The 72,089-nt window shown below is 44.7% G+C and overlaps 1 long non-coding RNA gene across 1 annotated transcript; it reads left to right on the top strand.

The window, feature by feature from the left end:
• Positions 1–24,663: 24,663 nt before the first annotated feature.
• On the top strand, positions 24,664–44,111 carry LOC121009051. The gene is made up of 3 exons (XR_005780672.1): positions 24,664–24,676; positions 41,531–41,537; positions 44,016–44,111. It is a non-coding gene; the product is annotated as an uncharacterized LOC121009051 (long non-coding RNA).
• The last annotated feature ends 27,978 nt before the right edge of the window (positions 44,112–72,089 follow it).

Here is a 72,089-nt window from a genome sequence, read left to right as displayed (position 1 = left end):
TTTTTTTAGTGTGGCGAGGGCTAGATCTTGAAACAGCATTATTTTCACTCCTTGATACTCTATGTTTTCACACTCTCTCGCTTTCCTCATTACCATCTCTTTTTGGTAATAGTTCAGGAACCTGCAAATAATGTCCCTAGGTGGTTCATTTGTTTTTGGTTTTGGTCTTAAAGCTCGATGTGCTCTTTTAAGTATTATTGGTTCCAAGTGTTCTTCTCCTAGTAAAGAGGAGCATATTTCTTGCACCACTTTGGGGACCGCTTCATTGGCTACTGACTCTGGGACGCCTCTAAAGCGTATGTTATTGCGACGTCCACGGTTCTCTTGGTCCTCTATATGGTCGTAGAGATAATTGATATGTTGCTGGTATGAGTGGAGAGCCTCTGAGTTCGTTTTTGTATAGTTGACTAATACTGATTGTGTGACTTCCAGATTTTCGACTCTATGGCCCACTTGTTGCATTTCTTTTTTGAGGTCAGCAAGTTCTTCCAATATCGGATTAACAGCCTTAGTGAGAGCTTGTGATATAAAAGATCTAGATATGGGAAGTTCAGAAGAAGTTTCCATTGTGTCTTCAGGGTCACTCTCATAATCTGCTTGTGAATGAGGCGTCTTTGAAGCAGCTGGTTTAGTATTAAGTGCGTTAGTATTGGATTTTTTCATCATGTAGTTATCTAGATCAGATTGATGCGTAAGTGAGAGTTGACGTTTTTTTGGTGGGTCTGGTCTAGAGCCAGGGTATCTTCCGATCTTCACCATAGGAATGTATTTAAATGGCCCCACGTGTAGATTATTTTCTTCTCACATAACCTTAATGAAGGTGTTAAATCATGGCATTATATTGACTGTGTAGATAACACTTTCAGAGGTATATAGACATTGAAATATATTGAGAGACTCTCAGGTAGGAGAATATCGCCACCTACTGGATGTTTCTTGTATATATTTCTCAATAGCTCCAATTACACTCTATTACTTATATTATAGAAACCACATATATTTCAGGTTCAGTGGTAGTGATGATTGATAAGCATATAGAGAGTCTCACAAATCTTTATAATAAAGTCCTCTAAACTTAGAAGAGAATGTAGTATCGCTGATATTGCAGCTTTTTTCAGTGTGACTAAAATGGCGTCAGCTTCCCTCCTTACTTCACTTCAGCCTGACATGTGAGGATATAGGAGCTGGGCAGCAATTTACTTGGGTCAGTATTTCAGGACCAGCCAGGTAAGCCCTGTGTCACCACTTACAGTTGCAAGAAAAAGTATGTGAACCCTTTGGAATTATATGAATTTCTGCACAAATTGGTCATAAAATGTGATCTGATCTTCATCTAAGTCACAACAATAGACAATTACAGTCTGCTTAAACTAATAACGCACAAAGAATTTAATGTTACCATGTTTTTATTGAACACACCATGTAAACATTTACAGTGTAAGTGGAAAAAGTATGTGAACCCTTGGATTTAATAACTGGTTGAACCTTCTTTTGGCAGCAATAACTTCAACAAAATGTTTCCTATAGTTGCAGATCAGACGTGCACAACGGTCAGGAGTCATTCTTGACCATTCCTCTTTACAGAACTGTTTCAGTTCAGCAATATTCTTGGGATGTCTGGTCTGAATCGCTTTCTTGAGGTCATGCCACAGCATCTCAATCGGGTTGAGGTCAGGACTCTGACTGGGCCACTCCAGAAGGTGTATTTTCTTCTGTTTAAGCCATTCTGTTGTTGATTTACTTCTATGCTTTGGGTCGTTGTCCTGTTGCAACACCCATCTTCTGTTGAGCTTCAGCTGGTGGACAGATGGCCTTAAGTTCTCCTGAAAAAGTTATTGATAAACTTGGGAATTAATTTTTCCTTCGATCATAGCAATCCGTCCAGGCCCTGACGCAGCAAAGCAGCCCCAAACCATGATGCCCCCACCACCATACTTCACAGTTGGGATGAGGTTTTGATGTTGGTGTGCTGTGCCTCTTTTTCACCACACAGTGTTATGTGTTTCTTCCAAACAACTCAACTTTGGTTACATCTGTCCACAGAATATTTTGCCAGTACTGCTGTGGAACATCCAGGTGCTCTTGTGCAAACTGTAAACGTGCAGCAATGTTTTTTTGGACCGCAGTGGCTTCCTCTGTGGTATCCTCCCATGAAATCCATTCTTGTTTAGTGTTTTACGTATAGTGGATTCGCTAACAGGGATGTTAGCATATGCCAGAGACTTGTTTAAGTCTTTAGCTGACACTCTAGGATTCTTCTTCACCTCATTGAGCATTCTGCGCTGTGCTCTTGCAGTCATCTGTACAGGACGACCACTCCTAGGGAGAGTAGCAGAAGTGCTGAACCTTCTCCATTTATAGACAATTCGTCTTACCGTGGACTGATGAACAGCAAGGCTTTTGGAGATACTTTTACAACCCTTTCCAGCTTAATGCAAGTCAACAATTCTTAATCGTACGTCTTTTGAGAGCTTTTTTGTGCGAGGCATCATTCACATTAGGCAATGCTTCTTGTGAAAAGCAAACCCAGAACTGGTGTGTGTTTTTTACAGGGCAGGGCAGCTGTAACCAACATTTCCAATCTCATCTCATTGATTGGACTCCAGTTGGCTGACACCTCACTCCAATTAGCTCTTGGAGATGTCATTCGTCTAGGGGTTCACATACTTTTTCCACCTGCACTGTGAATGTTTACATGGTGTGTTCAATAAAAACATGGTAACATTTAATTCTTTGTGTGTTATTAGTTTAAGCAGACTGTGATTGTCTATTGTTGCGACTTAGATGAAGATCAGATCACATTTTATGACCAATTTGTGCAGAAATCCATATCATTCCAAAGGGTTCACATACTTTTTCTTGCAACTGTATGTTAAACTTACTGCGATCCAGCGGTATGTCACTATAACGACGTCACTTCAGCCTCTATGTGTGGCAGTTATTCCATGATGGCGTCGCCGCTGTACTGAGGTAATTCAGCAGTCTGGTTATATAGTGCCGATTAACTGGCACCGGAGGGGCCGACTTTATTATCTGACCTTGGTTAGTTGTTTGGTCATCGGTGAGCGGTGATTAAGTTTGGGCGGCTTATTTCTTCTTCACCGTGTGCCGCGATTTGTTGTATCTCTTCCTCCGATACAGGCTGGGTCTGCTGTACAGCGTGAACCACTGCTGACGATAAGGCAGATTCCGAGACCAGTTGTGTCGCCCTCTGAGAAACCGCTTGTGTTTTACGGTTAGGCGCCAAAATAGAGCACCCTGCTTTCTGGTGTAGTGCAGGCCGCAATCGTCGACCACCCCAGAGCTCCTCTATGCTGCTTCCACTCAGCTCTGCAGCTAGCTCCGCCCCCCCTCTAGGATTTTTCTGATGGACATTCTTAAAGTGCAAGGAAACTCCATGCGGATCCCCTGAGGAAGCTAACAAGTGAAACGTACTTTGGAGTGGAGGCACACTGGTCTGTATTTACTACTATATAGGGTTATACTTGGTCTTCCTGATATGTGCAATTACTTTGATTCTTTATATCAGGGGTACTCAAGTACTTTTTGTAAAGGTCCACATAACCGAGTCTGCCGTAGGATGAAGGTCCGAGCTGCAAAACAAAAAAGTATATAAGGAGGGACAACACCATTGGCGTGTAGTGCTGCATTATTATTATTTTTTTTACAATAATCCACACCTCCAAGCCCACCTAATCCCCTTTCTGCCGACCAAACAGTAAGAATATCCTTTCAGTGCCCCCTAACAATAATGATGCCCCTTTAATGCCCTTTAGACGGTATGATATCCTTTTAGTGCTCCACAGAGTGTGATGGCCCTAAGTGCACCCTCACAGCAGGGTGATCCCTTGGTGCCCCCACACATTATGATGCTCCTTAGTGCCCCTGACAGATTGCGACACCTCCTTAGTTCCTCCCCACAGAGTATGAATACCCTAAGTGCACCATCATAATAGTAATGCCCTCTCTTTGCCCCTTTCACAATAGTAATGCCCTATATATGCCCCTTCACAGTTGCAATGCCCTCTTTGTACCCCCTTCATACTAATAATCCCTATTGTGCCTCCTTCACAGTAATAATGCCCCTTAATAGTAGTAATGCCCATTGTACCCCTTCAAAGTAATAATTCCCATTGTTCCCCTTCACAGTTATAATGCCCTCTGTGCCCCCTCCATAGTAGAAATCCCTATTGTGCCCCTTAATAGTAGTAATGCCCACTGTGCCCCCTTAATAGTAGTAATGCCCACTGTGCCCCTTCACAGTAATAATTCCCATTGTTCCCCTTCACAGTTATAATGCCCTCTGTGCCCCCTCCATAGTAGAAATCCCTATTGTGCCCCCTTAATAGTAGTAATGCCCATTGTACCCTCTTCAAAGTAATAATGCCCTTTGTGTCCCCTTAATAGTAATAATGCCCATTTTGCCCCCTTAATAGTAGTAATGCCCACTGTGCCTCCTTCACAGTAATAATGCCCTCTGTGCCCCCTTAATAGTAGTAATGCCCTCTATGCTAGTAATGCCCATTGTGCCCCCTTCATAGTAATAATGCCCTCTATGCCCCCTTCATAGTAGTAATGCCCTCTGTGCACTGTGCCCCCTTCAGAGCTTTCATCCTAAGCCACTTAAACGTGGCATCCCAAAGGGGAAATTTCTGAGAGTCCGCTGAAATTGCTTGGACCAGACTGATTTTAGCAGACAAGCCTCAGCGTTATTCCATTGTTTTAAGCACAGAGGATATTCCAACTCATGTTTATATAAGGCCTGGAGCCATGCAGAATCTATGGATAGATCTGCATTACTCCAGTCTGAGCGGAAAATAAAAACATCATAGGAGGTCATTAGAATTATTGGCACATATGACACTGAATCTCACCAAGTCCGGGAAATCCTGGGACGCTATTGGTCTTTATTAAAATATGATCCAGACCTGACTAATCTCCCTGAGCGTCCGTCCATAACCTACAGGCAGGGACGTAGCATCGGAGACACACTGGTACACAGTCACTTTGAAGCACCCGCCGCACCCACGACTTGGTTGACAGATAGGAGATGTGGTACCCACATATGTGGTAAATGCAAAGCCTGCTTGCTCCTTTGTGGAAGTGGGTGACACCTTCTCAAGTAACAATCAGGAATATGTATATACAGCCCGCACATTTGCAAATTGCAATACTGTAGGCCTGGTATATTTGGCAGAATGCGGGTGCGGCATCCAATATGTCCGGAAAACCTGCAGAGCTTTCAAGAAAAGGATATTGGAACACGTTGGCGACATTCGTCTCAAACGTGACAAACCACTGTCTAGACATGTGGTGCTCCTTCATGGGGGCAACCCTAATAAACTACGCTTCTCGATGATAGAAACAATTAAACATTCTATCAGGGGAGGCGATATTGATAATATCTTAAAGCAAAAAGAATCCAAATGGATTTTCATGTTGAATACCATGTCACCATCAGGATTGAACGAGAATATCGATTTCTCATGCTTTTTATAGCCGGGTATCATTTTATTCTATCGAAGAGACAGTGGATATTTGACCATGGTCCTACAGTTTGGTATGGGGTGTACTGTGGCCACCCCCAATACTGGTTTTCTCCACTTTCTCTCCTTTTTTTCCCCCACTTTTACCTTGTGTATTAATGAGGTGCACAACTGTGATGTACCTAGTCTGACAGGAGAGGTCCCAGCGACAATTACGGAAACTGATTTCCATTTGAAGGGCCGCTTTAGTGAGGAGGAAATAGAATGTATACAGTTCTTGGCCAGCATGGAGACAGAGGAGGTAGCCAGTAACGAAGGCCAGGTTGATAAATATGTAGGGGGAGTCAGGTCCACCTTCCTTCCTCCCATGCCGGCCGGCTCGGTGATAGACCTGTTCCACAAGCGGGTGTTGAGGGAGATACGTGCACTGATCTATCCAGCTGCACCCCCTAATGTTTCAGGGGAGGAGTATCAGGCCCTCTTGTGGTTAAAAAAACAGGACAACATCGTGATTAAGCCGGCCGACAAGGGAGGGAATGTGGTCCTGATGACCAGGGAATATTATGTGGAAGAGGCAGGTAGACAACTAGAGGATGGCACAGTTTACCAAAAGTTGAGAGGGGACCCCGTTCCAGGGATCTCTTCTAAACTTTGTGCATTAGTAGAGCAATATATAGCAGCCGGCTTTTTACCTAAGGGTATGACCAGTCGGCTCATCCCTGCTCATCCCAAAATCCTCATATGGTACTTTGTACCAAAAATCCACAAATCACTGACCCGACCCCCAGGCCGCCCCATTGTAGCCGGGATCGGTGACGGAGCCACTCTCTGGCTATGTGGACTGGCTCCTTAGACCACTCCTTGCAGGCACCCCGACATACCTTAAGGACACGGGAGACTTCCTCCGGGCACTCAAGTCTGTTGAGTGGCGGAGTGAGTTTAACCTGGTGTCCTTGCACGTCGAAAGTTTGTACACCAGGATCCCTCATGATTTGGGACTCCAGGCAGTCAGCCTTGTCCTCAGTAAAAGTGACAAGGACGCAGTGTTCATGAACTTCATTCTTGAAGCATTAGATCTTGTCCTCACCTGCAATGTATTCCAGTTTGATGGCCAGTGGTACCGCCAGGTACTAGGTACCGCGATGGGCACACCCGTGTCGGGCACGTTTGCAAACCTGTACCTGGCAGTATTTGAGGAGACTTATATATTCTCGGTGGGTAAACCCTTCTTGCGGTCCATACACTTGTTCTTGCGCTATGTCGATGACATTTTCCTGGTCTGGTCGGGTAGCGAGGAGTCATGCCACGCATTTGTGGATTATCTCAATACGCGCAACCGGATGAACATGCGATTCACTGTCAATTTTAAGGGTGGGTCGCTTGATTTCCTGGATGTGCGCGTTGTAGCGAAAGATGGTGTATTGCACACCACGGGCTTCCGTAAGCCCACTGCGACTAACTCGTTCCTCCACCAGGCCAGCTATCACCCGGCGTCGGTAAAAGGGGCCGTCCTATACGGACAATTCGTCCGTCTGCGGAGGATCAATGATACCGACGTCGGGTTTTTTAGGCAAGCAAGTGAACTTAGAGACCGGCTTTTGGACCGGGGCTACCCATCGAGGACTGTCTCAGCAGCCCTTCATAGGGCAGCCAAACTTGACCGCAACTCCTTGCTGATGGAAAGAGGAAGAGACAAGACACCATCTCGCTTCGCCTTTGCTTTTAAGTACAGTCCCGCTGCAGAAGTAATTAAGCGGGTTATTAATGAGAACTGGGATCTATTGAGAGGGGATCCTTCCTTGAACAATTTTTCTAGTCAGCGACCTTTGGTCACATTCAGAAAATGCCCAACCCTCAAGGATAAGTTGGTTAAGAGTGTATTCAGCAAACCCCAGGTGGAGACCTGGCTCAAAAAATCCAAAAGGAATTATAAGTGTGGGCATTGTTCTTTCTGTGCACTAAATATATGCAGAAATTTGCTGCACATAGGAGGAGTAAAACACGCAGTACGAGACTTCATCAATTGTCGCACACCCTATGTAGTTTATGTCGTTTTCTGCCCTTGTAAAAGATTTTATATTGGAAAACCAATTTGTCCCCTTTTTGAACGAATCCGCGAGCATGTTGGTTCTGTACGTTCAGGTAAAGGGTGCCCCCGCTTGATTGAGCATATCCGCACTGCACATGGTGCCCGTCCACGTTGTCTTTCCTTTGCAGGAGTAGAACATGGGGCCTAGTATTTTGCCCTCCCCTCCACCTTCCACCCCCTTCCGCCCCCTTCCCTCCTCTTTTGACTTTATCATAAATATGGACCCTTATATCACCACTGGTATATGTTCCCAGTATAGGGGGAATGATATATGTATTTAATTAATATTATACCTGACCGCACCAGTGCTCCTAACATCTACCCTCTCTATATGTTATTTGATGTGTGTCAGTCCGCTGCGACTCAATATCGATCCAATCATGTGATCGGGGCCAGCAATGGTATTCCAGGTTATGACGTGGTGGTATCACATGACCGAAGGGGCGTGGCGTCATCACGTGATAGATGATGTACCAGTGTGACGCGTTTTACGTCACTAGGCGACACCACTCCCGGCTCAGTTCAGAAGCGCGATACTGGGCGCTATACAGTGCAATAATAGGGCCCTTCCCCTTGTGGTTTGATGGGGTATTTAAACGGCACACTGACATATTAATAGGGTGCAATATCATTTATGCACCACATTTCCCTGAAGTCTATGTGAACCTTATTCACCAATATTGATGTGGAGCGGCATGTCATGGTCCATATGTCGGACTAGATTTATGGTTTATTGTTATAATTGTTTGCTGAAAATAACAAATCTATCATTGTCATCAGTGGGATGATTGATTTTTATCTATACATGATGCCTATTGGGACACTGTATTAGGTGTCCCCTGAAGAGCCCAAATTATTGTTGTGGGCGAAACGCGTTGGGGATTAGGGGCCTAAAGCGTGGTGTTGCCAACGGTAATGGCTTAGGTACCCATATTATTGAATCTAAACTGGCGAACAGTGTACTTGGGATCCACTGGATGATAGTTATATTTTCTATCGCATACTTCAATATTGTATTAATTAGTAGAACGATATTATGTACTCAGCATTTATTTAATATCTAGAATGATAACCGTGTGTACTGAGCATCATTATTTTTGTATTTAGAAGAACGACATTGTGTACTCAGCATTTATTTAATATCTATTATAACAACTTTGTGTACTGACCATTTTTTTTTTTGTACCTAGAATAGGCCACAGTATATTAATATTGGGCATACTATATGGCTCTGCCTGTGTCACCTGTCTTCAGAGACATCCTAGGGCATACAGGAGGTTCCTGAATACGGATCGCCCCTAACGGGGCGGCCATTCCGTTATTTAGGCAGGGATTATCTAGCATAGGGTGAGTGTAAAAGGGGGTATTAATTATTGATATTTATGCAAATCTCAATAATTAATATTCATAAATAGGGGTGGGTCGTCTTATGATAACTCCGCCTATTTATGCCTTACGTAACAACAAATCGCTACTGGTTGCCTTACACTAACCACTAAACTAGCTGCATGCGCCTTACTAACTACCGCTAGTAACCACACGTTACACAATAGGTATAAATATGACAGTATTTATTAATCCTTACTGAACATAACACACATAATACACTAATAATACAGTACCAACAATACACTACAGCTATGGCTGTCGCGCCTTACTACTAAGACGGATTTATGTTTCCAACTATATATATCTATATCAAAGGGAATAGGTATATATAGTTTATGGCAACCCACAGCAAGGTAAGTACACACACTAATACGGTTCTTTCTACGCTAACACAATCCCAATTCCTCCCCAGTATCTAACTATAATACACATACATACATTTACCAGAAGCCCACCCAATCCTATCAATATACTCTCCCTACGGGAATAACAAGGGGTAAATCCAGACACTGTTGCGTCTGGGATAAGCAGGGCAGTCGGGAAGGGGAGTCAGGGGTCGGATCCTGGGGGAACACAGTGGGATTAGGCTCAGGGCAGGGGAAGGTACCAGGGGTTATGGGGAAACCAGGGCTATAGGGGAACACAGAAGTTGGTGGGTTGAGGGTTAGGGGCTATAAGGGGTTAATCAGGGGCAGGGGATCGTTGGTGGTATAAGGGGTTACTTAGGGGACTACAGGGACTGCAAGGGAATCAGGGGATATGAGGGGTTAATCAGGGGCAGGGGATCGTTGGTGGTATAAGGGGTTATATGGCAGGGGATAATATATATATATATATCTATATATGTTGTACATATATATATATATATATATATATCGTTGGTGGTATAGGGAGGGGGATATACTTAGCGGTAATATGCTCGTTGTCCAGGGGGGCTCGTTGTCCAGGGGATGCCTCGCTTGCTGGTGGTGGTGCTGGACTAACCCGACTGCAGAGCGGAGCGCCGCCGGTCTATTTAAACTTCGCGGCGCCCGCTCGCAGTCCTCCTCTTGGCGCCGTGCGCATACGCACCGCCGGCCTCAACCCGTGGGCCGGCGTGGTGATGTGACGTCACCGCGCCGGCCCGAGGATCTCGGAGCGCGCTTCCAGGGGGGGGATCCTTTGATCCTCCCGCCTGTGAAGCGGACGCTTACCTCCGGCGCTGTAATTACAGCGCCGGAGGTCAGCCACTCACAGGGGCATGGGAACTCTTTGTTCCCATGTCTCTGTTAGGCGCACCATCTCCGGCGCGGCCGGAGATGGTGACAAAGGGCAGAGGATCTTATTGATCCTCTGTCCTTTGTAGAGGCCGACGCTGGACATAATTGTCCAACTGTCGGTCTCCTCCACCCACCTGGCAGGCGCACTTCGGCGGGATTCCGGCATATATGCGTATAGATGCTTGGGGCACATCTATACGCATATATGAACGGACATTATATTAACATAGGGGCAGGAATAAGCCCTCCTATATTATAGGGGCCCATATACATCCATAGATGTCTGGGCCACATCCATAGATATATATGTACCCATATGGCTTACACACATAGAGATGCATGCCGCCCAGGGGGCACACATACATCTCTATGTGTGCAACACATCACAACTGGACGGGCCCAGAAGAAGGGCCTATATATACATATATACATACATATACACATATATATATATATATATATATATATATATATACACATGCACACCTGAATATGTCCCTTCCCTCAACAATCCCCCTGTTGTCGGGAACACGACAATAAACATTTTGGGGGAAGGGTTGGGATGTATTAGTCTCCTCTCAATCGCCCTCTAGGTGACGATTCAGGAAGGACTGAAGTAATATGACCCTTAGGTACCTAGACATCACCTATAATGACCAACATCTCCGACCTGCCCTTCACCAAATGCTTCCACCCACCGAATACATCGTCTTCTCTTTGGATAACTTCCTTGGCCTCTTATATTATGATCCTCAGGTGTCAGCCACTCCCTATGTAGTCTATTTCTGACTCTGGAATGGCTTCACCCTCACTGTCTTTAAATCACTCCACTCAGTGACCGTGTTCTCTCTTTGCCAGTGTTGTTCTTCTGGCGTCTGTTACCCCCAATGTTGGTGCCGGAAATTAATGTAGCACCTCCTTATGGGGTACGGACGGCCGTAGGCTGACCTTTCAACACCAGTATGACTTTCATCTTAATTTAAGACTCAGTTGTTGGAGAGGTTCTCCCATGGACAGATGCATAGGTTTTTACAAGGCAGGTCAGATTTTCAGGTGAGAGGTGATGTCATAGTACCTAAATCCTACCTGCGGGAAGGAACCCCGCACTACCATCATTCAGTCCAACCCTTACAAAAAGTCACCATTGTCGATATTGAAGCGGCAAATACCTTAGTGATGAGGGGCCTGACCCTAGGGAATCTATCCTACCCCACTCATACAAACATGTCACATCCCTCCCAATACAGCCCAATTCAATTCAGTGTGTACCCATAGAGACTCATACCATAGGATGCAAGTGTGCGTCCAGCCATTTTGTCTCATGACTGTCGCACACTTGCACCCAGAGTGTCCATGGGTACATGAGGAACTCACATGCAAATAATCAATATAAATCTATACACGATATGATGAGGTCCTAGGGTGGCCTATGATTATACCCCGAACCCTCCTATGAAAATCTACTATAATACGTGTATACATACACACAATGCTATGAGGTCACAGGATGGCTTTGGAGGTACATCCTGAACCCTCATAGGAAAAGCTACTACCACACAATATTTATATACACACACAATACTATGAGGTCACAGGATGGCTTTTGGATTTTCATCCCGACCTTCATAGGAAATCGTATGTCCATGCGATCTCTGGCTTCAGGACTTTGTTGGAGCTAAGTCCTGAGCCTCCTACGATTAACTTCGTGAAGTTCTGTCTGGTTCTGGTTTAGCTGGTCCGCAAGTCTCTTGACCCTCCTGTAGATTAGACACAGTCCCGTGTACATGACGATTACCAGAACCAGAAGAACTATCACCGGATGAATCAATAGGTTGAAGAAGGATGTTGCCTTTGGACTGTAGCCGAACAGACTTTCCCACCAGGAGATCTTGGAGTCTTTGTCCAACGCAGTTGTGATTGCCGTTATTTTATTCTTGTCGTGCATCAGTTGGATGGTGGCCTGTTTCTCTGTTTCTCGAAGATTCTTAATTATTTCGTCTTCTTGGCTGAAGTCTAGCAGGAGATGTTTGAGTTCTATCCCAAAGCCAAGAGGGATCTTCTGGAGTCTCACGGGTACGTCAGGGCGGATGTCGAGTCTCTTCTCCGGGGTGATTGGTGTCCTTCCTTGTAACTCTGCGACATCTAAACCTAGGACGGGACTAAGGGTGCAATACGCTCCAGGGAGGAGTTCTCCTCTCTCAGTGCAGTTAGTTCCATAGATTGTATAAGACATGTTTTGCCTTTGGTACCAGCACCAATACCCCTGTCCCAAGTATTTAAGGGATGAGGGTATTGGGCTGGCCTTCATCTCACAGGACCCCTCGGTGCTCCAACATTGGTGTCTTAACACCCGATCCTGACTACCTTGACAGAGGATAGCATCCTCTTTCTTCCAACATCCCTCTGTGTCTAACAGATAAGGATGGCCTCTCTCATAGGTTAGAACGCCCGGGGGGAGCTGTGGATGAAGCACCGTCTGGTTATTTATGACAATCCCTAAGTTAATTGCACTGTAACCCTGTCTAAGATGGCCAGATACAGGAGCCAATGACGAAGCAGTGCAAGTGAGATTCCTACAGCCGTGCCACTGGACTACCCACCAGTTGGTGTGATTGGCTGCAAAAGGAGATATAAGAGGACTTACCCGTTGGCGGAGGTTAAATGGGAAGTGGCCGCCGTACAATGATGATACAATATGTTTAAGGTTGCCTGAGAGTTCACTCTGGACCTGCGTACACGCCAGTGCGAGCTGAGCTCTATCCTGTTCTTCCAAGAGACCCACAACTAACCTTCTAAACTTCTCTCGTAAAGCAGAAGATAGAGAGGTAGTGGCATCTATGTGCGAATGTTGCAAACCCTCTAAGACGTGGTTTACATCAAGCTGGGTCTCGAATCCTTCTCCGGCGTGTCGCGCAACATCCCCAAGTTTACCTCTCAGGACTTCCATATCCATAGTGTTCAGGGCGCCCACTCCCAATGCACCTCCGCCTAGTCCCATGGCTATCAGGTCTCTTCTTCCCCTGTGATTTCTGTGTATGAGATCGTCCTTTCTTACCTCTTGCCCCGCCTCTATCCAACCTCTTATCATGTCAATTTGGTTCCTCACAAACTCCCCACATCTGTGATCCCACTGGTCGACTCGGAAGTCATCTACAGAAATTCTCCAAGTAAATAGGACGAATTTTGTCCCCGTGATGATCTTCCATGGGGAGGACAGTTGAGGAGCTATAGGATCTGCCAATTGATGGATAGGGGCGTTGCAAGAGTTTAAATGCATTTTTACAGGTTGTAGACCTGTCGCTTCATAGGGGATCCTCACCACCGTTACACAAACTTGCCCTCTACCTCTGAACGGATACCATTGGTCATTTTCTCCAACCTGTAGCACTAGTTTTCCTACGGGTTTGGATTTAGACAGATAGGCCCATTGTGTAAATGTCCAGCACCCTTCATCTACTGCCTCGCAAAAAGGCCATCTAAACGAACCATCTATATTGATGTCAAAGTTAATATCCCTGCCACTGGGGTCTTTCCAATCGGAAGACACATACCTACCCCGGTATTCCTCATTCATAGGGGTACCGTCCATCCATACATCCACTGTAGGGGTATCCACCCCATTGCACACTAAATCCCAACTCCAGGGATTAGTGTCCAAGGTTACCATCTGGGTATCTTGTTCCCAGTGGGCATAGGTGACGAAATAATATCCAGTCACCTCCTGAACACAATTGTCTCTCATGATGGTGATCATAAAGGACCGTATGGATGGAGATCCCTTTAACTGAGCATACCTGGGATCCTTGGCATCTGTCCGTACTTTTAAAACGGTGGCTCGGTAAAAGCCTTCCAGTTTTACCGGACCACTCTGGTCATTCCATAGGGCCTGGCCAGAGTTACTGCAGTTTAACTTTAGCATCACTATACTGGTTCGTATGTAATCTGTGGACACATGTCCTTGAACATAACTGGATTCCCTAGTGATAATCATCTGGGAATCTCTTAACATACAATAAGCTTTTAGGGTGCCCTTTACCGGAATGGGTCTGTCAAAATATGTCCTTACCCTCAGCCCATCTTGGCTATCCCTCCTTATGAAGGTAGCTTTAAGGATATACCAGCCACTATACTCTGCACCCGTGACATCCTCGGGACTCAGAACCCCCTCCTTGGTACACAACACTGTGGTAGTGTTGGCTTCCACTTGTTTGTAAGGATGTAAGTGAGGGTCCTTAGACACCCATCTTAAGGATCTCATAGGAGTAGGGTCAGAGTCCCGAAAATGTCTGAATTCTTTGAGGCAGAGTGCATGTAAATCATGTTGTATGGCAGACACATTCTCCACCGGGGTATAATGTTGAATTACACCTTGGGCAAAACTCTCCCTCTGGAAACCATACAGATACCACTGTCCTGGTGTAAATGAAAAGTTCTCGTATGGTTTCAGGATTTTGCCCTCCAAACATTCCACCATTAAAAGGCCGGGTTTATTCATAGATATGTCAGCCATATCTATCTTAACTCCCAGGCCCTCCCCCAAAGAGGTTGAACCTGCCATCATCATGCTTACCACCAGTGCCACAAATTGGGGATATGCCATGTTCAGAGGATTTGTATATCTTTTCAGGCTAGTCGTAACCTTGGTGAGTCTCCCTCCCGTGATCTGTTAATTCAATGTGAATGTAATTAGTTTCATGGATCCACCCTCGACCCACCAAAACACCCCCCCCCCCCCCCCCGGTCACCCAACTCTGTGAGGGTTCATGTTATGTTATTGAGTTGGGGAGGCTCGGGTGACCTTGGCCTGGTCGATATGGATCCATAAAACTCCCTGTCGCCTACGTGACTTTTTCTTGGTCGTCATCGGCCTTTGCACCTTTAGCATGGTGTCACCCATTACTTCAAGAACCTGATAGGGTCCTTCCCAGTTTGCATCCCAGGGGCCGGCCCGACGGAAGATTTTCACCATCACTAGCTCTCCTACAGAGGGCATTGGCGTTTCCCCCTGTAGATACGGTCTGTGTAGCCGTATCGCTGCATGAGGCAATAACTCCTTCAGGTTTAGTTGTACCTGTTGGAGAAACAGGTCTCTGGCGATGGCGTTCTTCACTGGTTCTGACACTAGGGGTTCATTGGGTAGGCATAGGGGCATTTTGCGTCCGGTCATTAGTTCAAATGGGGTGATACCGGTACTAGTAGCCTCGGTAGCTCGGATTCCCATTAGCACGGCTGGCAGAGAGGTTACCCATGAGGAACCTTTCTCCAGTAGTGCTTTAGAAAGTCGTGTTTTTATGGTCCGGTTCATTCGCTCCACGATGCCCGCAGACTGAGGGTGGTAAGGCACATGAAACCTTTGCTTTATATCTAAAAGACCACAAAGTGCTTTCATTACCTTACCCGTGAAATGGGTCCCTCTGTCCGACTCTATCAATCTGGGGATACCCCATCGTGACAGAACCTGTTCCCAGAGAACACGGGCAGTGGTTGTAGCCGAATCATTAACCGTGGGGATGGCTTCTACCCACTTAGAGAAGACATCCACTACCACCAGTGCGTAACGATAGTTACGACTTCCTGTTGGTAAAGGTCCGATAAAATCTATTTGTAGTGCGGACCACGGACCATCTGCAGGAGGAACTCGCTGCAACACCGGCTTCAGGGCTGACGCCCTTGGGTTAACCTGAGCACAAACCAGGCACTGTTGTGTTACTTCCTCTACTGTGTGGGACATTCCTGGCCAGTATAATTTGTCTCTCAGGAGAGACAAGAGTTTATCCCGGCCCAGGTGTCCAAACAGTTGGTGGTTCAATCTGGTTAGCTCTGCTTGCAGATGCTGTGGAACCACGGGAAGAGGAAGTTGCTGTGTACCGGTATCGTAACACAGGATCCCCTGTTGTATTGACCAGGGATGCTGTGGAGATGTGAGGTGTGTCATTAGAAGAGGATCTTTTGCTTGTTCCTCCTCAAATGACACCGGGCCTTTACTCAGGTTGGTACGAACTGCAATCTGGTAGGCCGGTAACGGCTCAGTGTCTGTTTCCTGAAGGATCCCAGACACTGCCGCTAGTTTGGCCAATTCATCCGCCTTGTTGTTACCTAACGTCAAAGGCTCATCCCCTTTCTGATGCGCAGGGATTTTTATGATGGCTGCTTCCGCCGTGTGTGCCATGCCCCATTCCCAAAGTTCTTTCAGGACCGACAAATGAGCCAGAGGTTTGTTTTGGCTATCCACAAATCCTCGTCTTTTCCAGGTGTCCAGGTGCAGGGTGAGAGAACGAACTACATATGAACTGTCGCTATATATAGTTCGTTTCCCTGGGGGTTGAAGAAGCAAGGCTTCCTTGACCGCCTCCAGTTCCGCCCGCTGTGCCGACATGTGACCTGGTAACTTGACAAGATTCTGGGTACCTGTGGTCTCATCCAGCACGGCAAAACCTGTGACATAGGTCCCATCCATGAAAAATCGAGAGCCATCCACAAAGATGACTCTGTCTTCTGGATGTTTATCGGTCCTGAAAATTTGTGGCGCGTTGATATGCGCTGGTTGGCCACAGTCATGTTCGGTGCCAGTTAGGTTCAATAACTGGGACAGAACATACTTGGCTTTGTGGTTCACCTGCAGACTCCGACCACTGAGATCCATAATCCACCTCCCGAATCTCTGTTGAGAGACTCCAGGGAGTGTATCACGGAGCAAGAGGGCCAATGGAGAGTGTGGAGTCTGTAAAGTGAGGGGCCTGAAGCCTACAATATGCTCAGTGGTTTTGACGGCATAGTGTATGGCTGCCAGTTGTTTGGCACACTCATCGAACCCTCGTTCAACAGGCGAAAGTAACCTGGAGAAGTATCCCAGCGGTCTAGTGTCATACCCTATCTGCTGTAGGAGGACCGCTGAGATAGACTCCGTCCCTGCATGCGCCTGTATGGCTATTTCCCCTTCAGGATGGGGAGTGGCCAATACAGGGGCAGAGGAGAGGTCCCTTTTCAAAATAGAAAAGGCCTCTTCCTGTGCATCAGACCAACCTTTGATTGAGGGGTCTTCTCCTCTGAGGAGTTCATAGAGGGGTTTTGCTTTGGCAGCAAAATCCTCTATGAACTCCCTCATAAAATTAGCAACTCCCAGGAATTTTCTCAAATCCTGTAGAGTGCCCGGTCTAGGTAATTTTACCATGGCTTCCACTCTGGCTGCCACGATTCCTTTGGCTCCAAAAGAAATTTGAACTCCAAGGAAAGTCACCTCTGTTCTGGCCAAATTTGCCTTGTGGGGACTCAGCTTGAGTCCTGACTTGGCCAGGAGTCCCAATAGCTCTTTTAACAGAACCAAGTGTTCTTCTATGGTTTCTGTGTGTAAGAGCAGGTCATCCACGTATTGCAGAAGGCATTCTGGCCGTGAGAATACACTCAGAACAGCTGCCAATGCCTGGTGAAAATATGTGGGACTACTGTGGAACCCCTGGGGGAGTACACCAAACATGTACTGTTTGTCCCCTACTGTAAAGGCAAATTTGTACCTACAGTTTTCAGTGAGTTCAATTGAGAAGAACCCATTGGCAACATCTATGGTTGAGAATATGCGACTTTTGCCGCTTATTCTGGCCATGATGTCGGGAGTCTGTGCCACCACTGGAGCGGACATTGGGGTGTATTTGTTGAGGACCCGGAGGTCTATGGTGAGCCTCCATGCATTGGTGTCCTTTTTCTTTACTGGCCAGAGGGCATTGTTGCATTTAGAATTGCCCTCTATGACCACCCCCCTAGTTTTCAATTCTTGGACGGTGTCCAAAATTGAATAGGTGGCTTCTGGCGGAAAGCGGTATTGGCGTTGAGGTGGAGGGTCGGGACCCTGTATGTCCACCTGAACACCAATCAGTCTGCCACAATCGTTTTTTCCCTGGGCCCACAGATCGGGGTACTCATACACAATAGGCTCAAGGTCTGGATTATGCGAGATCTCAGGCCATTTGTGTTCAAGTACTTCAGTAGAGTCATCTATTGTTGGCAATGGTGGTCCCAGAAACTGGCGTTGGATGACAAACACCTTGGATTGTCTGGGACCCTTCCATACAATACTATTTGCCAGATCTAAGATCCACCCATTTTGTGTCATTACGTCGGTTCCAATAATGTTGTCAGAACCGGGGTAATACCACATGGGGATCCTAAGGGTCGTGTGACTGGTAATCTGGACAATTACTTCTTCTATTCTGTGGGCCCTCACCCCCCCTTGTTGGTGATCAAATCCGATCACCACACACTGAGGGCTGTTGGGATGTAAATCATGTTTGACATTGGTAATGGAAATTTCCGCACCAGTGTCAAGCATGATTTCGGCGTCCTGATTTTTGATTTTGGCCTTTATGTGGGGTCTCCCTGAAGAATCCAGTATGATGGGACATACTGGCGCCAGATCTTTAGGGATCCCTGATCTTCAATCAATTTCTACCAGACTCCCAGTAGGTACCTGTGAGGTACATACTGCCACTTGTGGGTTCTTGCTATGGACCCTTTGTGTGGATTCCCGGGATTCCACACTCATTACCGAACGCGCTGGGTCATTCACAACAGCCACACGTTTTGGTGTCTGGACCTGTGAATGTCCCAGATATTCCCCCACTGGTTTGGCATAATTAGGTTTCATCTTGAAACCGTTATTATTGCCTGTTCTCTCAGGATTTGTCCGGTTGTTACGTGACCATTGTGGACAATTCCTCTTTATGTGCCCGTATTGTAAACATAGGAAGCATCGAATGCCTCCCATTCTTTCCAATGGCGGGGCTGTGGGGCGAATAGCCGAGTTACCTTTTGTGTGCTGTACCCGTTCATCTTGAGATGTATCGTGTACAGGCGCACGCTCCGTCACTTTGACGGATTTCCTATTGAGCAGTGTATCCTGTCTGCACTGCTCAATAATCATAGCAGCATCCGTGAGGGATGGCTCCCTAGCTGCACTCAACCGGATTGCAGTGTCAAGGTATGGGAATTTTTCCACAAACATACGTATCATACCCTGTGGAATTCCGATACCGTGATCTTTTGTAACCCTTCTGTACATTGCTTCAAACCGACTACACATAGACAGAGGTTCGTCATGTATAGTGGGTTTGAACTTGGACAGGATATCCGGAGTGACGTCCCAATGGCCCGTTGCCAGTCTCATGAGTATGGAGAGACGTTCCTCCTTGTCATAAAACTGTCCATTCATGGGTTGCGTCCTCCCCGTTACCTCATACCTTTGGTTTAGGTGTGTAGGTAACCATAACTTGAATAACTCCATGCGATATTCGTGAGCCACTGAATACTTGTTACAGTGACCCTCGAAGATATCACATGAAGTAAACGGATCTACACTGGGATCATATGTTGGGATCTCCTTGCAGATCCGTAACAGGAAGTTTATCCTTTCCATACTGGAATGGTTAGGATAAAAATCTTCCTGTCTTTCCGGACGCGTTGGCGGATTGGAAGTGGTAAATGGCCAACCACTTTCCTCTCTCCAATCGTTGCCCTGTTCCTGGCATCGGTTGCTACTATTCTCCCTGGGTGTGTGGGTGAAATGTAGCGTCCGTTCCACCTGTCCCCTAGTGTCTACTGTATCGGATGTTTGATCCGTGGAAGATCTTGGCGCTGTCGCCGCTATCTCCCCCTGTGCCGTTTCCGAAACACAAACCTGTTTCGTGGGCACCATACTGTTAGCACCAGGCCGTGACAGATTCGAGATGACCTGCTGCAAATCCGCAATGGTTTGCGTTTTTGCAGCCAGGTCCTCTCGAAGTTGAACAATCATGTTATCCATAGATACCGTATTGTTCCTGAACTGGTTTATCTCAGTGTACAGTCTGAGCAGTTCCTTATCCATGTCAGAGTAGAAACTCTCCTTGTCCGAGAGTCTAGACTCTAACACGCAAATCTCCCTGCCCCTCTCGACCGTACACTGGGATTTCTCTTGTAATTGTGTTTGTAATGTGTGTAATTGTTTAATGTTCTCAACACAACAATTGCAGTGGAAGTTTGCAGTGTTGGAAACTTCCTCTGCCTTTGACGTGCTGTTAAGTGTTTCCAGATGTTCCGGCTTCCAAATGATATCCTCAAAGGTGTGAACCAATTTGGCTAACATTTGGAGTCGTTTTTTTGTTTTTTTAAACATGCTGCGATTAATGTAGAGTTTGTCATGAGCGTATGCCTGGTCCAATAAGGTGGACCATAGCAGCTCAGTGGATTTGTACGTGGTGGGGATGATGGGGTTGTATGTGCTATGTTTGCTGAGGTGTTGCAGTGTGGCGAAGTTCATACTTACTTTTTGACGAGAGGCCATCTTCATTGGTGTCGTTTGTTGTGCTGTGTTGCTGCGTGGAGGAGGTCCTTCAATATTCGGAACGCCTTCTCCCGACCAGCCAGACGACTTATGTTCGACTTCAATGACGACGGTACTCTCTTCAGTGGGCGTGTAAAGGAATCAGAAAATATTAATACAGAAAAAATTTTTTTAGATTCTCTGCTGTAGAGATTGCTCTGTGTCTGGTTCTGATTGAACAAACCGCTTTCCCTGTACGAACTATCAGGCAATGGACGCTCAGAATCCACTGACCGCGTCCCTCCCGCCTGACTAGTTCACAGCGCAAGCGATTCTTTTCACCAAAACCAAACACAGAAAACAAATTCCTAGCAGTGGGCCTGGCTCGCCAATGTAAAAGGGGGTATTAATTATTGATATTTATGCAAATCTCAATAATTAATATTCATAAATAGGGGTGGGTCGTCTTATGATAACTCCGCCTATTTATGCCTTACGTAACAACAAATCGCTACTGGTTGCCTTACACTAACCACTAAACTAGCTGCATGCGCCTTACTAACTACCGCTAGTAACCACACGTTACACAATAGGTATAAATATGACAGTATTTATTAATCCTTACTGAACATAACACACATAATACACTAATAATACAGTACCAACAATACACTACAGCTATGGCTGTCGCGCCTTACTACTAAGACGGATTTATGTTTCCAACTATATATATCTATATCAAAGGGAATAGGTATATATAGTTTATGGCAACCCACAGCAAGGTAAGTACACACACTAATACGGTTCTTTCTACGCTAACACAATCCCAATTCCTCCCCAGTATCTAACTATAATACACATACATACATTTACCAGAAGCCCACCCAATCCTATCAATATACTCTCCCTACGGGAATAACAAGGGGTAAATCCAGACACTGTTGCGTCTGGGATAAGCAGGGCAGTCGGGAAGGGGAGTCAGGGGTCGGATCCTGGGGGAACACAGTGGGATTAGGCTCAGGGCAGGGGAAGGTACCAGGGGTTATGGGGAAACCAGGGCTATAGGGGAACACAGAAGTTGGTGGGTTGAGGGTTAGGGGCTATAAGGGGTTAATCAGGGGCAGGGGATCGTTGGTGGTATAAGGGGTTACTTAGGGGACTACAGGGACTGCAAGGGAATCAGGGGATATGAGGGGTTAATCAGGGACAGGGGATCGTTGGTGGTATAAGGGGTTATATGGCAGGGGATAATATATATATATATATCTATATATGTTGTACATATATATATATATATATATATATATATATATATCGTTGGTGGTATAGGGAGGGGGATATACTTAGCGGTAATATGCTCGTTGTCCAGGGGGGCTCGTTGTCCAGGGGATGCCTCGCTTGCTGGTGGTGGTGCTGGACTAACCCGACTGCAGAGCGGAGCGCCGCCGGTCTATTTAAACTTCGCGGCGCCCGCTCGCAGTCCTCCTCTTGGCGCCGTGCGCATGCGCACCGCCGGCCTCAACCCGTGGGCCGGCGTGGTGATGTGACGTCACCGCGCCGGCCCGAGGATCTCGGAGCGCGCTTCCAGGGGGGGGATCCTTTGATCCTCCCGCCTGTGAAGCGGACGCTTACCTCCGGCGCTGTAATTACAGCGCCGGAGGTCAGCCACTCACAGGGGCATGGGAACTCTTTGTTCCCATGTCTCTGTTAGGCGCACCATCTCCGGCGCGGCCGGAGATGGTGACAAAGGGCAGAGGATCTTATTGATCCTCTGTCCTTTGTAGAGGCCGACGCTGGACATAATTGTCCAACTGTCGGTCTCCTCCACCCACCTGGCAGGCGCACTTCGGCGGGATTCCGGCATATATGCGTATAGATGCTTGGGGCACATCTATACGCATATATGAACGGACATTATATTAACATAGGGGCAGGAATAAGCCCTCCTATATTATAGGGGCCCATATACATCCATAGATGTCTGGGCCACATCCATAGATATATATGTACCCATATGGCTTACACACATAGAGATGCATGCCGCCCAGGGGGCACACATACATCTCTATGTGTGCAACACATCACAACTGGACGGGCCCAGAAGAAGGGCCTATATATACATATATACATACATATACACATATATATATATATATATATATATATATATATATATACACATGCACACCTGAATATGTCCCTTCCCTCAACAGTGAGCATTAGGGACAGGTCTCAAATCGAATGCCATAACCATGCCTGAAGAACAGCCCCCTCCAGTATCTTGGAGGACTCAGGACCACCTTGACCATACCGTATTTATTACTATTTGTTCAAGTGCACTTGCTGCTCTTTTTTTCTTTTTGTGTTTTTTGTGGGGTTGTTTTTATACAAAATATAATAAAGGCATGTTTTATAATAGGTGGTACTCTGTGAAAACTATTGTTGTATAAATACCGCCTGAAAATATCTTCCCTCTGACGGGCAATTGTCTTAGCTGTGAATTCTATATTTCTGGAGTGTAATAATATTATAGGTTATAGTTACCAGATTTCTGGAGAGGATGGTGATCCAGGGAGTTATTCAGATTTCCTGATTGGAGTCAGGAATTAATTTCTTCCCCTAAACAATTTGGAAACTTGGTCCCCCCCCCCCCCCAATTTTATTTTTTTGCAGTCCTGTGAATCAACTTGCAGGATAACAGGCTAAACTGGATGGACTGGTGTCCTTTTTCAGCCTTATGAACTACAGTCAGGTCCATAAATATTGGGACATCGACACAATCGTAACATTTGGGGCTCTATACACCACCACAATGGATTTGAAATGAAATGAACAAGATGTGCTTTAACTGCAGACTGTCAGCCTTAAATTGGAGGTATTTACATCCAAATCAGGTGAACGGTGTAGGAATTACAACAGTTTGCATATGTGCCTCCCACTTGTTAAGGGACCAAAAGTAATGGGACAATTGGCTTCTCATGGCCAGGTGTGTGTTATTCCCTCATTATCCCAATTACAATGAGCAGATAAAAGGTCCAGAGTTCATTTCAAGTGTGCTATTTGCATTTGGAATTTGTTGCTGTCAATTCTCAAGATGAGATCCAAATAGCTGTCACTATCAGTGAAGCAAGCCATCATTAGGCTGAAAAAAAACAAAAAAACATTAGAGAGATAGCAAAAACATTTAGCGTAGCCAAAACAACTGTTTGGAACATTCTTAAAAAGAAGGAACGCACCGGTGAGCTCAGCAACACCAAAAGACCCGGAAGACCACGGAAAACAACTGTGTTGGATGACCAAAGAATTCTTTCCCTGGTGAAGAAAACACCCTTCACAACAGGTGGCCAGATCAAGAACAGTCTCCAGGAGGTAGGTGTATGTGTGTCAAAGTCAACTATCAAGAGAAGACTTTACCAGAGTGAATACAGAGGGTTCACCACAAGATGTAAACCATTGGTGAGCCTCAAAAACAGGAAGACCAGATTAGAGTTTGCCAAATGACATCTAAAAAAGCCTTCACAGTTCTGGAACAACATCCTATGGACAGATGAGACCAAGATCAACTTGTACCAGAGTGATGGGAAGATAAAAATATGGAGAAGGAAAGGAACTGCTCATGATCCTAAGCATACCACCTCATCGCGTGGGCATGTATGGCTGCCAATGGAACTGGTTCTCTTGTATTTATTGATGATGTGACTGCTGACAAAAGCAGCAGGATTAATTCTGAAGAGTTTCAGGCAATATTATCTGCTCATATTCAGCTAAATGCTTCAGAACTCATTGGACGGCGCTTCACAGTGCAGATGGACAATGACCCAAAGCATACTGCAAAAGCAACCAAACAGTTTTTTTAAGGGAAAGAAGTGGAATGTTATACAATGGCCAAGTCAATCACCTGACCTGAAGCCGATTGAGCATGTATTTCCCTTGCTGAAGACAAAACTAAGGGAAAATGCCCCAAGAACAAGCAGGAACTGAAGACAGTTGCAGTAGAGGACTGGCAGAGCGTCACCAGGGATGAAACCCAGCGTCTGGTGATGTTTATGCGTTCCAGACTTCAAGCTGTAATTGACTGCAAAGGATTTGCAACCAAGTATTAAAAAGTGAAAGTTTGATTTATGATTATTATTCTGTCCCATTACTTTTGATTTCTTAACAAGTGGGAGGTACATATGCAAACTGTTGTAATTCCTACACCGTTCACTTGATTTGGATGTCAATACCCTCATATTAAAGCTGACAGTCTGCAGTTAAAGCACATCTTGTTCGTTTCATTTCAAATCCATTGTGGCGGTGTATAGAGCCAAAAATGTTAGAATTGTGTCAATGTCCCAATATTTATGGACCTGACTGTATGTTACAATATTATATATTGTTTGCTATGTGCAGCTAAGCCAATTTTCCTTGGCACTAGCTTTGATAAATCTCAACCTACTGTATGTAGCCTTTGAATAGAGTTGAGGTGAGCTTGGTGACCATTGTATTCAAACAGAGGACACCAGATCTGTGTTCTCATGATCGATTCGGTGGGGTCCTAGTGGTCAAACCCCCCTTTGATTTGACATCACCTATCAGTTGTCATTCTGAGACAACCCCTTTAATGACTGCTTAGATTTATTGGTGAATTACAGTCCACCAGAGCAACTGGTACAACATCTGCCCGCACAGATACAAGACAGATACATGATGGCATGTGATATAGCCTGGTGTAAAATCATTATTAAAGAATTAATGAGTTTCTCTGAAATTTACATATTAAGGACCTATTCTCGGGATAGGACATCAATATGAGATTGGCGGGGATCCAACTCCCGCAACTCCACCTCCCCATCCCCAATCAGCTGTTTGAGAAATTGCAGCCAAGCCCCATTCACTTGAATGGGGCTGCGTTGCATATAGGCCATGTGAGAGATGAACATGACGTCACATGGCCTTAGTACAGCTGATCTGCGGATGTCCCAGGAGTCAGACCCAAACCTCATTGCAGAGAAGGACCTCCAAAGTGAGTGGAGAGCACTGCAGCTGCACATGTCTGACCATTCCATTAATTGGGACTGACGAAAATAAGAGTGCTGACTTGGCTATCCCTAGCAGTAAGTTATAAGATAACTTGAATGGTGGATGCGCTTGCACAGCAAGCTCTCTATTAATTTCAGTAGGACTCCCGAAAATAGCTGAGCTCTCATTCACTTTCAGGGGCCCAACCTATCTGATGTTGATGATATGCCAATGATAAAGTCTGAGATGGCACAACCCCTTTAAACACATGACATTCCCTGGCCAAGAGCCAGGAAGAGAATGAGGCAACCTGTAATAGAACTTAGAGGGAAGTCAGGAGGTATCTCAGCATGTATAAAAAGCACCTCAAGAATAAGTCTTACTTATAGAGAACTTCAGAGAGACAACATCACACCACAGCTCCTTCAATGGAACTTAAAGTCTTCCTCATATTTTTCCTGTGTAGCTGTGAGTAATATTCATCCATATTTTACAGATTTTGTTAGATGTTGCTTATAAGTAGAGTTGAGCAAATAGAATCCATCGAAGTGGAACTCGATCCGAATGTCGGGATTAATTTGATTTGCCAGGAATCAGAATTTCCTTGTGCTTTCTGGTAGCGAATCTATTTAACCCTTTCAGGACCAAGCCATTTTTCACCTTAAGGACCAGGTCATTTTGAGCAAATGTGACGTGTCACTTTATGTGGTAATAACTTTAAAACACTTTTACTTATCCAGGCCATTCTGAAACTGTTTTCTTGTCACATATTGTACTTCATTACAGTGGTAAAATTGAGTCAAAACATTTCATTTTTATTTATAAAAAATACAAAATTTACCAAAAGTTTTGAAAAATTAGCAAATTTCTATTTATCTACCTTTATAATAGATAGTAATAACTCCAAAACTAGTTATTACTTTACATTCCCCATATGTCTACTTCATGTTTGGATCATTTTGTGAATGCCATTTTATTTTTGGGGACGTTAGAAGGCTTGGAAGTATAGAAGCAAATCTTGAAATTTTTCAGAAAATTTCCAAAACCCACTTTTTAAGGACCAGTTCAGGTCTGAAGTCACTTGCTTACATTTTAGAAACCACCCAAAAATGACCCCATTTTAGAAACTACACCCCTCAAGGTATTTAAAACTTATTTTACAAACTTTGTTAACCCTTTAGGTGTTCCACAAGAATTAATAGAAAATGGAGCAGAAATTTCTGAATTTCACTTGTTTGGCAGATTTTTCATTTTAATCATTTTTTTCTGCTAACTAAGCAAGGGTTAACAGCCAAGCAAAACTCTATATTTATTGCCCTGAATCTGTAGTTTACAGAAACAAAACTGTTGTATGGGCACATGGCAGGGCGCAGATGGAAAGAAACTCCATGTGGTTTTTGGAAGGCAGATTTCGCTGGGATAATTTTAAGCTGCCATGTCACATTTGAAGACCCCCTGATGCACCCCTAGAGTAGAAACTCCAAAAAAGGGACACCATTTTTGAAACTACACCCCTCAAGGTATTTAAAACTGATTTTTACAAACTTTGTTCCTTTAGGTGTTCCACAAGAATTAATAGAAAAGAATGGAGATAAAATTTCTGAATTTCACATTTTTGACAGATTTTCTATATTAATAAAATTTTTTCCAGTAACATAGCAAGGACGTGGCAATACCTAATATGTATACTTTATTTATTTATGTAAGTTTTACACAATTATATCATTTTTGAAACAAAAAAAAAATTCATGTTTTAGTGTCTCCATAGTCTTAGAGCCATAGTTTTATTTTATTTAATAGGCAATTGTCTTAGGTAGAGTCTCATTTTTTACAGGATAAGATGACTGATTAGTATGATTTTGGGGTACGTATGTCGCTTTGATCGCTTGGTGTTGCAATTTTAGTGATGTAAGGTGACCCAAAATTTTTTTTTAGCACAGTTTTTATAAAAAAATGTTATACTGTTCACCTGATGGGTTGGGTCATGTGGTATTTTTATAGAGCAGGTCGTTACGGACGTGGCAATACGTAATATGTATATATTTTTTTATTTATTTAAGCTTTACACAACAATATCATTTTTGAAGCAAAAAAAATCATGTTTTAGTGTCTGCATAGTCTGAGAGCCATAGTTTTTTTATTTTTTGGGCGGTTTTTTTGCAGGATGAGGTGACTGTTAGATTGGTTGCTAGGAGACGATTGGGATTGGACTTTTTGTGATGTAAGGTGACAAAAAATGGCTTTTGGACACCATTTTTAATTTTTTTTATGGTGTTCATCTGAGGAGTTAGGTCATGTGGTATTTTTATAGAGCAGGTTGTTATGGATGCAGCAATACCTAATATGTCAACTTTTTTGTTTTTGTTTTTACATTTAACACAATAAAAGCAATTTTGAAACAAACAAAATCATGTTTTAGTGTCTCCATAGTCTGAGAGCCATAGTTTTTTAATTTTTTGGGGCGATTGTCTTTGGTAGGGTATCATTTTTTGCAGGATGAGTTTAGGGTTAGATTGGAATGATTTGGGGGGGCATATGCCATTTTTAATCGCTTGGTGTTGCACTTTTAGTGATGTAAGATGACAAAAAAAAGCTTTTTTAGCATTTTTTTTTACAGTGTTCACCTGAAGGGTTAGGTCATGTAGTATTTTTATAGAGCAGGTCGTTACGGACGTGGCAATACGTAATATGTATACTTTTTTATTTATTTACGTTTTACACAACAATATCATATTTGAAACAAAAAAAAATCGTGTTTTAGTGTCTGCATAGTCTGAGAGCCATAGTTTTTAATTTTTTTCGACGATTGTCTTAGCTAGAGTATAATTTTTGCGGGATGAGATGACAGTTTGATTGGCACTATTTTGGGGTGCCTTTTTGATCGCTTACTATTATACTTTTTGTGATGTGACAAAAAATGGCTTTTTTACATCATTTTTATTGAATTTTTTTGACGGTGTTCACTTGAGAACTAGGTCATGTGGTATTTTCATAGAGCAGGTTGTTACGAACGCGGCAATACCTAATATGTCTACGTTTTATTTATTATTTTTTTACATTTAACACAATCAAAGCATTTTAGAAAAAAATAAAATTATGTTTTAGTGTCTCCATAGTCTGAGAGCCATAGTTTTTTGTATCTTTTGTCCAATTGTCTTAGGGTATCATTTTTTGCGGGATGAGGTGACATTTAGATTGGTATGATTTTGGGGGGCATACTCCTTTTTTGATCGCTTGGTGTTGCGCTTTAAGTGATGTAAGGTGACAAAATATGCGATACCTAATATCTTTTCTTTTTTTCCCCCTATTTTTAACAATTTTTTTTAACTTTATTTTGGGAAAAGGTTGCTTTTTTGTTGTTGCTTGAAACACGTTATTTTGTTTGTAAGACTTTATTTTTTTTACTTGTTTTTTCACTTTATTTTTTGTCCCACTCTGGGACTTCAACTTTTGGGGGTATGATCCCCTTTACAATGCTTTACAATACTTCAGTATTGTAAAGCATTGGCTGTAAGTGTATTACTGAATGCAATACACTTAGGCCCCCTTCAAACGGGCGAGAATTCTGTGCGGGTGCAATGCGTGAGGTGAGCGCATTGCACCCGCACTGAATCCGGACCCATTCACTCCAATGGGGCTGTGCACATGAGCAGTGATTTTCACGCATTACTGGTGCGTTGCATGAAAATCGCAGCAAGTTCTATATTGTGCATTTTTCACGCAACGCAGGCCCCATAGAAGTGAATGGGGCTGCGTGAAAATCGCAAGCATCTGCAAGCAAGTGCGGATGCGGTGTGATTTTCACGCATGGTTGCTAGGAGACGATTGGGATGGGCACCCGATCTTTATTAATTTCCCTTATAACATGGTTATAAGGGAAATTAATAGCATTCTTAATACAGAATGCTTAGTAAAATAGTAATGGAGGAGTTAAAAAATAAAAAACTATTAATAAACTTACCTTAATCCACTTGAACGGTCAGCTTGGCATGTCTTCTTTCATTTTCGATGAAAAGGACCTGTGGTGACGTCACTGAGCTCATCACATGGTCCATCACATGGTCCATCACCAAGTGATTTGTGCAGTGACGTCATCAAAGTTCCTTTAGACAGGTTCTGAAGAAAGTAGAAAGAAGAGGAGATACGCTACGTGATCAAGTGGATGGGGTGAGTTAAATTGGTTTATTATTTTAAACCCCTCAATTGACCTTGTACTAAGCATTCTGTATTAAGAATTCAATTATTTTCCCTTTATAACCATGTTATAAGGGAAAATAATAAAATCTACACAACTCCGATCCCCGAACTTCTGTGAAGAAGTTTGGGTCTGGGTACCAAACATGCCGATTTTTCTCACTGCCGTGCAAAACGCATTAAAACGCTTTGCACACGTGTGGAAAAATTGCACATTTTCCCGCAACGCACCTGCATCTTGTCTGGCCCTCAAACGCGACGCCCGTGTGAAAGAGGCCTTACAGCTTCCTGCTTGTGAGATCCAGGGGGCTGGATCTCACAGGTTGTCACGGAAGGCAGCCGCGATGCATAGGGCTGCCTTCCCTGCCATTGGTACCCATCACAGCAGCACGGGGACCCGATGGCAGCTCCGATCCCCGCAAGGACATTTCACGTGCCGCAGTTAGCGCTGACCGCGGCACATCAAGGGTTAATGCGCCGGCATCGCTGTTTTCACCGATGCCGGCGCATACAGCAGGGATCCAGCTATCAGTGACTGCTGGACTCCTGCTGCTGCGCGCCATACGGCGCTGGGCATTAAGTCACTTCCGGTTGCGCCGTACATTTACGGCGCTGGTCTTTAAGGGGTTAACCTGAAATAGTGTAAAAAAAATAAAATAATTAAAATCATACTTACAGTACATCCTCCATTTGCTCGCGACAGGCCAGCCACTGCCATCTTAATTAAAGATCTCAGCCGAAATCCCATGCTTGGTGACGTATGGCAGGTGTGAAACGTCATCTCGGACCAAGCAAGATGGCGGTGTTAATTTTACACAGTTTTTACTCTCTGATGCGGCAATCATGTATGTTGCCGCTTCCTGTCATTGCACCCGCTACTTACAAAAAATGCACTTTGTGATGAAGTAATTCATCACAAAGCAAATTCTTTTATAAAATTCTGCAAAACAGCCGAATTGACGTTTCAAAAACTTTGCTCATCTCTACTTATAAGGTTGCCTTTGGGGGGATCCAAATAATTCTTTTCCCAGGGACCAACACCTGAAACTGTACCAAACTGCACTGTGTGAACTAGGTGTGGGATTTCATTGAAAATGCATATGCTGCTTCTCAATGACGTTTCATAAAACTCCTTTCACTTGCACTGCACTTTACATTTACCATATCGCATATATTTTCTATAATATAGTTCTGAATATATATAAATAAATAATTAAAAATACATAATAAAACAATTCTTCAAAAAAGTTATGTCATTGCTTAACCTAAACACAATGCTGTGACCTAAGATGGTACCAATGTGGGCACAAGGGGGACAAAATGACTTGGCTCCTATACTGAATGGTATATAAAAGCAATAGTTAGTGCTATTTGTCTTTTAGTACATAGAACGATGACAGGTGCCTTGAGAGTTAAACTTCTAGCCGATAGGATATGGGCACTGCCAACTTGGCACATAGATGTCTGCTGGCTGAGCGCGTAACACATTGAGAAAGTGCAGCTGGCACCTCACCCCAGGGCCCTGTAAGAGGAAAAAAGTACTTGTGTTCGTGAAACCAGTTGCAGTGAATGAACAAGGGCACAGGGCCCCTTTTAGTGATACTGGGGATGATGGTACCCAGGTGTAGGAATGCCAGAGTGGTGTAGGGTAGTCTATAATGTCCCTTAATGTTTCCTGCACGTGTCACGGTGCTCCTACCTGGATACGCTGGACCCTAGGCGTTGGCTCTGAAGCAATGAAAAGGGGGTTTGTTGATGAAGGGAATGAAGAAATGAATTGAGTCCAGACCTTGTGATGAAGTTCAATAACCGCTTTGCTTGAATAAACTCCTCTCTGCTACATCTGTTGCTCTTTGACTCTGCTGTGCTGACAGGGTAGCTGAATAACTTAGCTTTAGCTGTATTCTGCAACTTCTCTGTTGTAGTCACTGATTTGTCCAGGGAAAACGTTCTCCTTCTGGCGTCTGAGGTTTCAAGCTGTGGCCTCTCCATCCAGCAGAGCTAAAGGTGCTCTAGCTGGTCAAGACGGGGCTTATCCATGTGCACCTGCTTCCTTCCCCTAGCAGGGGGTACTCTCCACTGACGTCTAAGTAGAACTCCACCCTCCCTGCAGCAAGTGGGACACGCCCACCACAGCACAGAGGGGGTGCTCAAATGGAATGGCTCCATTCTTTGTAAGATAGCTCTGCCACATATGCTGCCATCTGCTATTGACTCGGGCATATAACACGTGAACATAACAGTTACATGGAAAGGCATATGCACATTATATATTACCTGGAAATAGATATACAGTATGACATTAGGTTAACCATAGGAGACGGTAGCGGGGTGCAGAAGTGGTAATGCCACTCTGGGGCTTTACAAAAGCAGACAGGAAAATGTGACTGGCGTGCCATTCAATAAGAAAGGGATGTAGCGGTGTATCACGGAAACAAGATTCATCTTTGTCTCCCTATTGAGCTATTTAATACAGTACCTTGATTTCCACTGGAAGCTACACACGAGTAGACATTCACACAAAGGAGAAGCGGTGGTGCAAATTAAGCCCAGTGAAAAGACAGAAAAGATGCCGCCACAATATCTACTTCCTGGCCTGACTGAACTGCATGACAGAAGATGTGTAGCAACACTGTATTAAAAATCCAGAATTATTTATAGTAGTTCAATTTCAAGGATTGGAAAAGGTGAATGAAGACCATATTAAAGGGAAATGAGAAAAAAAAGTATTAAAAGCCTCCGCTGTAAATGTAACATGTGGGTGGGCATACCAAAATGGGCTCCTCATTAGAGATGGACTTGCCGAACATGCGAACATATGGCGATGTTCACATGCACCATGTTTTTTTGCATTGTCGCTGAACTTTGACTCATGACACATCCATCAGGTGGGACAGGACAGCCAATTGAGACGTTTCAGCACAAGGACACCCCCCCCACCCTATAACAGAACCCGATCTGGCAGCCATTTTACATTCTGTGTTTTGCCAGTGTAGGAAGAGGTTGCTTTGTGGAGCAGGAACAGACTGTTAGGGACACCAAACGCTAGCTAATAGGGCCACATAAGGTGTGCTATCGATAGGTGTGATATACTGAGGGGTGTGATTTACTTATAATATACTTTATAACATAAAAAGTATATTATAGTGCATTTGTATTGTGCAGCAGTTGTGTGCGGTTCTGCTGCGATACCGCAGGTATATAGAGGGACAAGCGCTATTGGAACAACTATTTGCAATGAGTGTGATAACCTGTTGCCCCCCCAAAAAACTGATTGAGGGGTGCAATATGCCTGCTTCCACAAAATACTGATTAAGGGGTTTGATATACCTGCTTCCACAAAATACTGATTGAGGGGTGCGAGATACCTGCTTACACCAAATATTGATTAAGGGGTTCTATTTACCTGCTTCCACAAAATACTGATTGAGGGGTGCGATATACCTGCTTCCACAAAATACTGATTAAGGGGATTGATATACCTCCTTTCACCAAATACTGATTAAGGGGTTTGATAAACCTGCTTCCACAAACTATCGATTGAGGGGTGCGATATACCTGCTTCCACAAAATGCTGATTAAGGGTTTTAATTACCAGCTTCCACCAAATACTGATTGAGGCCTTCGATATACCTTCTTCCACAAATACTGCTCTTCTCTAGGGACTTTGGCACAGGGTCATTTTGAAAATAACAGGCAGAGGAAGAGGCAGACCAATTCCGCAGGGGGGGTATGGGTCGGGCAGGTGCACCAGGCCAGAGCCTAAGTGGGAAGTTGGAGAAGGTGCATGCGATTACGTCAAAGGACGCACCAGAGTTGGTTGAGTGGCTCACTCAGCCTTCTGCTTATGCACCCTCCTCATCCTCTGTATCTGCACCCTTCTCACTCTCTGCTGTGTGCAACCCCAAAGACACCACCACCACCACCATATCCCCTCCACTTGAGTCAGAGGAATTATTTTCCCATCCAGTCCCAGACCTTACCGATGCACAGCCATTCCTGGCATCGCATTAGGAAGAGGAGGTAGCAACGGCCGCCACCCAGTGGTCTGACGACAGTACCCAGAACAGCCCAAGGATGGTGGTCCCTGCTGTTGCTGCCTACTCCGAGATCTCTAATGTCAGTGGTGGTGAAGGTGACGATGGTGACGTGTCGATGGAAGTCACATGGGTGCCCACAAGAGAGAAAGAGAGGGGGAGTTCAGAGGGAGAATCGGAGCAGCAGAGAGGGAGGAGAAGCAGGCAGAACTTACAGTGCACAGGAGGCAAAAAGCAGACTGCTAATATATCTGGAACGAGCCATCCACTATGCACGGTCACATCTGGCACTCCCAGGACGCCGTCACATGGCTCCACAGTGTGGGCTTTTTTTAATGTGTCCGCTGCTGAGAATGGTGTTGCCATCTGCAGCCTGTGCTGTCAACGCATAAGTCGCGGTAAGCCCAACACTCACCTAGGGACGACCGCCTTATGAAGGCATCTGGCCTCCCATCACCGAGCCCAGTGGGAGCCACGCCGTCAGAACCCACAAAGCCACACTCCACGTCCTGCCTCTTCTCCTTCTTCTCTCTCCTTCCATTTGTCCTCCACTCCAACTTCCACCGTGCCGTAGTCGCGTTTATCCGGCAGAAGTCAGGCTTCCGTTGCCCAAATGTAAAAAGTTTATGATGCCGGATAACCCTCTTGCCCAATGGCTGACCGCTGGCTTGTCGGAACTGCTAGCCCACCAACTACTGCCATATAAACTGGTGGACGTGGAGGCCTTTAGAAAATTTGTGGCCATTGGCACACCGCAATGGAAAGTACCCGGAAGGAAATATTTCTCCCAGAAGGGCATCCCAGAGCTATTTGGCCACGTTCAGCGGCAAGTAAATATATCTCTGGCACACAGTGTCGGTGCCAAGATGCATCTCACCACAGACACGTGGTCTAGCAAACACGGGCAGGGAAGGTACATAACTTTTAATGCCCACTGGGTGAACATTCGAACGGCCGTCAAGCATGTAATCCGTGGCACCCGTCTGGATTTGGTGTTACCGCCACGGATTGCATGCAGGCCTGCATCTTCTATAGGGGCACCGATTTGGGTAGTTCCTGTGCGCCCTCGTACGTGAATTTGCTCCTGGACTGGTGGGAGGAATCTGTTGTCTTTGGTGAACCCTCATGGTGGTTCATCGACTACATCGCTCTCTGGTCCCGCTATATCGATTATATTTTCCTATTGTGGAGCAGGCCAGAGAGTGAATTCGATAGACTTGTCTCTGAGTTGAATGAGAATAACTTGAACCTGAGGTTCACTTCAGTCATTGTTAAAGACTGCCTTCCCTTTCTGGATGTTTTCATTTCCAGGGACGGCAAGGGAGGCTAGTGCACATCCATTTATCTTAAGCCAATTCCCTCCTTAGGTGGGACAGTTGCCACCCTGTCCCTCTTAAGAGAGGGATACCCACTGGTCAATACCTCAGACTGAAACGTAACTGTTCAGGAGAAGCTGACTTTTTTTTTTATATTATTTTTTTATTGTTTTCTGTGCCAAGTATATAAATTTTAATTTCACACAATCAAAACAAAATGACAGATAATTATACAATAATCAATATAATTGACCCCATTTATCCCCCCCACCCCTTGATTCACTGCTGCGCGCCCCGTCTGTGTCCTCAGTATTAATTTCCAATGCTAAAGGTAACCGAACTCCTAGGGGCGAATAACCCACCCTATCGACCATTATTCTGTTCTTCTTGCTATTCTTCTGTAGGCATCGATAGTATCTATGCTAGCCCTCCACTTGAAGAAACTGGGACTATTTTGCGTGCCCCAATATTTAACGATCAAGGCCTTTGCGGCCATGAAACCCTCCAAACACACTCGTTTCTGATGGGGCGTTAAATTGGTAGGGGGGAAAAAATCTAATATTGCCTGCATAAAACAACTATTCAATTTGATTTTATATCTCCTATGTATTTCTTCATAAATTCTGGTCCAGAAGCCACCTATCCTGGGGCAATTCCATAACAAGTGACTTAGACCAGCGCCCTCTGCCAAACACTTCCAACACATATCTTTCTTTTCCTTATAATTTTTTGCGAGGAAGGCGGGGGAGTAGTACAGGCGATGTACAATTTTAAATTGTATCAATCAATATTTTTGGGCAATCAAGGCTTTTTTTATGTTTTGATATACTATATTTCATTCCAAATTGCTCCTGTCGCCCAGCTCGACTTCCCAGCCCTCCTCACTTTTAAATGTTTTTCATTTCCCCTAGACAGTCCCGAAATCTGTGATATATTTGAGAAAGGGTAAGTTGTGTATCCTTAAATTTAAAACAATAATCCAAAAAGGAATTGGACCTAATAGTCAAAAGACTTTTATCCTGAGTGCTCATAAATGCATGACATATTTGTGCATATCTATACCTATCTAAAAAGGTGAAATTAGTATCCTTCATTAATTCATCTATAGAAATAATGCTACCATGTGATATTACATGAGTTAAGCGGTTAATACCGCGTGAGTTCCAAAATCTATAATCTTCAATCAACATAAACTCTTTAAAATTATTATTGTGCCATAGTGGAGTAAAGTAAGTGGAACTTCTTACACCCAGTATCTTTTTAATCTTCTTCCAAACCCTATCTAAGGTATCGCTAATTAAACACAGTTTTTTCCTTTTCCCCAAATGTCCAGTTTTCACGATAGAGAAAATGTCTCCATACGGCCCCTGAAAGTCCCTTGTTACAATACTCATCAGCGTCGCAGCCTGGTGGTCTCCCCCTCGTCCAACCCACCACATAATCTGAGATTCAATATAATAACCCTGAAGGGATGGAAGGGAGAGACCACCATCTCTCTCTCAGAGCCAAAGATATTTTTGCTTGATCCTAACCCTTCCCCTACCCCAGATTAATTCATTCAGTAATCGCTCCAGGAGACCAAAGAATGAATCATCGATCCAAATCGGGCAAGCTGTCAAAGGATACAGAACGATAGGGAGCGCCACCATCTTAACCAGTGCAATCCTTTCAGCCTGTGACAAAGGCAACTTCTGCCAGGTATGAATCTTCTCCCTCAGCTTATTGATCATAGGAGTGATATTTAGAAGATTATATCTAGACAGATCTGCACTAATTCTAATACCCAAGTAAAGTATGGAGTCGGTAAGACCTAATGTCCTAATACCCGAAACACCATCAGGAGGTATTCGAACTAGAGGCAGAAGTTCAGACTTATCCCAATTTACTTTATAGCCTGATAATGAACCATATTCTTCCAAAATGTTCATGACAGCTGGAACAGCTTTCCACCCCTGCCTCAAAAAAACTAAGATGTCGTCCGTATACAGACTGATTTTATCTTCCTCTCCTCTCCCTCCAAAGCCAACAACCTCTTTAGACTGTCGGATTCTGCATGCGAGTGGCTCTAACGCCAGGGCAAATATCAGGGGTGAAAGAGGGCATCCCTGACGAGTGCCTCTCTGTAGAGGGAACTGTTCGGAGTCAATACCATTTATCTTTACACTGGCAGTGGAACCACAATAAAGCAACTGTATCCATTTAATAAAGTGTTCTCCCAAGTTCATTCTATTCAGGGTTTCTCATAGGAAGGGCCACTCCACCCTGTCAAAGGCCTTCTCGGCATCCAAAGACAGGATGGAGCGGTCTTCCCCTTCTCCTATGTATATATTAAGGAAGGCTCGACGGATATTGGATTGTATATTTCGCTTTGCAATGAACCCTGTCTGGTCCGGATGAATCAGATCCTGTATAACCCCCCTCAGCCTATTAGCTAGCAGTTTAGCCAATATCTTGTAGTCGGTATTGAGTAATGAGATTGGGCGATACGACCCAACCTCATTTTTATCTTTATCCTTCTTCAAGATTAAAGAAATAGAAGCTTCCCTCAAGGACGGAGGGAGTAAACCACTCCCCCAAGATTCATTAAGGATTTGAAGAAGGAGAGGCAGTAACGTTTTTCGGTGTACTCTATATAATTCAAAGGGTAGTCCATCTCTGCCCGGGGCAGTATTACTTTTTATACTATCAACAGCCAACTCCAGCTCTTCAAGAGTAATTGGTGAATTTAATTTTAACCGATCTTGTTCGGAGAGGCGAGGGAGAGTCAGGCTATCCAAATAAGATGCCGATGCCCCATCTTCCACCCCGAGACCCGACTGATACAATTTAGTAAAATGTCCTATGAAAGTAGATTAAATATTTAAGTAATCGTTAGTTAACACGCCAGAAGACAGCTTAATTTGCTTTATTGGACTTTGGGTCTTTTGGTTAGCAACTACGGATGCCAGCATTCTACCCGTTTTCCCTTTTTTTGAAGAAAGCCCGCTGTCCCGCAAAAAAGGATTTGTGTTGCGCTTTTTCATATAGGAAGGTCTGATATTCCCTCTTAGCCTCCATTAATAATAAACTAACATTTCCCCCGTTCTGTCTGGCCGAATCTACCTCCAAGACCCCAACCCTCTCTGCCAATTCCTTTTCAGTGTTAGCATAATCCGCCCTTTTTTTTCCTAATTCGCTTCCAGTATACCCCTCTTATCATAGCCTTCAGGGAGTCCCACACAAAATGTATATGTGCGGACCCATAGTTCATTGCCCAAAATTCCAATATATCCTCCCCAATTCTTTCTCGATCACCAACGACCTGAATCCAGTGTGGATTTAGCCTAAAGGGTTTTCTCGCCTTTAACGACAGAGTATCAACCATCAGTAGCGACATAGGAGTATGATCGGATATACCGTGTGGCTCATACTTCATTTTTTGTATCCGTACCAAAAATTCAGGGCTCGCCAGGGCTAAGTCTATTCTAGACATGACTCTGCAGGATCTACTAAAACAGGAGAAGGCGATTTTTTCCCCATACAGATACCGCCACACATCTGTAAGGCCCAATTCCTGACAGATCCTGCTAAGGGCCGTGGACTGATCGCTGGCGCTCCCCCCTCCGCTAATCACTGATACTCTATCTTTATTATCCATTACAGAATTAAAATCTCCCTGCACTAATATGGGGCACGGATCCTTCTTACAGACATATTCCGCAAGTTTTCTCAATACCTCAGAAGAAAAGGGGGGAGGAATATATACAAACGCGAGCACGCACACCAGTCCCATCCACCGTCCATATAAAAATACAAATCTTCCTTCTTTATCAATCCATTGATCATATGGATAATAATCTACATTTCTATGGATTAATACACTTACTCCTCGTGAATAGGCCGAGTAGTGGGAGTGGTACTCGTACTGCGTCCATGATTTTCGCGTATAATATATTTTTTCATCAGTTAAGTGGGTCTCAAGTAGCGCCACAATCGCAGGTAAATGTCTAAAAATAATATCATAGACCACCCTCCGTTTAAACTTATCCGCCAATCCGCGGACATTCCATGTCAAAATACGTGACATTTACTCAGCAATGGTGGGTGGTCAATGCTATCCGCTCCCTTTCCGGCTCTACATTGGGTCCCGCAGCAGTGAAAATCCCTCCCCTCTTCCCCCCATAGTGCACAGGGCCATTAAGACCCATGCTCCTCTTACACATCACCTAGGCCTCTTCCCCCCCCCCCCCGACCCACCCTCTCCCCCCACCCCCGACCCACCCTCTCCCCCCACCTCCCCTCACAGTACTCTCCATACTATATACATAGTGAAAAGAGCCTCAGGAACCCAAGAGATTCTCATATTCCCCTAGCGTCCAACCAAGCAGACGCCTCCTCAGGGCTAGAGAGAAAAATTACTGAATCCTTATACACTATTCTTAATTTAGCCGGGAATACCATTGAATATTTGATGTTTACTTTGATAAGACGTTTCTTAATCTCCCCAAATTGCCTTCTTTTAAGTTGGGTGGAAAAAGAAAAGTCTGGGTAAATCGAGATTTTATTTCCATTATACATCAAGTCACCTAGTTCTCTCTTTCGCCTTAATGTCTTATCCCGGTCATTAACACACAGAATTTTAGAGAGGAGGCTGCGTGGTGGGGCACCATGGGGGGTGTTTTTTTATTAGGGGCTCTATGTGCCCGCTCAACCATGAAAAATGATGAAAAGGATTCTCGGCCCAGGGATTCTATCAGCCATTTCTGGATGAACCCCCCTGGGTCACCCCCCTCTGATCCTTCAGGGAACCCTATCAGTCTAATATTCCCCCTGCGTGACCTGTCCTCCAAATCAGTTAGTTTTTCCTTAAGGGCCTTATGTTCTAAATCAATCGTCTCAATCTTTTTCCCCATTGAGGAGACTTCCTTTTTAGTAACAGCGAGAGATTGTTCCGTATCATTTGCCCTATGACGGATTTTATCCATATCGTCCCTGATGAGAGAGATATCAGTTTGCATAGAAGACACCGTGGTTGTCAATGTTCCTAAGGCTTGATTAGTGATTTTTAAGGTGTCCAGAATGTCCCCCAGTTTTTGCTCAATTGTTTCCATACGCAAACATATTCGATTATCCGTAACCTCCTTATCGCTGTTATTATTATCCGGAGGGATTACAGTTTTCCTAGGATCTTCTTTCTCCTCCGGGCGGGCAGTGGGTTTCAATGTCCCTCTTGTTTTTGTAGGGGAGGATCTTAAGTACCTCTCTATATTGGCTCCCGGGCTTTTATTTTCTGACCCTTTGGGAGACGTAGTGCCCAACGATTTCCTATTATGTGTTTTAGGGGCCATATTCACCCTTTTAAGCTTCCACCGTAATCTCACACCGGGGAGTTATTCAAGGCCTTCAGAGGTATTCAACCTGTTAATATTGTTAGTATACCAATCAAAGCAACCCCTTAGTTAAAGGCCTTTTGACATACAGTTAGTTAATTAGATGTTAAAGACAAGAAAAAGATTAAATGGGTGTATTCACACTTGCCCATCCAGGGATCATTTAATCGATGGATCCAAATCAATAGGCGGCTCCAGGTCCCAGCTGGCGAATACAATCCCCTTCACTAACGTCTCTGTGGTCCACTGCTTTGCGGGGGGTTAACAGAGGTGATACGCCGACTCAGCGGGTCAAAAAGATATTCACAGGTCAACTGCGCTTCTCATCTCACATCCCGCTGTACATTTTATACATACAGCAAGCCGAGCCAGTATTCCCCCGGAAGTTTGTATGCTGCACCGGCCGCCTGCGGGTCACTCTCACAGCCAACAACATGCCAGCCATATGCGGCACACCGGCCCGGAGTGCTGAAAGGTTAATGCGCCGTACAGTCCAAACAACATGCCCTCTCACCGCATGGCGTACCGCATATTTTCAGCGCCACGACGTTCCCCCGACAGGCCGTTCCAACTACCGGACATCGGGCTGGTCCAAAGCGTCAGCTGATCAGAAGATCCCACCACGCCACACCGCGGGACAATCAACCAGGGAGCGAGGAGAGAGGAGAGACGGGCGGCACCAGGCAGGAAGGGGGGGGGGGGGGGCCCGCAGCACGCTCTACCTCATGCTGCACGCATGCTGAACAGAGGAGAAGCTGACTTTAAACGTCAAGCCAAGGACTTAAGACATAGGTTCCAGAAAAGGGGGTATCCTGACAAGACCCTGAGATCAGCTTATCAACGTACATAGGGAATCACACGCACCGAATTGCTTCATCCTACGACATGTGTAGCAACATAATCACAAGACTCTATTCGAATCATAGGAACATATGATGCGGCTGCATCTCAAGTTATAAGGGTCCTGAAACGGCACTGGGATACACTACTGATGGACCCGGATCTGGCAGAGGTCCTCAGTCCCTTCGTCTCAGTGACCTTCAGGAGGGACCATAATCTAACGGACAGATTGGTGCACAGTCATTTTAATCCTCCAGAGAGACCCCGTACATGGCTAGATGTGCCACTGACAGGCTGTTACAGATGCGGCCATTGCAACTTCTGTGACTACCTTTCACAGGGTAAATCCTTCAGAGGTGATCCTAATGACACGGTTTATCATATACGAGATTTTATTAATTGCCATACAACTGGCGTTATCTACTCACATGTGTCTGTGGTCTGCGTTATGTTGGCAAGACCTTTAGGGAACTGCGAAAGCATATGTGCGAATACATTAGTGACATACGCAACAACAGGGACACACCATTGCGTAATACATACAGGCTGTTCATAACGTCTGTACTTACTTCATCGGTTCAGCTTTATGGCCATTGAACATATCAGAAAGCCTCAACAAGGAGGGAACTGGGACAAGCATATCCTCTAAAAAGAATGTTGGTGGTCTTTCACTCTAAATATGACTACCCCCTATGGCCTTAACGAACAATTAAACTTTGGTTGCTTTTTATGATCGCCCCCGCATGTCCTCTTACGTGTGACCATACATTCTGGCCACATACCGGTTGTTCCGGGTGCTTCTGTTCTGCCCTCTGGTCCATTGTTCTGCCAATCAATACCTCTTTTTTATGGTCTGCTTGGAAGGACATTATTTATACCTTTGTCCCTCAGCATATTTGGGGTTGGAGTTTATGTCTTTATTGTGAGGCAGTCTGTCTTCCACCCACCACCCTCTATTGCGAATACAGGGTTTTTGTCCTTCTTCTGGTCACATATTTTGTAGGTGACTTTGGAGGACACCCTCTGTACTGTGCCATATTGTACATTTTGTTATCGGTCCTATGGCATAAAATATGCGGTGGCGATGATATATGGCTTCTATTTGCCATTGGTTATGATGCCCTGGACGTTTTACCTGGGTCTGGTGTTGATACCAGCCTCTAAGTATCGCCGCCGCATTGAAGCACATGCGCGGTCACGTGGCCACTGGATTTCTGGTCAAGTGAGCGCCGTCGCATCCACTGACGTCATCAGCTGCCATCTGGTCACATGACGCAGACGCCGCTGTAGGTATGCGTCTCGTCAGGCCCCTCTGTTTTATCAATGGGCCTGTCGCATTGTGCGCATGCGCGGTCACGTGGCCGCTATACTATTGGTCACGTGACCGCGGGAGCGGTGTCGCAACCGCTGACGTCATCAGCCAGCGTCCGGTCACATGACGCGGATGCCGCCACAGGTATGCACTCCATTAGGCCCCTCTGCCTATTTAATGGTGCTGCACGGACTCAGATGCCACTGAACTGCACATCTAAGAGGACACCACCACTTTGGTGTCCCCCCCATCGGGTCCACAACCATACGCTGACCGCAGCCACCAAACAGTAAGTTGCCATCTCCCCCATCATCTTCTTTATAGATGATTGTGGGTTTTGGTCATTATTTTTATGTGGTCTTTTCTGTTATGTTTTAGGCTACCCCTTACTGTTAAGCCATACGCCAGCTGCGGGTACTATCAACATGCCCCGTGTCCCCTGAAGAATCTAGGGGCTTATATCGAGGAAACGCATCGGGACACCATTTTTTCATATCTTTAAGCCTCACGTTACAAGCTATCTAGCTTATAACTTTTTGTTTCATCCCCATATCTGGCACATGGTCCTTCCAGTCGCTGTTAGGGCCTTAACAGGGCATCCAGCGTAGGGCCTTGTTCCAGTCGGGGTCACCCCTTGTGGGGATTTTTGGACCCCGTTCCAAGGATTCGCCTATAGGGTCTCATTAGGGTGAGTGTACACACTATACCACCATCGCCTTTTATTCTCTATCTCGGCTCTAGTCACCCGCCAGTCCACTATGGATGCCCACACTGTTATGTTTTCCTATTATGGTGTTGTGCAAGGTGTGGGCATTCATCTCATCTTTGATGGTCCTGTTGAAGCTCTATATGGTCCTATACACATGATGACAAATTGAGCTCCTATATAACCATCATTTGTATGTCTGTTTGTCTGTAGGGGCCTTTTTACCCATATATATATATATATATATATATATATATATATACATATATATATATATATATATATATATATATACACTCACCTAAAGAATTATTAGGAACACCATACTAATACGGTGTTGGACCCCCTTTTGCCTTCAGAACTGCCTTAATTCTACGTGGCATTGATTCAACAATGTGCTGATAGCATTCTTTAGAAATGTTGGCCCATGCTGATAGGATAGCATCTTGCAGTTGATGGAGATTTGAGGGATGCACATCCAGGGCACGAAGCTCTATTGGGTTGAGATCTGGTGACTGTGGGGGCCATTTTAGTACAGTGAACTCATTGTCATGTTCATGCTGTGATGTTGTGCCTGGAAGCCAAGAGCCACACCGGTCCTGCACTGCTTTCAGCTCTGCGGTCACAGGCCGATCAGTGGCTAACCCCACTTAATTTGACAGTTGGTAAAGTGGTGTGCGACAACGGTGCTAATCTGCTGAGTGCGCTGAAACAGGGCAAAATGAGGGGTCCAGGACGTCTTGTGGCAGGCCAGGAAAATCTCTGGCCATTTTAAACGATTTTACACCGCCATGGCTCGCTTTGCTGATGTTTAGCGGCGACCCCACCTGCCCTACAGACGTCTGATTTGTGACTGCCCGACGAGCTAGAACTCCACCTTGTATATGCTTGATAGGCTGCTCCAGCAGCAACGTGCCGTTAACGACTACCTGTACGAACTCTGCGGCAGGACAAGTTCTGGGGAGCTTGGTTTCTTTTCACCGCGCCAGTGGCTGCTCATGCAGACTTCTGCGGCCATTTGATGAGATCACCAAACTGGTCAGTCGCAGCCAGGGCGCCATCAGTGACATCGTACCTTGCGCCTTCTTTCTGGAGCGTGCATTGCATCGTGTCATTGATGAAGTCGTCGAGGAGTAGGAGCTGGAAGATGAGGAAGTCTCAATGCTGAATGAATTCCCAGGGGGGCTACTCCATCTGAGACAAGTCAGCAGGAGTGTGAAGAGATGTCAGAAGAGGATAGTGGCTGGGGGAGGAGGAGGAGCAAGAAGAGCAGGCTTTGAGGGGGACTTTAAACTTTTCTGGGATCCCTGGTGTTGCCTGTGGCTGGGGGGAGGAGACCGAGGACAACAGTCTCCTGTGCGATGAGCAGGAGCCAGGGCGCTCCACCGCTTCCAATTTAGTGCAAATGGGGGCCTTCATGCTCCAGTTTTTGAAGAGGGACCCCCGTATAAAAAGCATAAAGGGCAAGGACCAGTACTGGGTGGCAACGTTCTTAGACCCCCGATACAAACACAAAATGGCGGACATGTTACCAGCATCACAGTGGGCTGGCAGAATGCAGCATTTCCAGGCCTTGCTGCGAGAGATGCTGCATTCTGCTGTTGCGGGCGCTGGAAGAAGAATTTCCACCAACAGTGGAACAGGTGCGGGTTCCAATCCTACTGCACCTGCAAAAAGAGGGCGGTTAGAAGAACTACATCGGGTTAACGGCCGATGTGGATGCTCTGAGAAGCAAGGAACCCCTGGACTACTGGGTGTGCAGGCTTGACCTGTGGCCAGAGCTGTGTCCTGTCCAAAAGGACGTTCAGCGCAGCAGGGGGGGTCGTGACCGATAAGCGCACTCGCCCAGCTCATGACAGTGTGGACTACCTAATTTCTAAAAATTAATGAGGCTTGGATCTCGGAGGCAAAATTCACAAAAAAAAAATGCACCAAAATAATACGCAACTGACAATACTAGCTAATTCCTCAGGCCGATGTTAAAAGCTGAGAACTTTGCCAATATCTTCCAGTCAGGAACATATTGGAGCCCCTCATGCACCACGTCACGGTGTCTCAGCACGCATGGGGTCCTACCACTAAACTGATCGTGAATTCAACACCTGTGAAGACCACATGCAATTGAATTTTCTCATGCCAGCCCACACATATCTGCCACCACCCAGAACAAAGAATGGCCCTTATCTTATGTATATACAGCGGCATAAAAGGCCTTTCCTGTCAGGTGAATGCCTAATTTTTGGGGCCTGTACTCCACTGGCCTACAGTAAAATTGTTATTTAGTGACCGCCTAATGTACCTCCAGCCACATAATCACTTGTTCTTTTCTGTCAGGTTAATGCCAAATTTTTGGGGCCTGTACTGGCCTACAGTAAAATTGTTATCCAGTGACCGCCTAATGTACCTCCAGCCACATAATCACTTGTTCTTTTATGTCAGGTAAATGCCTAATTTCTGGGGCCTCTACTCCCGTGGCCTAAAATAAAAAATTCCTAGGCTTCAGCAGGGCACATTTTTGAGAGTTTCCCTTTAAGACGCATAAAACTGGCCCCTGATTAATATACATATTTTTTTGTGGGAATTTTTGCCATTGATCTCCCTCTGGTATGTCACTGTCCATGTTGTGGGACTATTTGTGCACTTCTAGTAAGTATTTGGTGGCTGCAAATATGACCTGAAGGTTTTTCAGGGTCACCTGCCATTAATGTGAATGTTCGTCCATCACTACTCCCCTAATGTTCCTTTCCCCCACCATACTTTGATGACATAATTGCGCTCACCACGTGGTCCCACTGAATGAAGAAGCTGCGGACAAATCTGAGTAACGCAACGCAATCGCAGTCAAAACTGACTGAAATTGCGTACGCACTCACACGATCTTCTATCTTCATTCAGCAGAACCTGCACTGACATCAACGATTACGTCATCAAAGGTCCTTTGGCAGGTCCTGAAAGAAGAAGAAAGAAGACATGATGGCTGCGCGAATAAGCAGATGAGGTGAGTTAATTTTTTTTTTTTTTAACCCCTCAAGCCAGATTTTAGTAAGCATTCTGTATTAAGAATATGTACTAAATAATGCAGTAAATTGACACTTGCTTGCGGATGCTTGTGATTTTGACGCATCCCCATTCATTTCAATGGGGCCTGTGTTGCGTGAAAAATGCAGAATATAGAACATGCTGCGATTTTAACGCAACACACAAGTGATGCGTCAAAATCAATGCTCACCTAAACAGCCCCATTGAAGTGAATGGGTCCGGATACAGTGCGGGTGCAATGTGTTCACCTCACGCGTTGCACCCGCACGGAATTCTCGCCCATGTGAAAGGGGCCTAAGGATATTGGAGGTTTGCATGTTTTTATGTTTCCATTTTTTTCACTTGATCCATAACTTTTTTTAATTTTTCCGTTCACATATCCATATGGGGGCTTGTTTTTTGCGGGAGAAGTTGTACTTTCTAATGCCACCGTTTAATATGGCATGCAATGTTGTGGGAAGCAGGAAAAAAATTCTAAATGGTGTGGAATTGGGAAAAGAATGCAATTCCTCCACAGTTTTACGGGCTTTGCCCCCTACGGTGTTCCCTTTTTGGCAAAACTGATCAGTGCCCTTAATGCTCTGGGTCAGTACAATTACAATACCACATAGGTATAGGTTTTTATGTCTAAATACTGGAAAAAAAAAATTTTTTGTACATCACCATATTCTGACCCCATAACTTTTTTTTATAGTTATGTCTACTGAGCTGTGTGGGGGCTAATTTTTTAGGTTAGTTTTTATTGCTACCATTTTGGAGTGCGTGTGACTTTTTGATCACATTTTATAAAAAAAAATTGGGTAAGAGAAGCATTGAAAAAAATTGCAAATCAGTGATTTTGATACTTTCTTCCATTTTTTTATTTTTTATATTTAATCTTTATTACTTTTTTCACTTTAAAATGACCACATTAGGGCCATATGCCCTGTGTTTGACAAAGCATACAAGACATATTGCTATTGTGACTGCATGTTATATAAAAGGGTACGCAGACCCTATTGACATTTGCTAAGAATCACAATATTTAACGAAAACATTTTAACATTTCAAAACAATCAATAGGATACCACTGCATACATCCTTAAGCGAGCTAACTTTATTTATTCCTGATATACTGTATTGCTACAAGAAAATAAAATTGAGTCACCTGTGATTTAAGGAATGACTTCTACTGGAGATCATATCGACGGTCAAGTCAACCTCTCACTTCCCTCCTGGACCTGTAATCTACCCAGACTCCCTCGCAGCCGCGCCATCAAGTACCACTCCGTCATAGTAAATGGTAGCACAATAGCCCATAATTCGACATCAGACATATATTTGACAATATAGCTCCTCCACTTCTGGAACAATTTCTTTGCATGTTTTTCTTTAGTATGAAAAGTCGCCAGTTTCTCCAGATTAAAAAGAGCTTTAATTTGTATATGTATACCGGCAATTGTCGGTAACTCCGACCGCAGCCAGTGTTGTAGTATTTGACGTTGGGCAACCATGCAGAGTGAGTGGAACAACTGAGGGGGACTCCCTTCCCTATCAGTATCTTCAACCCAGTGAAATAAATATAACAAGGGATGTAATGTAAATCTCCGTCCCCATATCTCATACGCCATCTCACCCATCGCAGACAATAGTTGCTAACTTTTAGGACAGGACCAGAGACCGTGAAAAAGATCTGTGAAACCTTGACCGCATTTTGGGCAATAATGTGTCATACAATCCGGTCTAAGTAAAGTGGTATATTAAAACCATATATAGCCTTGTGCATTATGCGCAACTGGGTGTCCCTCCACACCTCGTTAATAATGTGTTTTCGTACCTTCATAAAATATTTTAATAGTACGGCCGTTTTTGGATGGAGTGATGCCCACAATGTTTATATTTTTTCATTGTTTATGGATTTATTGTTTTATTGTAAGGAAAGGGATGATTTAAATTTATATCTATTTTTTATTTATTTATTTTTACTTTAAAAAAAAATAAAACATTTTTATAAATCCTCTTGGAGGTGTGGGGTTTCGCTCTGGTAGATAAGATAAGCAGAGGCAGTACAGAGGCAAAAGACAAGTTCTTAACGCAAAACTTCAGTGTTTATTCACCCTTGAGGCAAATGCACAAAACAATCTGTTACTTTGCAGTCTTGGTGTTTACTTCACACACAATGAAAAGTACATCTTGATGTTACTTCACACAAATTGGAAAATTCATATAAGACAAGTCACCTTCATGTCAGTTCTGCCTCCAGCAGTCCACTGCAGGCTTTAGGGGGCCTGTTTCCTCGGCCCATGGGTCTCATCCCTCCAACTTGGCACCAAGTCTCACATCCCATCACAGAGATCCTGCTGCTGAGCCCAGCTGCCTATTTAAGCACAGCCAGGTGCTGCCAAAAACCCGGACCGGCAATTAAAATCCAGTCCGGAATCTGACCCCACCTGGCTGCAAATCAACCCAACAGCACACACTGGGAGGAAGATACCCGTTTTCCCAGACCATTCCCCTCACTGTGTCACAGAGGCTACAATGTCCACTATGTTTTTTATAGAATATTACTAGGGTCTCATAGGGAGTATAGTAATACATGGATTGCTGATCTCCACTGCTGACCAAAATAGGAACGGCACCTCTAATATGCTGGGTATCTTCAGAGAGACCCAGCCTATTAGAATTAATGACTGGCATCCCCGATTGCCTCACAGGGATGCTGGTCTTAACCCGGAAGCGCTGGGTTCTGGGTTTTTCACCTTTTAGATGCCGTGATCACATTTGATCATGGCATCTAAAGGCTGTAATGTCCGCAATCAGCATTATTGCTGGTAGCAAACATTAGCCGTGGGCCTCTGCTATTTGAAACAGCAGAGACACGCCAACTATGATGCCCGCTGCAGATGCCACTGGGCAACTTTTTAAACACCACTCCAGTGCCGCACATGTACAGCGCTTTTAACGAAAGGCTTAATCAAAGCCTATAATGTATCCCAATATTATACCGTCATACAATACCTCAAAGATATGAGAGCTCAGTCCAGCACTTATTACCACTTCAAAAGTTCTCAATTAACATAGAATTACCCTGCTCTGTCGGATGGACGCTCATGCTAAGATATGTGCCTTCGGCAAATGGAACATAGTTGATAGAGGTGAGCAAATTTCATATTTTGAAATTCGTTCACGCTTCGTTTACTAGTAAAAGGTGAATTGCGTTATGGACTCCGTTACCACGGACAATAGCGCAATTCTATGACGGAATGCATAACGGAATGCGTTTAGAGGCATTCCATTATTTAATCCGTCATAATAGAAGTCTAAGGGCTGCAAAACGGATCTGTCGCGTTTCTGTTATGCAGGAGAGGACTCCCCTGCATAACGGAAACGGGGCTGATCCGTTTTGCAGCCCATAGACTTCTATTATGGCGAAATGAATAACGGAATGCCTCTACAGGCATTCTGTTATGCATTCGGTCATATAATTGCATTATGGCCCGTGGTAACGGAATCCATAACGCAATTCCCCTTTTACCTGTAAACGAAGCGTGAACGAATTTCAAAATATGACATTCGCTCATCTCTAATACTAACTTGTGATATTTTTGGATATTGAACATTAATAATTGATATCACGAGGCAGTATAAATTAATTTATCAATATGCTAGGAAAAATATATATATACTATCAATATGGCTGCACATCTGGCTATAGGACTCTGTGCAAGCCACATATAAAAAGTGGAGAGATTAATCAGAAACTTAGTGATGTATAAAAAAATTTAACTTGAACAGTGATACAAAGCATTACTGATAAATAAATGGGCAAACAATGGTCTCTAGTGTAGAAGCAAATGTCTGTTTTCAGACATGATAGTACCTCCATTGTAGGTGTGAAATATTGTAGGTTATAAATTTCTGGTCTCATATTACCTGTTCTCAACTAATATGATAACACTGACTCTCTTGGGCTATGTAAAGGTGGTGTCACGGATGATGTTGCAGATAGCTGGAAGTTATGGATAAACATCCAACTGGCTTGATCCCAAACTAAGGAGCATAAATGTGACCCCTGTAAAACCCTAAGAGCTCACCCTGACTGCTAAGCACATACAAGGGTCTCAGAGGTAGACGATTGCATGCCCTCGTACCTAGACTGTGTGACACCTGAAAACCCTATAATAGAGAGGGGACACGACCACCGGCTCCCTGCACTTAATACAGAGGGAGACAAGGTCACCTAGAATCAAGCCAGCAAGGAAACACAATACATGAAAGGACTTATCTGAACAAGCAGTAACAGAAGTCTCCAGCAGTGATTACTTCAATCCAGGAAGTAGTATAAACCGCAAAGTGAGGCAGTATGGGAGGGAATATAAAGAGAGGCAATTAGTGTAAATAGGTGACAGCTGGGAGAAGGAAAGGAGATGACAAAGTGAAACCAAAACAAAGAACATCATGCAAGAGGTACAGAAGAACGTCTGCCAGACCTTCTCACAGAGCTGGCGGTGACAGGTGGCTATTCACATTAGATGGAAGCTGTGACGTACACAGAAATCAGAAATAATGGTCTGCTAAATAGATAGATAGATAGATAGATAGATAGGTGGGAGAATAAAAAAACTTCCGGTTTACCACCATATCAAACAAGACAGAAAGGATTCACTGCATAGAGACCGTCTACTGAGGATACTGTGTTATCTAAGTATATCCTGAGAAATAAATATTGCACTCCTTAGGCCGGGGAAGGAAAGATTGCACTGTTGGAGTAACAAGGGGATGAGAGTAGCCCTCCATACGCAGCTTTGGGAACTGCACATACCAAATGTGAAAGCTGCATTAGATGAACATGAGCCTTTATGACTTATCCATTGATTGCTGCAGGAAAGTACAGTGAAGTTTTTGCAACTAACCTTGCCTCATCTCATTGCTTCCTGCATTAATGCTTTTGCAATGACATCATACAACCAGGGGCCCTGCCTTGCACCTCAAAACCTTCACCATCAACCGTCAGCTATAACCTTCCTATGCAGCTGTGTGGTCTCTCTTTGTCTGTGCCTGTATCCTCTGTCTCACTGTGCTCCTGCTCACTCTTTCCACCTCCCCTCTCCATAGACTTGTATTCACATGTGTGATATATTCCTGTGTAATAGTTCTTATAGGGATGGATTGAAAGCATTTTTCTAAGTGAAAAGCAATTAGCAAGGTGTGTGTGTGTGTGTGTGTGTGTGGTAATTTTGTTTTCCAGTATTAAAACACAATAAAAACAATATAAATGTTGTAACATTGTAATCATATTGACTCAGAGAATGAAGGGCACATATCAGTTTTGCTACACAGGGAAGATAAAACCTGTAAAACTGTGGAAGAATAGAATTTTTTTTTTTTTTCAATTTCTACTCCATTTGGAAATTTCTTCCACCATCCCCCTACATTGTGTGCAATATTAAATGGTGCCGTTAGAAAGTACAACTTGTCCTGCATAAGACAAGCTGTCATATGGCTGTGTGAATTGAAAAAAAAAAAAGTTAGGGCATTGGGTAGGCAGGGAGGAAAAATAAAAATGAAAAATCCTCCAAGATAAGTGCTTTCTGCAGCTTTTTGAAACTGCAGCATAAAACATTGTGACTCTTGAAGAGTATTATTAGCTTTATGTAAATGTAAAACTACATTCTCTATCCTTTCTCGTGCATTTAAAAGCCTTCTGCCACCTTAGGTCAGTCAACATACAGTGGGGAAAATAAGTATTTGATACACTGGCTATTTTGCAAGTTTTCCCACCTACAAAGATTGAAGAAGTCTGCAATTTTTATCGTAGGTACATTTCAACGTTGAGAGACAGAATCTAAAAAAATCCATAAAATTGCATTGTATGATTTTTAAATAATTAATTTGCATTTTATCACATGAAATAAGTATTTGATGGCTTTCAGCATCTCAGTGGCTAACCCGTTGACTCCCACCTGCCATCAAGGGAAGTCTCAGGCTTGAATAGCCTCCCGGGGCTAACTGCCACGTGAAGAGTCAACTCCCCAGACCCTGATTGAGGTCCAGTTGTGCTCCATTGGCCTGTGGTGCATGCCGTAACCCATCTCACCCTGCTCACCTGCAGTTGACCCGGAGCCTGTACGCCATTGCAGAGTTGCTGAGCTGCTCACCCCAAGCAGATCTCCCTGCCGCTGTGCGCCTGTACATCACTGTTCCCGGTCCCTCCAGTGAATTTCGCCTCCCAACCTGCTGTTTGTGGGGGAGTGCCATGTGGCTAGTGGTGGCTCATCCCTTTCTCTTTAGCGGCCTCCTGCAGCTCTTCCAACCCACTGGATCTGCATCTTGGTAGGGGTGAATTACAGCCTCCTTTTTTCTCTTAATGCCCTACTGGCCAGAGATTCGTTAGATGTCCCAGTGAAGTTATATAAAGCTGGGTCTGAGGGCCACACACAATTTGGCTGCAGTCAGCTTATCACTAGCTAACCCCATCACATCACACTGCTGCTACTGACCTACTTGTAGTGCTGGGAGGCAATCCACTACTTTTGTTGAGTCGGCAGCCTCCCCCCCTCCCCGCCTTCCTTTCTTTTTTCAACAGGGGGAGTTTGAAGATCTCAGCTTTTTCGCACCACAACTTGCCTGCGGGGCCTTTGGCTCAGTATTTGAGGATTCCTAACCAGGATCTACTCTGATATGGGTTATTCTCCATATAGCCTTGCTGCTATCTAACAATCGCTCATGTGATAGAGCCCTATACAACAACTGCTCCTTCACTCAGTGTATGTGTGCTACCTGCAGCAATGGTTAAATATGGTCAACCTTCAGCTAAAGACTCTGTCTCAGTATCCAAAGCCTCTCATCCCAAGGGAAATATGGAAAAGTTTGTCACTAAATCACCTGTGAGCTCTGATACCCTCACTTCACGGACTCCTCCCCCAGATAAAGATGCAATATATCATGAGGATGACTACATATCCTCTCAATTTGTTCAACCTCTGTCCAGGGCCTTCTTACCACAAACTCTTATTCATGTTTCTACCAGTATTTACAGATCTGACATTTATTGCATAGCATTAGAATCCCTCCTGATCTACTGCCTAGAAACACCACGATCAGCAAGTTCTTTAGCAATCAAGGGACTATAGGGAAAGGCCTGCATATCAAGCCCTAGGCCCAAATCAGGCTTTAAGGTTAAATGGGAGGAGTAGCAGGGTTGGAAATGGATGATGAGTTAGAAGCAAAAGGCTTTCTATTGGGCGGTGGCTGGTTCCAATTGCATTTATCATGCAGAGCAAAATCTGAAAATCCAGCTCTGTTGGTACCTAACCCCAGCCCGCATAGCGCATATTGACTCTACATATGGCCCATATTGCTGGCGGGGATGTGGGGAGTAGGGGACCTCAACACATATGTGGTGGAACTTCCCCACAATATCCCTTTTGGCAGGAGGTCTTTGAACTTATGTCTAAAGTCGCTGGGTTTCCTCTCCCTCCCTGTCATTAGCAATACTCTCTATTGGGTTTGAGACCCTCCTATATATGTAGTGTCCCACTAGGTAAAGGTGGGCACTACAAAAAGGGGTTAATGTGTTTTTACATGTATGATTTCCCTGTGTTAACTGGGTGTCAGGCGTGTCAGGGTGCAGTTTAGCCTCCCAGGCGTTAGAGGGAGCTAGAGAGCCCTAGTTATATATAGGACGGCCCAGCCAGGGGAGAGGTAGTGTATTCCAGGGGACTAGAGGAGTCACCTAGTCAGCCTGAAGCTCCTGAGGCTAAGGATAGCTCAGTTGAGATACCCCAGTAGTAGGACAGCACCTCCTGGGAGAAACCTGCAGCCACCTTTCCACTCCAGCAGATAATCCAGCTAAGAAGCAGAGGCACTGTAGTATTTAAAGCAAGTGCCAATACTGGAGGAAGGATTTTATACCAAGGATTTTAAGCCAGCACTTAGGCATCCGGGCCTTGGGATCCAGGCAGCTAGAATAGCTGTGGGGATAGAGCAGCATTGTACTGTAAAGCATTAACTGTATACCCTCCAAGTATCTTGCAAGATTGAAACCTGATGTGAAGTAAACCTGCTGTGCATTTTGTACTGTAAAGGACTGCATTATCATCTACTGTAACTACATGTACAAAGTTGGACTGTTTCACCAAGTAAAGCAACGTTTGGTTCACCAACTGTCTACTCTATTAATCCTCCTGCAAACCGGTGTGCCACCGTTACAGGCACTGGCGCCACGATCCTTAAAGGGACCTTACCTAAGGCACTCAAAACACCTACAACATCCTGGGCACCTCACATACCATCAGGCCTGGTCCCTATCTACAGAGTGTGCCCCAGAGGAACTAGTGTCTGCCTCTCCTTTCACTGTTACATGCCTGCCCAGGGTTTTCCTCAGAAAAGTGAGTAACCCTCGATTGCCCATACCGTGACCTCACTGTCGCTAATACCCTGCAGGTCTGGCGTGCTGCATATACACACTGTTGGGTAGTGGCGGGGAGCTTAATGGCGGCACGGAAACTAATTGCTACCTCTTGGAAACAACCTGTCAGTGTCATTCTGAGTACTTTGGAACTGATAACCCGAGCTAGATCTCAAGTATTTGCAGCCAGCCAGTACCGCAGGGGCAACACGTGAGGTGCATGGTGGGTCGATGAGGGGCCAAACAATAACACACAGTTCATCGGTTTACTCACGGTTAGCAGAAAGCCTCCCTGGGCTGGCAGCACAGTGTTGAGGTGGACAGCACGAAATCCTCCGGGGCAGGCTCTGTGGTAGGGAAGCATCAGCCAAGCTGGAGGTTGAGGTGCCCTTGATGTCAGGGGTGCTTAGGGTGCTTGTTGCGGCTGAGTTCCTTGATGGTATTTGTCGTGACGCCAGTATCGTTAATGGTGGTTCAACCAATGGTAAGAATGAAGTAAACAGTGGTAGGATACAACTCACAGCTTTTACTGATGTTGGTTCCAGTTGCAGCATGTACATCAAACAGAATACAGTCGTTTGCAACTTAAAGGAATCCTGCTGATCCACTGTTAATAGGTTTAGCTGGGTTTAGCTTAGCTTGAAGGTTCTGTATCAGTAGTTCTGGTAAGGTCGCCTGTAATATCTATTTGGTATGATTAGTCCTTTTTGTTTCTGTAACTTCCAAGCCCTTAAACAGGTAGCTAATCTGTATTCTTCAAAGTATGGTGAGGCTGCCTGTAGCTAGATTGTCCTTCACCATGTGCAAAGGTGTCCATTAAGCCTTTAGTAATGGCTGTTATCACCGATGTCTCTCTTTAGCTTGGTTAACTTCTTCCAGGGACAAAAACGCTATCCTCTGGTTTCAGGTTCTAGGATCTAAGAAGGTCACAAGAGGAAAACGCTCTCCTGCGCCTCATACCTTTGCTCTACCTCATTTCTGCATTTGGCTTCACCCACTAATGTGTGATGTGTAGCCCCAGAGTAACCATTGACTCCGCTACTCTCATCTAATCCTCCAGACTCTAGAACCATCACTCAACTAACACTAATCTATTCTCTCTCCCATCTGACCCACTAGTCCTGGCCTAGGTATTTATATGACCTAAGTACTATCCCCATCTAGTGGTGGGATGTATAAATGACACCAGACCAGCCTATGAACAAGGATACAACAGGTGTTGCAATACAAAATGACATGCAGTAGGATAATGCCGTTTTAAGCTATTTTGCAGTTCCCACGGGTACTGAGTGGGACGCTGCATATTGCAGAGATGGGATTTATGGTGCATGTCCTCTTATGCATCTCATATTCCACTGATAGTATTATGATAATTATAACATATAACTCTTTTTCTCTGAGAAGGCAAGCGGAGAGTGATTGGAGAGGAGCTGGTGAGGGGTTCTGGCATGTCACAATCACTGGTCTTGTTCCTTAGTTACTGTGTCATAAGGCACATTGTTCGGTATGTTATGTTCTCATAGATTACTTTGTTTTATCTCCTGTTAATAATTAGTGATGAGTGGCAGGGGCTATATTCAAATTCGCGATATTTCACAAATATTTTGTAGCATATTCGTCATATATTTGCAAATTTTGCGAATTCGAGATTATTTTATTGAATACGAAAAATCGGCAATGTAAAAATCGTGTAATGCAAATTCATAACACGAAATACAGGCGTGGGTCACTTTGGCTACATTTTTCAAGCTGGTATAAGTTTCCTGAGACTGTAGAAAATGGTTGGCACGGCAGAACATTAGAATAGCTTTATATGCAGATACAGTCAAGTGCTCCAATATATTTGCGATTGCGCTAATCGCCAGTTATTAGAATATTTTTGTTTACGTGCAACTTCACATTTTAGCAGGTCTGACTACAGATTACGTATTGGTGCAATAAGTATTGTTGTGAACTTGACATTGCTTCCTACTCATTGGCCCACAAGCAATAAGCAGAGAGGAATCATGTGTTCAGATTGAAAAAAATGCTGAATATTCGATATAACGAATACATAGCACTATATTCTAAATATTCACAAATTCTCAAACTGCCAATATTCGCGATAAAAATTCGCTATTCGAATATTCGTGCTCAACACTATTAATAATGCTGATTGATTATAGATTATCTAAATGTTGTATAAACCATAGGAATGCTGACTACTCTCTTCTAGTCAATGTACTGTTCAAACAGCATCTCATTGATTGTTGTATTGGTTTATACTGTAAAATCTAATAAAAATCTGAAAGGTGAAAAAAAGAAATAAGTATTTGATCACCTACCAGCCAGCAAGAATTCTGTCTCTAACAGACCTGTTACCTGTATAAAAGACACCTGTCCACACACTCAATCAATCACACTCCAACCTCTCCACCATTGACAAGACTAAAGAGCTGTCTAAGGACACCAGGGACAAACTTGTAGACCTGCACAAGGCTGGGATGGGCGACAGAACAATAGGCAAGCAGCTTTGTGAGAAAGCAACAACTGTTGGCGCAATTATTTGAAAATGGAAGAAACACAAGATGACTGTCAATCTTCCTTGGTTTGGGGCTCCATGCAAGATCTCGACTCGTGGGGTATGGATGATTCTGAGAAAGGTCAGGAATCAGCCCAGAACTACACGGGAGGACCTGGTTAATGACCTGAAGAGAGCTGGGACCACAGTCTTATGATTAAAGATTACGGTTAGTGACACACTACACCATCATGGATTAAGTCTTGCAGGGCACGCAAGGTCCTCCTGCTCACGCCAGCACATGTCCAGGCCCGTTTGAAGTTCACCAATGACCATCTGGATGATCCAAAGGAGGCATGGGAGAAGGTCATGTGTTCAGATGAGACCAAAATAGAACTTTTTGGTATCAACTCCACTCGCCGTGTGTGGAGGAAGAAGAAGGGTGAGTACAACCCCAAGAACACTGTCCCTACTGCGAAGCATGGGGGTGGAAACATACTTTGGGGGTGCTTTTCTGCAAAGGAGACAGGATGACTGCATCATATTGAAGGGAGGATGGATATATAGCGAGTTTATGGCCAACAACCTCCTTCCCTCAATAAGAGCATTGAAGAAGGGCTATGGCTGGGTCTTCCAGCATGACAATGACCGAAAACACAGCCAAGGCAACTAAGGAATGGGCCCCTGCCAATCACTAGAACGGACTCTGAGCTCTGTGTACTGATGCTCCACTCAGAGTCTATGGGACTGACAAAGACAGCCAAGTACAATACCTATCTACTGTATCTATGTCAACCCCATAGAATTTGTACACACACTGGTGAAGGCATGGCCATCGATCACTGTGTGGGTGGGGTAAGCAGGACTGTCATCTAGAGTCCTGTTAGGATTTACTTTGCTTTTGGCCTCATGCACATCACCGTTCAGTTTTTTGCGGTCTGCAAATTGCGGATCCACAAAACACGGAAGCCGCCCGTGTGCCTTCCGCAATTTGCGGAACAGAACAGGCGGCCCATTGTAGAAATGCCTATTCTTGTCCGCAAAATGGACAAGAATACGACATGTTATATTTTTTTTACAGGGCTACGGAATGGAGCAATGGATGCGGACAGCACACGGAGTGTGCACCCAAGCAGTGAAAACTGCGGCTCGGATGCGGACAAAAACAACGGCCGTGTGCAGGAGGCGTTTGGCTAAAAAATTCTGCTCCAGGTAGTTCATCTAATAGCAATGTATGTATTGGTAGCAGTAATGATGAGGGTTGTGGTACTCCATCATTCTCTGCAGAACCTTAGGCTAACAATGAGGTTCTTGTAAATGGTTTGTAATTCCTGCACTGAAGGGAACAGAATTAAGATACGGCTGGCCAAACCATCTCAAAGTGTGGAAGGGTGTGCTATCAATATTCCCTCCCACAGCAGCAAAGTCTCTATGCCATAAACGTGTACTTTTTTTTGCTTTATTTTATCCATTTAGCCAGAACAGCAGTGTATGCAACATTTCTCCAGTACATGAGCAACTAGAACATTGAGTGTGAGCTGTGTTTGTGGTATGTGTCCACTGCGTGAGCTTTGGGATGTGTGTGTGTGCGTCATTGTGGGAGTAAAATGTATGTAGTATGACTGTGTACACTGCATTGATATATAACTTAATAAAGCTACAAATTAAGTAATGCATTATAAATTGAGCTCCATGTGGATGTATGTGGATTTCATTACTGTTTGGCATTATTATCTGTCAAATACATGTTGGTTTTAAAGGCTATGGACACCTTTGGGGCACATTTTTATCATTGCACCTCACCACCTGTGCCCTTGACCTAATCCCATCCAATCTCATCCCTAACCTCATCACTATTGTTATCCCTGCCTAACCTACTGTACCTCTTCAACCTATCGCTAACCATTGACATCTTCCCTTCCTCTTTTAGACATGCAACCATTATTTCTTATAATCAAAAAGCCCTTCCTGGACCCATCCTCTTTATCCAGCTATCGCCCCCATCTCACTACTCTCATTCACATCAGAACTCCTAGAACAACATGTCCATCTTGAGCTGTCTTCCTACCTCTCATCCAATTCACTTTTCAATCAGCTGCAATCTGGCTTCAGACCCAATCAGTCCACTGAAACTGCACTAACCAAATTCATCAATGATCTGCTACCATGCTAAACTAAGCTTCATTACTCTGTATTCCTCCTTGACCTGTCATCTGCCTTTGACACTGTTGACCACTCACTCCTGTTACAATCCCTCTCTTCCCTTGGCATCAAAGACCTTGTCCTCTCCTGGATCTCTTTTTTCTCATTAACAGAACCTTTAGCGTTTACCATCCACACCATCTCCTCATCACGCAACCTCTTTGTTGGTGTCCCTCAAGGCTCTGTCCTGGGTTCCTTACTTTCAGGGATGGATTGGCCATAGACTCTGCAAATAAATTTTCCCAGTGGGCCGATGTCCAGGGGGTCGCCTGAGCCCTTCTCACGGCCAGTTAAGTACTGATCAGCCGTTCCCAGTGTTAATTAACACTGGGGGTGTCAGGTAGTACCTGCCCTCCTGATTCCTGAATTCAAATGTATCGCCATCCTGAGGAAACTGGAAACTGTACTTTAAGGCACACATCCAAACCCTCACCTCCACCTGCTGCTTTCAACTCATGCTTCTTCCTCTAAACTAAAATGCTTATCATCTCCTGCCTAGACTACTGCAACATCTTCCTCTGTGACCTCCCTTCTAGCACTTTTGCAACCCTCCAATCTTTTCTTAACTCTGCTGCCCGTTTAATCTATCTCTCCCCTCGTTTCCCCTCTACCTCTCCCAATCCCCTCATTGGCTCCTCATTGCTAACACCTCACTACTAACAACTAGGTATAAGGATGCCCACAATCTGTCCCCTCCTTACATCTCTGACCTGCTTTCCAGATACATCCCCCTACACATAATCTCCAATCCTCACAGGACTTACTTCTTTGTTTTCCTTTCGTCTTTTCTTCACACAATCGACCACAAGATTTTTCACATACATCCCCCATGCTCAGGAACTCGCTACCCCAGCACATTACACTCTCCCCCAACATCCAAACCTAAAGAAGTAACCTGAAATCGCACCTCTACAGGAAAGCCTACCACCTGCAATGATCATGCTGCCACCACAGCCAGATGAGCAGCTTTCTCTTCCCTTGTAAATTATAAGCTCTTGTGGTTAGGGTCCTCTCCCCGCTGTACCAGTCTGTTAATAGTTTCTAGTTTATTGTACAGTATTTGTATTTTATATTATGTATGTGTAACCTCCTCTTGATGTACAGTACTCTGAAATTAATGGCACTTTCAAGTAAATAATAATAATACTCATTTTGGGCTAAAAAATAGATATTTTTCAATTGGTTTTTATTACTAATGTTCAACAGTTTTAAAAAGTCACTGTACTTTCACACAATATTGTTTAGTTTACTAGAAAAGGGGGTAAATAGCAAAATTCTTAATCACTTCTTTTAAAAATCTGCCTGCATTCACCAAAAAAAAGCTGCAAAGTTATGACTACTAGTGGTCTCACTTCCACCTAATTTTCAGTCCATGGCCTGTTGTCAGGCAAGATCCGTCCCTAGTAACAGAGATACAAAAGACGTCTCACAGGAAATGGGGGCGTGTCAGTGGTAGCTGAGCTCCTGAGCCTGATAAAAGAACTGCTTCTGTACTGCTTTGGAAGATTATAGGAGCCTCCTGTGTGTCTATAGGTATGAGTTATCCCTCATTGTCAGTTCTGTGAGCTCCAGAGCTGAAAACAAACATAGTTGGAAGCAGTGGCGTAACTACTGGTACAGTGGTCATAATGAGAGATTTTAACTTTCCAGACATTGACTGGGGTCATGGATCTGCCTCAACCACAAAGGGGAGAAAATTCCTCAACTTGCTGCAGGACCAACTTTATGGGCCAGTTTGTAGAAGCTCCCACTAGGGGCAATGCTCTGTTGGATCTGGTAAATTCTAATGATGTAGAGCTTGTTGGAAATGTTACTGTTCGAGAAACACTAGGTAATAGTGACCACAATATAATTATATTCCCCCTAAACTATAAGAAGCAAACTCTGTCAGGCAGAGCAAATACACAAAATTTAAAAAAGGCTAATTTCGCTGGGTTGAGAGCAGCATTTCAGGACATAGACTGGGAGCAGCTACTGTCACATAATGATACTGAGGATAAATGAGGAGCTTTAAATCCACATTGAGTAATTGCACTAAAAAATGTATTCCTTTAGGTAACAAGTATAAACGGCTAAAATTAAACCCCAATGTCTTACAGCTACTGTAAAAAGGGCAATAAAAGACAAGAAAAGGGCATTTAGAAAATACTAATCTGAGGTGTCAGCTGTAGCCTTTGAAGTTTACAAAGGGCTTAATAAAATCTGCAAAAAGGAGATAAAATTAGCAAAAATACAAAACGAACAGCAGGTGGCAAAAGAGAGGAAAACAAATCCCCAAAAAACTATCTAGTTACTAAATTAACTTTTTAGCTCTGTATATAGAAAAGAAGAGAAAGAAGCCGATATCTGTGGTGCTGGGGCTGTTAGTACATCCAGTGATATACTCAATTGGCTAACTGTAGATATGGTCCAAGAGAAGTTAAATAAGGTAAATGTGAACAAGCCTCCGGGTCCATATGGATTACACCCAAGAGTGCTTAAAGAGTGAAGTTCAGTCATTGCGGTGCCCCTATTTTTAAAGATTCTCTAGGTACTGGTACAGTGCCAAGTGATTGGTGCAAGGCAAATGTGGTGCCCATGTTCAAAAAAGGATCTAGGTCCTCTACAGGTAATTATAAACCTATAGGCTTGGAAAGTATGGTTTGTAATTGGATTGAAAACTGGCTGAATGACTGTGTCCAGAATGGTCCCGGATTATAAGTGGTGTGCTTCAAGGTTCAGTGTTGGGTCCTCTATTATTTAATTTAATTTTGATATCAAGGATGGGATTAATAGCACCATTTCTATTTTTGCAGATGACACTAAGCTGCGTAGTACTGTGCAGTCTATGGAAGATGTCCATAAACTACAAGCTGACTTTAACACTCTGAGTGATTGGGCATCAACTTGGCAAATGAGGTTCAATGTGGATAAATGTAAAGTTATGCATCTTGGTAGTAATAATCTCCGTGCATCATATGTCCTAGGTGACGTAACACTGGGGGAGTCACTTATAGAGAAGGATTTGGGTGTCCTTGTAGATGGTAGATTCAATTATAGCATGCAATGTCAATCAGCTGCTTCTAAGGCCACCAGGATATTGTCATGCATTAAACGAGGCATGGACTCGTGGGGCAGGGATGTAATACTACCAATTTACAAAGCGTTGGTGCGGCCTCATCTGGAATATGCAGTCCAGTTCTGGGCACCAGTCCATAGAAAGGATGCACTGAAGCTGGAAAAAGTACAGAGGAGAGCGACTAAACTGATAAGGGGCATGGAGGGTCTTAGTTATGAAGAAAGATTAAAATAATTAAATGTATTTAATCTTGAGAAGAGACGTCTAATGGGGGACATGATTAACCTATACAAATATATAAATGGTCCATACAAAAAATACAGTGAAAAACAGTTCCATGTCAAATGCCTTCAAAAGACAAGTGGGCACTGCCTCCGACTGGAGAAAAAAAAAAAGTTCAGTCTCGAGAAGCATCAAGGCTTCTTTACTGTAAGAACTGTGAATCTGTAGAATAGACTTCCTCAGGACGTGGTCACAGCAGGAACAGTGGACAGTTTTAAAAAGGGTTTAGATGAATTCTTAAAAGTAAATGACATTAATGCTTATGAAAATGTGTAGAAATCTGAGTCTCACTTCTGTTTTGCCTGATAAAAGTGTTGCTAACACTACTACGGAGCGCTCACTAGCACACAGACTAGGACCTTGAGGCTGGGTTCAGACCTGAGCGTATTTGATATGCGTTTTTGTCGCGCGTTTTTATGCACGTTTTTTGCAATAGCAAACGCGCGTTTGACGTGCGTTTGTGTGATTGACTGCAGTGTCCTATGGCCACAAACGCGCGTCAAAATGCCCCAAAGAAGCTCAAGAACTTGTTTGAGCGTAGGGCATTTTTCAGCGCGTTCAAACGCGCTGTAAAACGCTCAAGTGAGAACCAGGGCCATAGGAAGCATTGGTTTTCATGTGTTGAGCGTTTTACAGCGCGTTTGAACGCGCTGTAAAACGCTCAAGTGTGAACCCAGCCTAAGTGAGTTAAAGCAAAACAATTACTTTATTTATGATTAATGATAATAAAATTATGGTTGACAATAAGAGTTATCTTCATAATTATAAAACTACAGTTATCTTGACTATCATGAGTAAGTAAGAGTAAAGAAAAATAGAGGCTCCAGCATTCGTGGTAAAGTTTTGTAGGTCCCGGTCTTTATTGCACCAAAAAATTGTATAAGCATATACAGTGGCACCCCTCTTCACTCCCCCAGATTTATGCGTTTCGAACTATTCAGTTCTTAGTCATAATCCAATGTGTCCATTTCACTATGGGTTTATGTAGGCTGAGCTCCCATCAGCCCCAGAAAAAGGGGAGGAGGGGAGCGCAATCCCACAATCAACCACATATCAGACACCTGTTCAAACATAGTAAAAGTATACACCCGTGTTGAATAAAAAACATTTTAAAATCACTAAAATAAGTTCATGTGGATCAATTGGAAAGAGTTAAGACCATGACAGCAAACATTAAACCTCCAGAAAAAATTGAATAAATAAAATGAAATAAATTGTGTGAAAATATAATCTACCATTTTTCTCTTGGGTGTGTTGCAATCAATTGCATTATGGGCAGGGCTGCCATCAGAAATTTTGGGGCCCCTTACACACCTCAAGGCCTGGGCCCCCCAACCCCCCCCCCCCCAGTAGGCGAAAGCTAATTTTGCCGCCCCCCTTGACTCAGCCCATTAACCACACCCTTTAACCCGCCACTTTTTGTCGACCACCTATTTAATGATTGTTTCATGCAACATTTTACTTGACCAGCTAATTTTAGATATTCTAGATATTCTTGGTGGTCATCTGTGCCATTTTAGCCTCAAAACATTACATGGCCCCCTACACTACATTACATTATTGACAACTGTAAGTTTTTACCTTTTTACCTTGACTGGTGGTGGCCTAGGTGTGTATATCAGCAGGTCTGCTCCAGTCACTGTTATGGATGGGATCTGTGCATGACACACTGTTATGGGGGATCTGTGGATGACACAATGTTATGTGGGATCTGTGGATGACACAATGTTATGGGGGATCTGTGGATGGCACTGTTATGGAGGGGGATCTGTGGATGACACTGTTATGGAGGGGGATCTGTGGATGGCACTGTTATGGAGGGGGATCTGTGGGTGGCACTGTTATGGGGGGGGATCTGTGGGTGGCACTGCTATGGAGGGGGATCTGTGGATGGCACCGTTATGGAGGGGGATCTGTGGATGGCACTGTTATGGAGGGGGATCTGTGGATGACACTGTTATGGAGGGGGATCTGTGGATGGCACTGTTATGGAGGGGGATCTGTGGGTGGCACTGTTATGGGGGGGGATCTGTGGGTGGCACTGCTATGGAGGGGGATCTGTGGATGGCACCGTTATGGAGGGGGATCTGTGGATGGCACTGTTATGGAGGGGGATCTGTGGATGGCACTGTTATGGAGGGGGATCTGTGGGTGGCACTGCTATGGAGGGGGATCTGTGGATGGCACTGCTATGGAGGGGGATCTGTGGATGGCACCGTTATGGAGGGGGATCTGTGGATGGCACTGTTATGGAGGGGGATCTGTGGATGGCACTGTTATGGAGGGGGATCTGTGGGTGGCACTGTTATGGGGGGGATCTGTGGGTGGCACTGTTATGGGGGGGGATCTGTAGATTGCACTGCTATGGAGGGGGGATCTGTGGATGGCACTTTTATGGAGGGGGATCTGTGGATGGCACTGTTATGGGGGATCTGTGGATGATACATACCGTATATAGCATCTTATGCTATATGTGTCATCTACAGATCCACCCCATGACAATGCCATCCACAGATCCCCCTCCATAACAGTGTTCTGTGGATGACACTATTATGGGGGATCTGTGGATGACACCATTGTGGGGAGGTTCTGTGGATGACACTATTATGGGGGGATCTGTGGATGACACTATTATGGGGGGATCTGTGGATGACACTATTATGGGGGGATCTGTGGATGACACTTATGGAGGGGATCTGTGGATGGCAGCATTGTGGGGAGGTTCTGTGGATGACACTTATGGAGGGGATCTGTGGATGGCACTGTCATGGAGGGGATCTGTGGAAAGCACTGTTATGGAGGGGATCTGTGAAAGGCACTGTTATGGAGGGGGATCTGTGGATGACACATACCATATATAGCATCTTATGCTTTGTGTCATTCACAGATCCCCCTACATAACAATGTCATCCACAGATCCCGCACATAAGTGTCATCCACAGATCCCCCTCCCCATAACAGTGCACAGATCCCCCCCATGTGTCATCCACAGACCCCCCCATAACAATATATAAGATACAATTGTATCTTATATGTGACGAATAAAAGATTTAATTCGCAGAAGACCAAGTGAGTGCCGGTCTCTTCCTCTAATACATGCGGGATTGGGATCTCGGACACGTGCACCACGCTTCCTGGACAGAGTGCCGACTGACCATTATCTGATTACCCCCCCATAACAATGTCATCCACGGATCCCCCTGCCTATAACAGTGCCGTCATCCATAGATCCCCCTCCCCACCGCTCACAGTAGTATACATTTATAAACTGTAATCGGTATTCTGCAGACAGTAACTTTAACTTTAAATCAGCGCTCATCTCTTTACTACCTTACATTCAGCTCCTTCAAGTAACAGGCAGTGCGGGTGGCACCGCTCGCTCTCTGACGTCACGCGCCTGCACCGCCTAGTGGGAGGAGCAGGCGCGTGACGTCAGTGAGTGAGCGCCGCCCGCACTGCCTGTTACTGGAGCTGAGTGTAAGATAGTAAAGAGATGAGCTCTGATTTAAAGTTAACACACTGACACCAAAAAATAAAATATGGCTCGGGACCGGCCGGGCCCCCCGGGGTCCAGGCCTCTTACTGGGGTATCGGCTTTATCCCCCTGATGGCGGCCCTGATCATGGGGGTGCAACTCCTTAAGCTGATGTATACAGGCATGATCATACAGTTCTTCCTGTTTCATTGACACATCATCATCAAGCGAATTCATGATGATAAATCCCATGGTGGGAACGTAGCTTGAGGAAATGCACTCGCAATTGCATCATGAGGGTGTAATCCCTGAAGCTAACGTGTACAGGCATGATCATACAGTTCTTCCTGTTTCATTGACACATCATTATCATGCGAATTCATGATGATAAATCGCATGGAGGAGACGTAGCTTGAGGAAATGCACTTGCAATTGCATCATGAGGGTGTAATCCCTGAAGCTAACGTGTACAGGTATGATCATACAGTTCTTCCTGTTTCATTGACACATCATTATCATGCGAATTCATGATGATAAATCGCATGGAGGAGACGTAGCTTGAGGAAATGCACTTGCAATTGCATCATGGGGGGTGTAACTCCTGAAGATGACGTATGCAGGTATGATCATCTCGATGAGGAATGCAGGATCATTTGGTCACGTTTGGCAATAAGAGGCTATCCAAAGTGGATGCTGTCCAGAGGGCTTAATATTGCCAAAAATAAACTGAGATCGAACTTGTTGGGCATAACATCTGACTGCATTACAAACCCTGAAAACCTTTATAACAAAAAAAGAAATAACAATATCTGTGAGGATACAGCAAATACGGGTGTTGTGACCAACAATTCTCACATCAAACGGAAGAAGGAGGAAAAACCCACACTTGTGCTGACATACAGTCGTCAGTTCCCCATGATTAAGAGCATTATTGAAAGATGTCTTCCTATTTTATATGAGGATGACACATTGTGGGATATTTTGAAGGATGGATGCCGGATAGTGTCCAAGAGACCTAGTACTTTGGGCACCATGCTGTCACCATCCATGTACATTTCAGCGCAAGAAGAAACACCACCAACTTGGTTAAAATATACAGGCTTTGCGAAATGTGGGAGCCATCCCTGCAAAACCTGAACGTTTTCATGCATGGTCAAGAATTTTCACGACTCAACGCATTCAGAAACCTTTTCAATTAGGAGCTACATAAACTGCAACACTGCGGGAGTGATTCATATTATCGTATGTACATCATGTGATCTAATGTATGTGGGTAGTACCAGCAGGGAATTTAAAGAGAGATTGAGAGAACATCTGAATTACATCTCCAACCCCACAGCCACTGGAATATCGAATACGGCAAATCATTTTATCAATGTGCACAACCGCAATGTTAGCAGTTTCTGTACATTTGCTTTTGAGAGGGTGTCAGCTCCAAAAAGAGGAGGTGACGTCAGACAGAAAATTTTGTCACGTGAGGCGTTTTGGATCTGGAAATTGAACACCAGATATCCACGGGGTCTGAACATGTTCTAATATTGAAATGGTTTATTGATTTATCTATATACATAGGAATAATAACCATGACCTTTCTTCTTTTTTCTGTATTGTCCTTACATTGTTTTTATAGCTGGACTTATTTGTTTTATGGATCTGCATAACTGAGTATATTATACTTCAACATTGCTGAAAATTGGACAGAACTATGTGCATGTGTGAGTGCATTTCCTCAAGCTACGTCCCCACCATGCTATTTATTATTATGAATTCGCATGATAATGATGTGTCAATGAAACAGGAAGACCTGGATGATCATGTCTGTATACGTCAGCTTCAGGAGTTGCACCCCCATGATGCCATTGATTGCAACACACCCAAGAGAAAAAATGGTAGATGATATTTTCACACAATTTATTTCATTTTATTTATTCCATTTTTTCTGGAGGTTTAATGTTTGCTGTCATGGTCTTAACTCTTTCCAATTGATCCACATGAACTTATCTTAGTGATTTTAAAATGTTTTATTCAACACGGGTGTATACTTTTACTATGTTTGAACAGGTGTTGATTGTGGGATTGCGCTCCCCTCCTCCCCTTTTCCTGGGGCTGATGGGAGCTCAGCCTACATAAACCCATAGTGAAATGGACACATTGGATTATGACTAAGAACTGAATAGTTCGAAACGCATAAATCTGGGGGAGTGAAGAGGGGTGCCACTGTATATGCTTATACAATTTTTTGGTGCAATAAAGACCGGGACCTACAAAACTTTACCACGAATGCTGGAGCCTCTATTTTTCTACACTTCATGATGTCTGCTCCGTGCACAGAGTCACAGGATGAAATCAGGTGAGCTGGATAATTTACAATTTCTACTTAAGTAAGAGTAAAGCATCAATACATCACCAGATATTGTAGCATCACCCGTTGCCCACAGATGGGGGGATTCCAACAATCAGCACGGGGAAGAATTTGGGAACGGCGCAAGGCACGTCTGCCAGGTCTTCAACGAATCCCAAATTCCCCGTTGAAACCCCCCTAATTTTATAAGCAAATATGATTTCATAAACTCGTGATTGGGCATGTAAGCGCGTGATCATATTTACTTGTGTAGCGCACCCGTGGGTGTCCCTTAGAAGTGGAATAGTAGGTTCAGATCTCTCTTTGCTCTGGTGAACTCCCTTTTTCTTCCCCAATGCTCAGACACAGTTTATATGAACAATGGGCCCGTTTATTTTCAACAATGTGACCCTAAACAAAATAATGGTAAGCTGTAAAACTTGCACAGAATATTACCGGTTATAAAATTACTGCAGTATTAGGCTACTTTCACACTAGCGTTCGGGTGTCCGCTCGTGAGCTCCGTTTGAAGGCTCTCACAAGCGGCCCCGAACGCATCCGTCTGGCCCTAATGCATTCTGAGTGGAGGCGGATCCGCTGAGAATGCATCCGTCTGCCAGCGTTCAGCCTCCGCTCAGTGAGCGGACACCTGAACGCTGCTTGCAGCGTTCGGGTGTCCGCCTGGCCGTGCCGAGGCAAGCGGATCCGTCCAGACTTATAATGGAAGTCAATGGGGACGGATCCGCTTGAGGATGACACCATATGGCTCAATCTTCAAGCGGATCCGTCCCCCATTGACTTTCAATGTAAAGTCTGAACGGATCGGCTCAGGCTACTTTCAGACTTAGAAATTTTTCTAAGTTATAATGCAGACGGATCCGTTCTGAACGGATACAAACGTCTGCATTATAGGAGCGGATCCGTCTGATGAAACATCAGACGGACCCGCTCCGAACGCTAGTGTGAAAGTAGCCTTACATGCAATGCACGGTCAAACAGCTTCTTGCACAAAATCTCAATCAATTACACTTTTCTCCACAGGGTGTCTCTCTCTAACAAGTTTCACTGCTAAGATAAACTATGGTCAGAATAAAATAAAAGTTAGATATTGATTCTAATCATATGAGAATACAACAGCTGAGTATATTAAACCCTGTATAAAGCTTCCAACGCTTAAATATACATGAAGGAAACACAAATATAGTCCCGGCGTTAGCAGAAAAGAAAAGGGAAAATAGTTGGCAGCTGCATGCGTTGGGGCCCGTCTTCTCGGTTAAACATTTATAACAATGGCGGACAGTGTAGCTCACTTGTGCAGGAAAATCCTCAACTGGTGTCCAAGTCCAGAACCTATGATTCCCTGCACTTTACTAAGTTATATGATTCAGAACGGGGTCCTTAGGCTCTAAGCATTTGTCTTGTGAAGATTTCAATATCAGCATGAGAAATATACACTAGGAGAGTCCACACAGTGTCTTCCAGACAAACAGCTTGTATGAATGCAGGGTATTAGTTTGTGTTGATCTCACACTCTCCTGGATGCAATGTTCATAATACTTTAGTATGGTGTGCAGATCTGTTACCTCTGAGAGCAGAAAATGCCAGCAGCTCACTACCATTTAGTCTCTCTCTCTCTGGTCCCAGTGCAGTATACCGCTTGATCTTCTGTCTGGCCAGACAATCCAGTAACTCTATATTGAACAGCATACACTGCATCCTTTCTTTCCAGCCTTCATCGCACACCCAACAAAACCCTCCTCCTCGGGAACTGTCATCCACTCGGGAATCTTTCCTAAGAACACCCCTAGTGGGCAGAACTGTGCACTGCAACTAATGAGGGAAAGAAAAGGTTTAGCATTAAACATCATCATTGCACAAAAGCTATGGGGTATTACACTTGATAATGCGCAGAGAGAAAAGTCTTATTATGAGAAAAGTCTTATAATGAACACTTCAAGTTATGGCCGGACTGAATGGCGTAGCCTTAGGGGAGGGCATTATGACGGGGGTTTGGTTTAGGGAGACCCCCGGTTAGTGGGTTAGGTGGAGTTTAGAGGGGGTGGGAGGAGGAATTGGTAAGAAAAGGGGATTGGGTGGTTTGAGTGTAGGGGTGTGGTTAAGGGGTTAAATAGGGAAGCTGAGGGGAGAACGGGGGCCATTTTGTGCGATCCTGAAAAAGAGCTGGTACCTGTTATAGAGAGCTGGTGACTGCCATGGAACAGCTGGAGGAGACCATCGCTCGGTTGAGGGCAGCAGCGGAGGTCTGCGGCGCTGACTGGATCCAGGCGCAGGTGCAGCAGATGCTCCAGGGGGCGGCGGAGGCTCCGGCTGGGCCTCAGCCAATGTTAAACCGGCTGCGGTGGGCCAGGCCGCCGGCGCGCTACAGCCCGCAGGCTTCTCAGTTGTCTCAGCCCCCCACCAAGGCTCAGTTCCGCAAACGCTGGGGGTCGGCGGGGACCACTTCCTCAAGTACTCCCCGGCGTGGGAGGAATCCGACTGGTAGGCGGAGCCTGCGAGGTGGCCGGACCCGGTCACCTCGGTCTTCAATGACGGACGGCGTGGGAGAGGGACCAGGTGCGGGGGTCTCCAGCCCAGGATCGGAGGCTGAGACCCCCCAGTGGGTGCAGGACGTCGGGAGGAACGGGGCTGCTGCAGTCTCAATGGTGTCCGGCGGCAGGCCCCTGTCTTCGGTGGTCGCGGTGCAAGAAAGAGGATGCTCCGCCCACTCTGTTGCGGCCCGGGAAGATGGACGTCCTAAAGTCTCTAGCCTGGGCCTGGCTAGGGGACTAGAAGAAGAGGCGGCGACGCGGAGGAGCGATCTACTGGAGTCCGGATCTACGGCTGGTGGGGACACAGCACCCAGGCAGCCAGGTGAGGCCTCTTGGGGAACGTTAGCACAGATTGTTGGGGGTGTTGGGGGGGCCCCCGGTAGATATTAGCAGGGGTTTAGGGCAATTGTTAGGGGGGCTGGCGGGTTTGCTTGCGGGGTGGGGTATGGGGGGCGTCTCCGTTACCAGCGTGGGGGGTGTCCGGGCCCTCTGGGGGAGCGAGTGTGGTTGGGGGGGCCAGTTCGGGTGTGGGGTCTGTGGTGGCGTCGGAACAGACGCAGGCTGGGGGCGCGGTTGAGGAGGAGACGGTTCGGATGGACGATAGGGCGAGAGGGGAGGTATATGTCTGCTTTGAGGGCCCATTGGGGGCGCATTTGAAGCAGGAGGTGAGGGAAAAAATTTGGAGGGGAGAGTATGTTGAGATTTTTTCTTTGCTTGCTTTAGACAAATTTAACCTGGATAGGGTGAGACGGGATGAGGTAACGGCTGATACTGCGGACGTTTGCGAACTGGCTGCAGGCGTTCGCAATATTAGCGAGCGTGATTGGGGACTAGGCGCCGGAGTGCTGTTCGACGTTGTTTTGTTATTTGCATGCCGTGGGCGAGGCGTACAGGGTGTATGGGGGTATAGCGTGGCTGCGGTACGACGAACAGTTCCGGCAGCGGAAGGCGGTGCGTCCCGAAAT

This window comes from Bufo bufo, chromosome 7 (genome assembly GCF_905171765.1).
Source record: "Bufo bufo chromosome 7, aBufBuf1.1, whole genome shotgun sequence".
Taxonomy (NCBI): domain Eukaryota; kingdom Metazoa; phylum Chordata; class Amphibia; order Anura; family Bufonidae; genus Bufo; species Bufo bufo.
The sequence above is the reverse complement of the archived record's forward strand: the minus strand, read 5'-3'. Positions and strand labels throughout refer to the sequence as shown.